General features: G+C 38.9%; 1 long non-coding RNA gene across 1 annotated transcript; it reads left to right on the top strand.

Annotated features, from left to right (window-relative positions):
- The first annotated feature begins 46712 nt into the window (after positions 1-46712).
- On the top strand, positions 46713-65339 carry LOC143655146 (uncharacterized). Its single transcript, XR_013162069.1, has 3 exons — positions 46713-46811; positions 59693-59921; positions 65192-65339. It is a non-coding gene; the product is annotated as an uncharacterized LOC143655146 (long non-coding RNA).
- The last annotated feature ends 6750 nt before the right edge of the window (positions 65340-72089 follow it).

Below are 72089 nucleotides of genomic sequence, written 5' to 3'. Positions count from 1 at the left end.
AAACTTTTCTTTTTTAATTAGAGAAGTTGTAGGTTTACGAAAACATCATGCAGAAAATACAGGGTTCCTCGATACCCTCCCCCACGCCCACAGTTTGCCCTAAGTTAACTATTTGCATCAGTGTGGCAACTTTATTACAATTGATGAAACAATATCATTACAATTATATTAGCTACAGTTTATATCAGAGTTAATTGTTTGTGTTGTACAGGCCTATGGTCATTTAAAACTTTGTTCTAGTAACATATACACAACCTAAAATTTACCCTTTTAAGCCGTATTTTAAAATATAATTCAAGAGTGTTAATTACATTTACAGTGTTGTAGTATTATCACCAACATCCATTAGCAAAACTTTTCCATCATCCCAAATAGACACTGTACAAATTAAGCATTAACTCCCCATTCTCTACCCCTTCCCTTGGCCCTGGTTACTTGTGTTATGTTAGGTACCTGGTACTATGAACTTGTTTATTCTAATCGTTTCATTTCAGTGAGATCATACAATATTTGTCCTTTTGTGCTTGGCTTATTTCATTCAATAGGATGTCTTCAAGGTCCAGACATGCTATTGTATGTATCAGAACTTCATTCCTCTTACGATGCTGAGTAATATTCAATTGTATGTATATACCCCATTTTCTTTATCCATTTCTATGCTCAAGGGCACTTGAGTTGCACCCATCTTTTGGCATTTGTGAATAATGCCACTGTGAATATTTGTGTGCAAATAACTGTTCAAGATCCTGCTTTCAGTTCTTTGGGGTATATACCTAGAAGAGGGAATATTGGGTCATAAAGTAATTCTATACTTAGCTTTCTGAGGAACTTTCAATCTATCTTCCACAATAGCTGCACAGTTGTACTTTTCAACCAACAACAGTGTTTCTATTTGTCACATCCTCCTCAATACTTTCTATTTTTCTAATTTTTAATAGCAGCATTCTAATGTGCAGTGAAATAGTATTTCACTTGGTTTTAATTTGCATTTCCCTGATGGCTAAGGATGTTGAGCATCTATTCATGTGCTTATTGGCCATTTGTATACTGGAGAAAGGTCTATTCAAGACTTTTATCCATTTTTTAAAAATTGGGTTATTTGTATTTTGTTTTTGAGTTGCAGGATTTTTAAAATATATGCCAGCTAGCAAACCCTTAACAGATATGTGGTTTCCAAATATTTTCTCCCTGCACTGGGGAGATAGAGGAGGAAGGGCCACTAAGGGTGCCATAAGCTTCTCCTACTGTGTTTCAAATGCAATTTTATTGAGATATATTCATACACCATTCACTCAATCCAAAGTATATAGTCAATGGTTCACAGTATCATCACATGGTTGTACCATTTCCACCATGATCAATCACAGAACATCTGCATTACTCCAGAAAATTAAAAAGAAAAAAGAAAACCTCAAACATCTCATGCACCTCAACATCCCTCTATTGATCCCTAGTATTACATTCTATCCAATTTAAAGACTTATAATAAAGGGAAGTTAACTAAGACAGTGTAGCATTGCTAGAGATAGATATATAGATCAGTGAAACATAATAAAACATCTAGAAATAGATCTATATAAACAGAGGCAACTGATTTTTTTGCTATATATATAATATTATCATTCATTGCCATATACCATTATGAAAGAGCAGGACTAGTGGATTATAGCTCAACAATTTCAGGTATTTTGCTCTAGCTATTCTAATAAGCTAGGAGCTAAAAATAAATAGCTCTATACTGAGCTAGTAGTTGTAATCATTTGTTAAATCTGAATTTCTCTATTATACCTCCTCCCTCTCATTTAGTCATTCTCTAAATATTCAGGGGTATCTAGGCAATGACCATTTTAACTTCTTCATGCTGGAAAGGGGTGTTGACCTTATGGGGTAGAGGTATTGAACTGGTTTATACTCTTGGAGAGACTAGTACCTCTGGGTTTCAAGACTTATCTGGCATAGGAAAAATCTGGAGTCCTTAAGTTTCTGAAAAACTAAACTTACAAGGTAAAACATTATAGAGACATAGACAGAGCCCAGGATATTGTTTAAGGCTTTCAGGAACATTGTCAGTTTGGGCTTGGCATGCTGTGGCAATTTGCAATATCTGGTTGAAGCTTGCATAAGAGTAACCTCCAGAATGACCTCTCAACTCTATTTGAAATCGTTTAGCCACTGAAACTTTTTGTTCCATTTCTTTATCCTCCTTTGGTCAAGAAGGCATTCTCAATCCCACAAAGCCAGGGCCAAGCTCATCCATGGGAGTCATGTCCTATGATGCCAGGGAGACTTACACCCCTGGGAATTATGTCCCACGTGGGGGGGGGGTAGGATAGTGATTTTATTTGCAAGTTGGCTTAGAGAAAAAGAACCTCTGCACAACAAAAGAGGTTCTCTGGGGGTGACACTTAGGCATGGTTATAAGTAGGCTCAGCTTTGCCATTGCAGAGATAAGTGTCATAAGGGCAAGTCTCAAGATCTAGGGCTTAGTTTATTAAATTGGGAGTCCCTAATGTTTGAGAGAATATAAAAAAATTCCTCAGGTAGGAAAGATTAATAGTTCCACACTTTCCCCCAGTCCCTCATAGGACTTTGCAAATAATTGGGTTTTTTTATTTTCTGTCCCAAATACTATGGAATATTGAGGTATTAACTTAACCTGTACAGAATAACAATATCTCATTCCATAGTCTAGGTTTCATGTATTTAAGTTGTTTGGATAAACTGAACTGACAAGTTAAATTAGATAGTTGCACAGAATACTTAGATTTTGGGCAAAATAAATATCTCTTCTTTTGGTCTCACACAGAAGTTGAAATTTTGAAATACAGACACTATTTCTGTACACCGTATACAATCTGTAGTATTCTGCATACAATCCTTTACCCTATACTCTGATTTACCTAATCCTAACCAGATCAGCTTCATTCATATCTCTAGTTAAAGGCTGATCTCCTTTTCAGCTTCTTCAAAAGTTGCTGTATGGGGTAATGCTGACTTTCAGTGCTGCAAAACTCTAACTCTTAGCTTCAGGTGTCGCACAGATACCCAAAGTTCCAGGAAACTACCAGGTTATACACAAAGAACACAGTATCTCAGATTTTAGAAATAACAAGTTAAAACTCAGGAACAGATGTGACTGCTGTAAGAGCTTACAATCTAAGAATCTTTACAATGAGCCTTATTGAACATTTTGTACTCCTTAATCTTTGATTACCTAATCTCTGTCCACTTTCTATCCCCTGATAACTTATCCTCTCGAATTCAATTCTCAGAGTTTGCTCCTTATAGTTAGTTTATGTCATTGACACTATATAATATTTGTCCTTTCGTTTCTGGCATATTTAACTCAATGTCCTTGAGTATCATTCACCTAGCTGCATGCCACACAACTTCATTCGTTCTGTAGTTGCCCAATATTCTGCCATATGTATATATCACAGTTCAGCCTTCCATTTATGTCGATGTTCCCTTAGGCCTCTTATACCCACAACAAATCATGAATCATGCCACCATAAACACTAGTGTGCAAATTTCTAATCCATCCCTGCTTTCAGTTCTTCCAAATATATACCTGATAACAGGGTTGCAGGATCATATGGCAACCTTATACTTAGATTCCTGTGGAACCACCACACTGCCCTCCAGAGGGGCTGTACTTATTTACTTCCCTATGAACAGTGAATAATAAATCTCTCTCTACACATCATCTCCAGAACATGTATCTTTCTGTTTTTTTTAAAAAGTTTTATTCACACACCATACAATTCATCCTAAGTGTACACTCTTGATATAATCACATAAATTCACAAATACGATCTTTATGAGAACATTTCCATTCCTTCCACAAAGAAAGGAGAGGAAAAGAAGAAAAAATAGGGAAATGCAACAACATCAACATACTCATATCCCTCCCTTATGCCCCCCTCTTATTGACATTTAGTTTTGGCATATTGCCTTTGTTACAATTAATGAAAGAGCACTTCAATGTTACTGTTAATCATGGACCTAGTTTGTATATTTTCCATATGCCATCCTTTTTTTTTTGCATGGGCAGGCACTGGAATCAAACCCGGGTCTCCAATATGGCAGGCGAGAACCTTGCCACTGCAACACCATAGCCCACCCACCATCCCATTTTTAACATTTGCAATGGTGACATTCATTTTCCCTTATGTAAAAATTAAATTTGTACCTTTACTCACCATCATCGTCCACTCTAGGTTTCACTGAGTTATACAGTCCTAGTATTAATTTTCATTCTTTTCTTCCATTGTCATACATGCCCCTAGCCTTTCTCTTTCAACCATACTCACATTCAGCTTTGTTCATTATACGTACAATATCACGTGACCATCTCACAGTATTGTGTTATCCACTTCTGAAAATTTATAACAAATTTTGTTGAACATTCTGTCCTCATTTAGCATCAAATGCCTACTCTTGACTTTCCATCTCCTGATAAACTGTGCTCTCAACTTGAACTCTCAGATTTTGCTCATAATAGTTCAGGTTAGTGAGAACATACAATATTTGTCCTTTTGTTTCTGACTTATTTTGCTCAACATAATGTCCTCAAGGTTCATCCATGTTGTTGCATGTGTCATGACTTTATTCTGTCTTACAGCTGTGTAATATTTCACTATATGTATATACCAATTTGCTTATCCACTTGTCCACTGATGGACATTTGGGCTGTTTCCATCTCTTGCCGATTGTGTGTTGTCCATTCATGTCCATGTTCTCATTTCTTCTGAGTATATACTTAGTAGTGGGATTGGTGTATCATAAGGCAATTCCATACTTACCTTCCTCAGGAACTACCAAACTGCTTTCCAGAGTGACCGTACCATTCTATATTCCCACCAACAGTGAATAAGTGTACCTATTTCTCTACATCCTCTCCAGCACTTGTCTTCTGTTTTTTTTTCTTTAATCATGACCATTCTAACAGATGTGAGATGATATCTCATTGTGGTTTTGACTTGCATTTCCCTATTAGCAAGTAAAGTTTAGCATCTTTTCATATGCTTTTGAGCCATGTATATTTCTTCTTTGGAAAAGTGTGTATCCATGTCTTTTGCCCGTTTTTAAATTGGGTTATTTGTCTTTTCATTGTTGAGTTGTAGAATCTCTTTATATATTCTGGATATTAAACCCTTATCCAATATGTCATTTCTGAACATTGTATCCCATTGCGTAGGCTGCCATTTTACTTTTGTGATATAGTCCTTTGATGAACAAAAGTATGCAATTTTGAGAAGTTCCCATTTATCTATTTCTTCTTTCATTACTTATGCTTTGAGTATAAGGTCTAGGAAACCACCTCCTACCAACAAGATCTTTAAGATATTTCCATACATTTGCTTTTAAAAATTTTATGGTCTTAGTTCTACAGTTTGTCTTTGATCTGTTTTGAATTAGTTTTTTTGTTGTTGCTTTTTTTTTTTTTGAATCAGCTTTTATATAAAGTGTGAAATACAGGTCTTCTTTATTTCTTTTCTTTTCTTTTTTTTTTCAATACAGAGATCCAGTTCTCCAAGCACCATTTGTTGAAGAGGCTGCTTTGTCCCAGTTGAATTGACTTGAGTACCTTATTAAAAATCAATTGTCCATATTTGAGAGGGTCGACTTATGAATATTCAACTCAATTTCATTGGTCAATACATCTCTCTTTATTCCAATAACATGCATAACATGCAATAACGTCTTTAACATTATTCTGAAGTCAAGTAGTGTGAGACCTCTGTGGTAGTTAGATTCAGTTGTCAACTTGGCCAGGTGAGTGTACCTAGTTTTGTTGCTGTGGACATGAGCCAATGGTACATGAACCTCGTCTGTTGCTAATTACATCTGCAGTCAGTTAGGAGGCGTGTCTGCTGCAATGAATGACATTTGACTTAATCGGCTGGTGCTTAAATGAGAGAACACAACGTAGCACAGCCTAAGCAGCTTGGCATACCTCATCTCAGCACTCACAGCTCAGCCCAGGCCTTTGGAGATGCAGAAAGAAATCATCCTGGGGAAAGTTGTTGGAACCCAGAGGCCTGGAGAGAAGGCCAGCAGAGATCACTCTGTGCCTTCCCACATAAGAAAGAACCTCAGTGGAAAGTTAGCTGCCTTTCCTCTGAAGAACTAACAAAATAAATCCCCTTTTATTAAAAGCCAATCCGTCTCTGATGTGTTGCATCCCAGCAGCTAGCAAACTAGAACAACCTCTCACTACATTCTTCTTTCTCAAGATATTTTTAGCCCTTCAGAGCACCCTGCCCTTCTAAGTAAATTTGATTATTGGTTTTTCTATTTCTGCAAAGTAAGTTGTTGGGATTTTAATTTCTATTACATTGAATCTACAAATCAATTTGGGTAGAGTTGACATCTTATCTATATTTAGTCTTCCAATTCATGGACATAGTGCATCTTTCTGTATTTGGTTTTTCACCTTTAATTTATTATATCTTGTATTATACCAGCCTTTCAAACATGGAATAAAACCCACTTGGTCACAGCATATAGTTCTTTTAGTGTGTTGCTGGATTCAATTTTTAAGTATTTTGTTGAGGATTTTTGCATCTATATTCATTAAAGAGATTGGTTTGTAATTTTCTATTCTTGTAGTATCTTTGTCTGGCTTTGGCATTAGGGAGATGTTGGCTTTATAGCATTAGTTAGGCAGCTTTCCCTCCTATTCAATTTTTTTGAAGATTTTTAGTAGTTTTGGTGGTAACTCTTGGATGCTTGGTAGAATTCACATGTGAAGCCATAAGGTCCTAGACTTTTCTTTTTTGGGAGGTTTTTGATGACTGATTCAATATCTTTACTTGTGATTGGTTTGTTGAGGTCTTTGAACTCTTTTTGAGTCATTGGTTGATCATCCTTTTCTAGAAAGCTGTCCATTTTGTCTAAATTGTCTAGTTTGTTAGTATATAGTTGTTCATAGTATATTTTCATTATGCTCTTTATTTCTGTGAGGTTAGTTGTTATGTTTCCCCTCCCACTTCTGGTTTTCTTTATTTGCATCCTCTCTTTTTTTCTTTGTCAGCCTACCTAAGGGCCCATCAATTTTATTGATCTTCTCAAAGAACCAACTTCTGGTATTCTTGATTCTCTCTATTGTTTCCACGTTCTCAATTACATGTATTTCTGTTCTAATCTTTGTTCTTTCTTTCCTTCTGTTTGCTTTCGGATTAGTTTGCTGTTCTTTTTTTTAGCTCCTACAGGTAAGCAGTTAATTGCTCAATTTTTGTACTTTCTTCTTTATTAATATAGGCATTTAGGGAAATAAACTTCCCTCTTGGCCCTGCCTTTGCTGCATCCCATAAGTTTTGATATGTTGTTTTCTCATTTTCATTTGCCTTGAGATATTTACTGATTTATCCTGCATTATTAAAAATCTCTGTTTCTTTATTAATCTTCTGTCTAGATATTCTATCCATTGATGAGAGTGGTGTACTGAATTCTCCAACTGTTATTGTAGAGGTGTCTATTTTCCCTTCCAGTGTTTGTCAACATGTATTTTCGGGCATTCTGGCTCAGCGTATAAATATTTATGATTGTTATATCTTCTTGATAGATTGCCCTTTTATTAACACATAGTGTCCTTCTTTGCCTCTTTTAATTGTTTTACATCTGAAGCCTAATTTGTCTGATATTAGTATAGCTCCCCCACTCTTTTCTGATTGTTGTTTGCATGAAGTATCTCTTTCCAATCTTTCACTTTCAACCTATTTTTGTCCTTGGGTCTAAAGTGAGTGAGTCTCTTGTAGACAGCATATAGATGGATCCTGTCTTTTTAAAAATCTGTTCTACCAATGTACGTCTTTTGTTTGGGGAGTTTAATCCACTAACAGTTAATGATGTTATTCTAAAGGTAGTACTTTCTTCAACCATTTTGTCTTGTAGATTTTATATATCACTTTTTTTTTCTCTTTTTACCCTAATAATTAGGCTTACTGATAATCTTCATTTCTACACTTTTCCCCAAAACTCTCTGTCCTGTCTTTTCCTGTTGCCTACATTGCGTCCTTAGTATTTCCTGTAGAGCAGGTCTTATTCACAAATTTTCTCTGTACTGTTTATTTGTAAATATTTTATACCCTCCCTCATTTTTGAAGGACCAGTTTTGTTGGATAAAGAATTCTTAGTTGGCAATTTTTCTCCTTCAGTACCTTACATATATACACCACTGCTTTTTCACCTCCATGGTTTCTGCTGAGAAATCTTCACATAATCTTATTGAGCTTCCCTTGTACATGATGGATCACTTTTCTCTTGCTACTTTCAGAATCCTCTGTTTTTCTTTGACAGTTGACAATCTACCCCAAGTGTCTTGGAGTAGGTCTATTTGGATCTATTCTGTTTGGGACACACTGTGCTTCTTGGACCTGTAATTTTATGTCTGTCATTAGAGTAAAGGAATTTTCAGTGATTGTTTCCTCTGTTATTCTTTCTGTCCTTTTTCCCTTTTTTCCCCTTTCTGGGACACCCATGCACTTTATGATGTCATTCTGTTCTCTGAGAATGGAACATTTTCCATTCTTTTCCCTCTCTGTTCTTTTTTTGTGTGTAAGGTTTCAGATTTTCTGTTCTCTAGTTCACGAATCTTTTTCTTCTGTCTCTTCAAATCTGCTACTCTATGTCACCATCATGTTTTTCATCTCTTCTATTGTGCCTTTCATTCCCATAAGTTCTGCCACAAGCTTTCGAACTCTTCTGCATGGTCAGGCAGTGTCTTCTTTATATCCTTCATCTCTTTTGCCACATTTTCTTTTGACTCATTGCTTTGATTTATAAAATTTGTTTGAACATCTTTAATTAGTTGCTTCAACCTCTGTATCTCAGCTGAAGTGTAAGTTTGTTCTTTTGGGTCCGAGTTTCATGTTTCCTAGTATACTTGCGATCTTTTACTGATATCTAGGCATCTGATTGTTTTATTAGTTTATCCTGAAGATTGTTTTATCTCTTTTGCCTAGGGTTTTATTGTTTGTTGACTTTGCTCTCTATAGGGTCCTTGTTTTTTTTCACCAGCCAGCTATCAGATTGGCTCTGTCATCCCAGTCTCTACCCAAAATGAGATGTCCACAGCAGCCTTGCTCAGAAATGGGGGTTAGCCACTGGGTGCCAGAGAAGGGAATCCGTGTGTGGGTAAAACAAGTCTGCCGGCTCCAAGACCTGGGTTTGTTTTAGAGCACTGCTTTAGCCATTGTGTTGTCCATATTTTTCAGCCAAAACAGGGTCGGGTTCTTGTGCGTGGGGTATAGACCAGCTCCTATGGGCCTGGGATAGGATCTGGAGAGGCTCTGAAAAGTCTTGTAATATTCCCTTGCACTTCCTGATGGCCCAGCAGATGGTGTAGACTAATATCCAGTAATTTAATCGTCCTGAAGGTGTTTACCTTCGTGCGCCCAGGCTGCATCTGAAAGGGCAGGACTGAAACTGCACATTTTCCTGTGACCTAAATGTGACTTAATGTGGAGCTGTGTCCCCCACTTTACCTGCGGCAGAGGACTCCCCCTAGCTACCCCAGTTTTCTGCTGTTCCCCTGCAAGAATCAGGCTGCCCACTGCTGTTTCCCTCAAGGGTGGGGGAAGGGCTTTCGGGCCCAGGGCTGGAAACACAGTCTCTAGCCTGGAAACACATTTTCTCAGACTCTTCCTCCCTCCTTGACCTGGGCCTTGAAATGTCCTCCCCTGTTTCTCAGGTCTCCGAACAGTGCGGCTCTGTGTCACAGCTGCGAGAGATTTTATAGTCTGTGTCCCCAAAGGGAGGGAATCCCAGCTGCTGTCTCTGTGCCTTTTCTGCGCTGTGTGAGACCGAGGGAGGGGAGAGCGGAGAGTCCGGGACAGAATCATCCTACCTGATTTTTTTCTCTTTCTTCCATTTGGCATTTCTAGGGTCCTTCTCCAGTCTATACCTTCCTCCAGAGTAGTGAACAAGTCAGAATTGTCTGGTTTTCTTTTTTAATCCCTCCTACTGTTTTTAAACCTGTGTTTTCTTAATTTAGAACTCTCCCATGCACGGCAATTCTGTTTTCTGGAGTTTTGAGGAGGATCGCTCGGCCAGTCTTTGCTAATTGTTCAAAGATTCAGTGGAGGAAAGACACCCTGGAGTTTCTTAAGCTACCATCATGGTCAACTGGAAGCATCACATCAAAATTTTTCAACCAGATTGACCATAACCTGTAACCATTGCTGCACTGAGGGAGGATGCTATTTTAAATACTTAGAAATGTAACTTATTAACAAATATATAGCTACATATATCTGATATGGGTTAATTGTCCAGATTTTATTAGTGAGGAGGAAACATTGTGCGGAAAAAAGAAACCCATCTTTGGAGTCAGGCAAATCTGCTCTAGAACCCCAGTTCCGTACTACTTTTTCACTATAAAACCTTGAGCTAAATTATTTTAGTGGATGTCAGTTTTCTAAACTATGAAATTGGATTTGTTTGATACCTGGATTATCTTCGGTTCTGATCATACCCCAGGCCCCTCTCTTTCTTCAAACTGTTTTCCAGCTCTTTTCACTCCCACAGTTTTGGAGTTTTCAGTTTCCTTAAATGAAAATTATCTTTGCTAGCCAATGACAGCTCTGAGATCTTCCCTACCCCACCTAGTAAGGCCAATTCCACCTCCCTCCCCACTCCATCCCCACACCATTCTGTTTTAGTAAGCCTGTGGGCCTGTGAGTGCATGTTGGGGGTTGCAGCTTCAGGCAGTACTTATTCCCATCCCTCTAAGTATTTCCACCTTGTGTTTTGTGCAGCTTCTTGCTTACTGCTTTTCTTTGGAAGGGGGCCCTTCACTAAATGTTGAAGAGGCTGAAACTTCAGAAATTGAGAAGTAGAGTTGTGAGTGTTGGTCTGGAGCTATCACCACACTGGGAGAAGAAGTAGAAAAGGAGAGGAGATATATTAGGAAAGGGCTACATTACATGCTAAGCTCCTTTCATTCATTCTGTCCTCTGAACAGCAGATGCATCTTTTTCATCTCTTAGCTCTTTCATAAAATATATAATAGGGACACTATGAGTATATATTAAAAATTGATCATGTTTGGTTAAACCTTAAGAGCTGAGCTTAGAGTAATCTATTCAATTAATGGACATATAAAGGAAAGCAAGACTACATAATTCAATTTAGAAACTGACAAATTTGGAATAAAGGTTGCTTTTCTTAGCTAATAGCTATTAATATCAAGTAGGTATGATGTGTTGTTACTGCTCTGTAGTAAGGTTGGTGTAGCATTAGGAAAACTTTAATATGACTAGCCATTATAGCCTAAGGGATGTGTTTTCAAGGACAGGCCAATGACAACCTTAGTTATTGGTCATTCAATCCAGGATAGGTATTGGTAAATAGAGTACAAATCGATAAATGTCTACTGTATTCACCAAGTGATGAATGACTTAGCGGCCTACTTTGATTTACCTTAATTTGCAATTCAATTGGTTATACATTTTCCCCAAAAGTATTAATCAATTTTCAATCAAAGCAAATTTCAGTATCACCATGGGTCCTTTTAGACTCCTAACACATTATTTATTTTAGAAATAAAAACTCAACCTTTTAGTATACGTATACATTTTCTTGGCAAGTTCTGAGCTTTAGATTTGCTGGTTGCTTGACCCATTTGTATAAAAGGCCCACCTCCTCTTCTCCCAGCACCTGCCATCTTGCAAAGAAACAAACTGATTCATGTCCAGAAATTTCCCATTATGGATGCTTTGGATAAATCTATTATGTCGATGACAACTTTCGTCTCCAGTTTTACATTTTTTTCATATAGTTTTCCTTGGAAACTATCTATCCATTTATTGATAAATAGAATCACTCAGGCCACTTTATGGACTGCTGATCTAAATTCTTAAGATAAGAAATACTTAGTATAGGCTGTAGCTGTATTGAAGGCTGCCCAAAGGAAACACGAATCCCTTCTACTCATATATTTCCCTCTACATTTGATCCTTCTGAATCCGCTAAAGCTTTTGTCTTTGTTCCCAAGAGATGTGTGGAGGCATTCTACCCTGCTCTGAATATCCAAGGCCCTACATCATCTAGAAGCCTTCTTAGTTCCTTTTTCCATTACAGCTTATCCACCCTGAGTTCCATTTTCCCAAGACTTCTTGGATGACAAGTACTAATCTGAAGTTTCTTTACCTTAGAAATTAATGAGTCACAGTAGCCTGATGTTCTAATACTTCCAGATTCTAAAATGTGAGCTCCATTAGATGATAAACCATGGTATTTTTTTAAAACTTTTTTATTGTATAGTATAACATGCATACAAAGCAAAGAAATAAAAAAAGTAATAGTTTTCAAAGCACTTTTCAACAAGTAGTTATAGGACAGATCTCAGAGTTTGTCATGGGCTACCATACCATCATCCCAGATTTTTCCTTCTAGCTGCAGAATATAGGCGGCTAGGAGGCATAAATATATTTTTGTCATCACAATTGCCTTTTCTTTCTTTTTTGTGAAAAATAATATATATATACAAAAAAGCAATTAATATCAAAGTACAGCACCACCATTAGTTGTAGAACATATTCAGAGTTTGGCATAGGTTACAATGCAACAACTTTAGGTTTTTACTTCTAGCTGCTCTAAGGTACTGGAGACCAAAAGAGATATCAATTTAATTATTCAGCAATCATATTCATTTGTTAAATCCTATCTTCTCTGTATAACTCTACCATCACCTTTGATCTTTCTATCCCTTTCTTTAAAGGTGTTTGGAATATGGCCATTCTAACTTTTTCATGATGGAAGGGGCTGTCAATATTATGGGGAAAGGAGAGGGAACTATCTGATATCCTGGATAGGCTAGGCCCTCTAGGTTTCAGGACTTATCCGGTCCAGGGACCCATCTGGAGGTTGTATGAACCATGGTATTTTAAAGCTTATTTTTGCAATTGAAGTTCCCATTACAAGTCCTGAAAAATAGTAAATACTCAATATTGAGTGCAGAACTGCTTGACAGATATTTGTTGAATAAATGAACAAGTGAATGAATGAATAAAGATACTTATTTGCATTCTAACAAGGGTCTTCAAAACTTTAACCCAAAGGAGTTTGTGGTGATGGCATCCTCAAACCTCAGAGTACATTTCAATGGGGTATTTGGGGATGGGGTATTCCAAAAGGAATGCTGAGTGGTGCATATTAATGGCTGTCTGATCCACCATAAGTATGCTGATAAAATTAACTTCACAAAAGCAGGATTTTACAAAATACTTCATTAAATTTACTTGGTAGGCATTCATTAAACATTCCAATTTAATCTAAAATATCTATCTTTGTACCTGCACTTAGTTTGATTGAATCTAGTGATCAAAATTAACTAAATAATGTCTTTACTATATTACACACGAATAGCCTCTGATGAATGGCAAATAAATCCGAACACTTGGAAGCAAGTCTACCAATGAGATTAAGCATCTGAGGTTAAGAGGAACGCAGAGGTATATACATTTACTAAAACTTCCCATGTAGAAATTTTTTTCCTAAGCAAAAGAGGAAACTGATTAGCTCAAATGGTTGATAAAGTTTCAGAAACAGCTGGATCCAGGGATACACAAATGAATGCATTCTCCGTTAGTCAGCTCTGCTTTCCTGTGTACTGACTGGCTTAACTAACACCAGCAGCTCCAGGCTTACCTTCTACCATCCTAGTTTAAAGAGCAGACTGCTTTCCTCTTATATTTAGTAAACATCCTAGGGTTGACTTCCATCATCCAGAATCTAACTTATTAAATAATCATATCAAAATATTTGCATGACATTTATTTTTCTCCCTTAAAATACGTGCTCATTCACCAGTGCTGCCACTGCTAATAATTTTTAGGCAACAGATTATACATGCTCAGGTGACCCTGAGTATCCTGAATGGAGAAGTTAGTTCAGAGTTTCAGTCTAATCTAATGCTGTTTGTGTCACTTTTAAATACTGTCCTTTCACTTTTTATATAGTTATGTTTTGATGTTGGAATTTTTCAGTATCTATTTATCTATCCATCTATCTATCTATCTATCTATCTATCTATGCCTCCGTTTCAGAGGCTGCTGGTTGTCCCCTAATACCAACTTTCAGTTTATTTTATAGTAATAGAAAAACCTTTTCTTTTGCAAGGTGCAAGACCACCTGGGATAAAAAGTAGGCTGCCCAGTCTACATTGCCAGCTGGATGAGCCCTTATGACTAAGTTCTGGACAATAGAATGTAAGAACAAGTGGTATGTGCAAATTCTAAAAATCCTCTCTTAACAGAGAGGCAGAACTGTTTTCTTTCCTCTTTATTCCTTCCTGCATGATGAATGTGAATGTGATGGCTGGAGCTGGAGCAGCTATTCTGGACCATGATGTAGGCTTTGGAACAGAGACTACGTGCTGTGGAACAACAAAATACAAAAAATCTAGCCTTTGAGAACTTCTTAAGTCTTGCCATACCAGTTTGTACTGTCTGCATCCAGCTTTAATGTGAAAGAAACATTTCTACCTCACTTAATCCATTTATATCTGGGTTATAATGAACCCAATCCTAATGACTATAATCTCTTCCTGTAGATGCAAATGCTGTAAGTTTTTACTTGGGAAACTCACTTCTAGTCTGGAAAATTCTCCATTTTCTGATCTCTCAAGAGCATAATTTTAGCCTTATTCTTAACTTGTTTGGAAGAAAGGTTTTATCTTCCACCACCCAGCCCTGCCCCTCAATTCTGTATTGTGCAGGTACCCAGAATCAATTTCAATAGTTTTACATATTCTTGTCCTGGATCATGGAATTGAAATAGATCTCCAACAGCCGTTGAATTCCAGTACTGGAAGGGAACATTACAGGTCGCCTAGTCCAAACGCTTTAGTTGAAGAAACAGATTTGTCTTAATAACTTGCCCAGACAATGTAGTAAGTTTAGACTAAAATGTAGGCCAACTCCTATTTCAGGATTCTTCTGTAATATCCATGACTTACAAATCATTTTCATTGAGCATCTATAACGTCAGGCACTGTGAAAGCATTGATAGTGAAGTTACAAAAGACAGTGCTAGATTGAGGCTACCCAAATGCACTGTCCCTGCCCTCAGGGTATTCACAGTCTAATGAGGGCAACATACAGCTTAACAGATACTTATCAGCAATGTGAAGACACAGGATATTGTGGGAACACTTAGGCAGGGCACTTAATTCTGCCTGAGTGTCAGGGAAGATACATGAGCTGGGTCTTCTGTTCTGGGCTCCATATCTAAATTGAACAGGCACACAGTTCTTTGCTCAAATAATATCTGATTACTCGGTGTGCTTTCCCTAAGATTATATGCATGCATTTGTGATATTCTAGTCATTTACTGTAGGGAGTATTGGCTCTTGCCAGCAGAAAAGATTACTGACTAAAAAAAGGAAACAAACATCTTAGAAAAAAGAAAATATACCCAATTTAAGCATAACAGTATTCTAAATTTTTGGAATGGGTAAGGAAGAAAGTAGGAATGCTGAAATCTCTAGTATGGCAAGATATTAAATAGAAATAGATCTCAAGTTAAATGGTGTCATGGCTAGGGAGTTGCATACAAGCTTGACCAATCATTGCAAATCACCAGGCAAAACAAGCAGCTTCCTGGGGCCAAAGTCCAATAACTGAATGTGTACAATAAGCTGTATCATAAAGGACATCCCAAGGAAGATGACACTACCAAAGTAAGGAGCACTATCAGCTCTCCAAGGGTTATACATTCTAGAAGGCTGCAGACTTGACTTTTAGTCTAACAAGTTCTGCATCAAAAATATTCTTTTTGGGCAGGCAACAGTGTGGCTCAGTGGCAGAGTCCTTGCCTGCCATGCTGGAGACCTGGGTCCATTTCCCAGTGCCTGTCCATGCAAAATCATCATCATCATCATCATCATCATCACCATCATCATCTTGTCAGACTATGCATTGAAGTATTTTGCTTTGGGGAGAGACATTTCTTGAATGTTACAGTAGAAGTCAAAGGAAAAATAGTATTTAATATTGTGGGAATGTATTGAGAGTTAACTATTATAAAATATTGATAAACAGATGCACTTGCAGTTCAGTTCTGTGACTGGTCTTCAGGAGGATTTCACTAACTCTCAGTACCTTCTTTTTCCTTTTTTTTTTTTTTTTTCGCTATAACAGCACCCCCACTCTGTATATATGCATATATAACCGTCTTTTAAGGGGTTGTGGATGTGTTTCAGAGGCTCTTTTTAAAAAATTACATAAGCAGCTGCAAATGGGGAAATAACCATTCCAACTCTGTTTGGGAAACAGCTCTGATCACTCAGGATATTCAGCAACGGCACAGGGAATTTATTTAGAACAGCTCTGAATATACCATGAAAACCAGCCTTAAGCTAATTCGTCTGATTGTACTCTTGGCAGCTCTTTTTGGATGCTTAATACTTTGCAGCTGTAAAAATAAAACAGAAACACTCTTGAAATAAGTTAGGTGCATATATGAAAAGCACAGCTGGGTTACTCCCCCAGATCATCTGTAGATATAGGATTCTGCTTTTGAATGCTATTTTGCAAAGGGGAAAGACCACAGCCATTCCTGAAGGAAAGCCAGTATTGCAGAGAAGATTCATTCACAGTTCTTTTTTACCCCTGTACCTTTGCTCTCCCATGTTTCTGGCACCATTTGACTGAGCTCCACAGAAATTGCCTTTAGAAACATCAGTTTTGGCTGAGTCCATACAAAACCAAGTTCGCGTTGAGATCAGGCAATCTTTTGGAGGCTCAGAATAACAGAGAATCTGGATGATTCTGGGCAGGAAATTTCTTTATTTACTATAGGGATTCTTTCATCTCGAAGTCTTTGGATAACTGTTTATGTTCACATGGTCCTCACAGGAACACTCAGAAGTTATGGGAATCAAATTACCTTGCTGACTTTGTAGTATAATAGAGCTAAAACTTCTTTCTGGAACTCTTTCAGCCCATGTCTACAGCACCTAATAATACTTTCAGAACCATACACTTGAGTATTTCTTTCTGCAATTGTTCTTTACTATGCTGAACATGCACTTCTTGTCACGTTCAAACTGCAGAAAGCTCCCCGAGGTCAGGACCTATCTCTTTTCTCAAGCACAGTGTCCTGGCATAGTGCTCATCACAAATGTGACGGTGTCATCAAAATTCTTACACAGTATCCCTTTATCATCAAACAAATCTTATAATTTACATCTGATTATTGCTTCCTGCTCAGTCTTATCTTCCGCCACTCTGTTCTAACAACTTTCTTCTCTAGCAATCTATTTGTTCTTAAGACACTCCAAATTTGCTCCCACTTCTCCTCTTATAAAAGCAAAACTCTGAGTGAATTGTCTCCACTCTGCCTATTGTCTGCCTGGGAAGTTCTCTTATATCCTTCCTGTTTGTGTTCACAAGGACCTTCCTTTTGAAGCCTCTCCAATTTCCCTGGGGCATCCTTTGGTGTTCTGTTCCCAGCTCTCTCCAAGAACATCGTGAATTACTTCATTCTCGGATTGGTCATATCGCCTATCAATGAAATGGAATATTCCCTGGGACCAGAGACTGGTCTTTTCATTCCTGTATCCAGAAGTGATATACAGCAATGGCTAAAGAGAACAGCCAGCCAGTTCAGCTGACCGAATGCAGCCTGCCTGTGCCACCAGCACCAATTCTACCCTCAATCACCATTTAGTGAACAAGTTGGGAGAATCAGTAGGTGAAAGGGTAAATGAATGATTGCTTTTCTCACAACAAGCTCATAGCATGACTTATTAATAACTTGTCTTTTGGTGAAGGGTACTTTGCTCATTTAAAAGTTTATCTCACATTCAGAGGTCACAACACCATAGGAACCTGGAAATAAAAGTTTCTTGATAGGCTATTCAGATTCTCTTTAAAATGGGTCTTTCTAAGTTACAGGCACATCTCATTTGTATGTGGGGAGATTCTCTGAATTATGGTTTATTCACAATAAATCATGTTTTAAAGTTCTTATTAAAGAATTAGCACCTACTCTAAATTAATTAAGTGTTCACAGTGTGCCTTCATTACATGGTTTGAAGTGTTGTGAATTCCCAGAGCATCAGACACATCCATATTCAAATATAAGCACAAAAAACACATTACAGAGCTAAATATAAAAGCTTTCCAGATCGTACTCCCAATCACCTCTTGCATGAGTAGAATTCTTCAGACTTTCTAAAGTGTGTTTCATGAGATGAGGGAGGTGGGAATCATCTCCTTTTTCAGGTGAGGCTATAGGTACCAACAGGATCAGTGATTTCCCTGGTGAAACGCAACTTGATAACAACAGAGAAGGGCCCAGATTCACTGTGCCCTGGATCAGACCTGAGCCGTGTGGTTTGACCCTCACCTTTTTGGCTGCACTTCTCTGCGAGCCCTTCCTGCATTTTCATCAATGCTAAGCACACAGTCAAGGGATGCATTTTCTTTCTTTGTTTCTATATACACATTCATTTGCTTGCTATAAAACTGAGTTTGGGGTTATATGGTGAATGGTCTTTGTTTCAGACGCATTTAAAATCACATTATTATAACACTATTAGTCTTTTGATTATGGGAACCCCTTTCTTTCGAGAATAAATTTACATTTTAATTGCCACCAGGGTATGTGTTAGCACGAGACACAGTTGTAAGCAGATATTAGCAGAAATTTCAATGGCAGTACCAGGTGATGACAAGCATATCACAATATAGGAAGATGCTGAACAAAATTTTTTTATGTTTCAAAGTGTCTGTCTTCATCTTAAAATTCAGCAAGGCAAGCGATTTCTTGCAATATGCTTTCCAACACCTTGTCCAAGAAAGGCGTGGTTATCAATTTCCCTGAAGCTTAAGTCACAGCTTGAGCATTTTCAATGAGCAAAAGGTTTTTCAGGATTCTTAGCTTAATGTCCCTTTTCCTAATTTTATCCCATGAGCCCTACTTAGATCCTCTTGATACCAGCGAGATGATTTGTTTTCTTTCTCTGAATTTATATCTCTGCATGGTGTTTAAGGTGCAGCTGTGCTTTCTTTCCTTCTCTTTAAATAGCTAGGCTTTCTAAACTTAAATTTGTTTAATTAATAATTCCCCATACATCAATGTGCTGACACCAAATAATAATTCCATGTAGGTTTTTTGACAATGGGAAAACGATAAAATGTTATTTATTATTAAGATCAGTTTAAAAGGACTTGGTTGTTAGAACTTCAAATTAAAGTTGATCTGACATGAGCCTATTCATTGATGCCTTAAACAACCACACACTGTCATGTATTGTAATAGCCATCAAGAGCCACTGTGCTTATCCACACACCAATCACGAGACCAGCAGATTCTGGTATGGATAATTACTTTGACTCTACAAGGTATTTTTGCCAAGCTATCTGCTTTCTTTCTGAGATGGGTATGATCCAAGTTTACTACTGGGACTTGGTTTGCATTTTTAACCCACAGAACTGTAAGATAACTGGTGTCCTCCTAGGGCTTCAACTTGCTTGATGTGCTGTTGGACTCTTCGGGAAGTAAAACAGAAATTACGGCGAAAGCCTCTAACCCCACTGAAACATCTCCCAAGTTCTTCATACTTTTTTCGTAAATATTACTTGATAGCCTTCTCTGGTGCAGTCACTGGGCTAGACATTGCGGATAAAATATGAATTAATACAGACATAGTCCCTGGCCCCAGGTGGCTCAGCAGCTAATGGAAAGAAACAGTCTTACTCAACTAATCATACTAATAAAAGTTAAAATGATAACTGTAGCAAGAACTACTAAGGAGAGGAATACAATTCAGTAAGAGCATAGCAGATTTGATTTAAATAGAAAGTAGCATAACAAAATCAAGTGTGGCTTCTTCTAGAGATTTTCAGGGTTCAAATGAAACTGTCAAGGGCTGAGATAAAGGGTTCAGAGAATTCACTGGTTTCTGATACAATGTGCACATTTTATGTGTGTATATAGTAAAGGTCAGTTAGCTGCCCCTCCCTCCAACAGGAGATTTGATCTATTGTAGGAACTAAAGGAGGGCTAAAAAGACTGGCATAAAGAGGTGGGGCCCAGGACAAGATGAATAAATAATTTTTATTTTATTGTGGGTTTTTTTGTTTGTTTGTTTTTTTGTTTTTTCTTTGCAGGAGCAGGCCCCGGTAACCTAATCCAGGTCTCTGGCATGGCAGGCGAGAACTCTGTCTGCTGAACCAGTGTGGCCCACTGAATAAAAAACTGATAAGTGCAGAGAGAGAAATAAAAGAAAGGGAGAGGGAAAAAGGGCGGATGGGAATAGGAGACAAAAGAAAGGATAGTTCATAACACCTCACATAATGGACTTCAATAGCTAGATCTCTGTAACATGTAGGATTTGTTTTGGTGACAAAACACAGAAGACTTTGAACAGGCTAAGATTCAAAAAGGAGAATGGACTAGAACTGAGAAGAGTGTGTAGAAAATAAAAATAAAGTGGTAAGACAGGTTCTGTACAGAAAGTGAAATGAGGGAATATAAATTTGACAGATTTGAATTCTTCTGGGTCTTGAGCAATCAGAAAATATATTATTCTATAAAAATACAATTTTTGAAAAAAGTGTCTCATCACACATTTCTTTTTACCTTTCTAATCACATCACTTAGTCTCCTTACCTAATCCCCAAATCTGCTTTGGTTTTCTGTCCTGGCCTCTTCCTAAATTGCCTCCTTAGACCTTAGAGAGTACATCTAATCTCTTATTCAATGACTGACCACAGTTTTATCTATGTTTTTCAAATGTATCTCTCCAAACCTGACTACTCCCTGCACTGCAGCCCCATACTTTAGATATGGATAATCTATTGTCAACCCCAACTCCACACATCCAAAAACCAAACTATTCGTCTTCCCTGCTGTACAGAATTTCCAGCTCAGCATTCTCACTTCTATAAATAACCATCTATTATCTCAGACACAAAGGTGAAAACCTTTGAGGCATGCTTTAATGGTCATCCTTGACTGCTTCTTTCTTTGAGCCTTCATAGCCAGTCTATCACCGAACTCCACATGATTTGTCCTTTGAAATGACTTTCGAGTTTGCACAATCTCCTTCATTCCAACTGCAATATCCTGGACCAGATCCACAGATTGTCAGGCCTGACTCATGGCAGAGACTTTGAGCTGGTCTTCCAGGCTCTGGGGCTTTCTTCCTTCAATTCATTCTAAGTATTTCTGTTGACTTTTCCTAAAATAAAATTGTAAATACATCTTTCTCCCTTTAAGAACTTACACTGTTTCCCGAGTATCTTGCAAGATCAAATCTAAACCCACTACCTGACTTTGAGGTACCTCATAAGGCAGTAAAGCACCTTCTCATTTGAACAGTCTCCCCTCTACTTCCCTTCTGGGTTGTGCTAACCTCTATTTTCCACCTTCCACTTTCATTCACCATATTTCCTCACCAGGCAATATCCTGGTCTCAACCCATACAAATAAAATATTTTCTTTAAAGTCTATTTTGTTGTTTTACAATCTGTATAAACCCAACCCTACTAGCTACAATATTTTTTTCAAACTCTACTCTCTATTATTTGTACTATGAAAATAAGAATTTTTTTCTTACTTTCCAAATATGAAATTAATTCATATTTATTGTGATTTCCAAATTATGCATCACCTCAACGAGAATGAGGTAACCAGCATTCCCTGCTGAGAATCACTGGCTCAACTCTTCTAAATTGCTTCCTACATCATTTGGTCCTTTTTGACTTCTTTATCTAAATGCTTAAAAATGCATTGCCCTGATTATTTTTAATTAAATGGCTTCATGCTCTGTTATCTAAATGTATCATGCAGACTCTCTAAGGCAAGGATCATGAAGTGAGTGCTTGTGCCTGGAAAAATTACTCCTTATATATTCAGTGACTGCTTGTCTGAAATGGGTAGCTTTGTTCAGTTTCCCATCTTAGTAGCTTTCTCCAGGACTTCTGCCTTGGAGAATACTATGATCATTGGCAATTGTGGATTTTACTGTTAGTGACCTAAATACATTCTGATTAGCCTATTCATAGTGGATGTGGAATAGCCAATTTTGTTTTTTTCCTGCCTATGTTTTATTTTCTCAATATTCATAATCAGTATTTATCCTGGAAAAGATAACTTGCAACTAAAAATGAGATACACTTTCCATGTAAAGATATGGATATCATTACTGACTTGTACATGCTTAGTAATTCTATCAAGCTGACCTTTGGAATGGAAAGTCATCTGGTCTGAGCCTGGCAGCCAACTGCACAGTCTGACAACTGTGACTGAATTTCATTGGTGAGTCAAAGTTAATCTTCTACAAGCCTCTACTATGACTCTATCAGAATTGATCTTCTTTTCCTCTTCGCCTTCTCAAAACTCTTGCATCTTCTCATAACATTAACAAATACCTATATGAGACTCCTGGAGGCCAAGGATACTATCTACTCATTTATATATTCTGAAAACCTACCACAGAACCATGCTCTTAGAGGGTTCTAGGTAAATGGTGATTGCACTGAATTGAACACAAATGAATGGCTTTATCCACCCCAGACATTAACATAGCAAGTAACTTCACATTCTAAATAGTAGGTTGAATTTTCCAAAGCACAGTTCCAAAATCTTCCATAGTTCCAAACCAAATAAAATCCAAATACTCTAGGTTGGCATTCACGGCTCCTCATGATCTGAACCTAATCCACTTTTCTGTCTCATTACCACTATTCTCCCTAAAGCCAGTCTAGCAAACTACCTGCTGTTCCCTGTATTTGCCCAAATTATCCTAACACCTGCCAGTGTATTGTTTTCTTAACCTGAATATGTATTCAATCTTCACATCTCTAAATCCATTTCACCTTTTAAATGTTCCCTTCATGAAGCTTTCCCTAATTGGCTCTCCCTTGCTACCCCTGTCTCTTAACCCCTACTAATGGAAATGAATTACTGTATTCTAAGAACTTCCATAGCATTCATCAGTTTTCCTTTTTAACATTTATGTCACATTCTACGTAATATTAAAGTGCATTCTGTCATTATTTTAACTTCCTTTAGGGTAGCGATCTTATCTGATGTATTTTTTACTCTCCCAGGAAACCTAGCTCTTGTGTATAGTAGGTGCTTGAAACTATTTGTTGACTTTCTTATGGAATAGTTTCCTGGAACCAAGACATGCTAGGTAGAATGCCCCGTTTTAGGGCATTTAGGCAGGCTGTGTTTTTGTTTTCCAGCCTGCCATGAAATGGATGCTCTTAAACAATGGGAATTTATTAGTTGATAGTTTTGAGGTTAAAAGAAAGTCCAAATTAAGGCATCATCAAAGTGATGTTTTCTCTTTCAGAAAGCCGAAAGATCGGCTTTCTGGGGCTGGCTTCAGTGATCCTGGTATCTCCTGGTGTCTCCCATCTCTTCCTGGTTCAATTTCCTGTCTTCTGTGGCTTTCTCCCTCTCACATCTGAGTTCATTCTGTGTATAAAGACTCTAGGAATAGGATTAAGACCCATCCTGACTGGGCTCGGCCGCACATACCTTAACTGAAGTAACCTCATCAAAAGGCCCTACTCACGATGGATTCACACCTACAGGAATGGAGTACACTTGAGAACATGTTTTTCTAGGGTGCACATAGCTTCAAACCACCACAGGTCATATACTGTAGTGTTTAATAAGTGAACATTAAATATGCCTAATGGACTATGAAGCAAATGACAGCCCATCTCTCATCTCTGCCCCTTCCTAGCTATGCACACTTGGGAGAGTTACTTCGCATGTCCTTATCTTTGGAACAGAGTAATACTAGTGTCTACTTCACTGAATTTAGAGTTTAATGAGTAGCAGACATAAAGCACTCAGAAACATAGCCGGTACAGATAAGCATTTGCTCACCCATTCAGAAAAGTTGTCTCAGATTCTACTACTCATTTTTTGAAAGGTCTTTCCACTTTCATCTTACTGGTCTCTTGTCACATTTTTCTTTCAATTACTTTCACTTGCCTGATTCCAAGTTATCTGGGATTGACTGATCCCCTCTTCCCCCACAGATGTTCTATTTCTTATCAACTGTATTTTTAGTTTTTTTTTTTTCTGAATTTAATGTTATAAATAGCTACATTTACTATGGATAGGCTAAAGTTCTTATGTACAACGAAGTGGTAGGTCTGTAATAAAACTTAGGCCTATAAGATGAATGGATGGTTTTTTCATCAGTATGGCAGGGAAACATATGGGAGAGGCAGGTATTAAAAAAAGGAATAAAGGAATTTGTGAGCGAGTGTGTGTGTGTGTGCGTGTGTGTGTGCAGGCAAGGGAATATGGGAGAGGGCAAAAATCCAAGCTGGGTGAGAAAACTAAGCCTACATGGGAACTTTCTTCAAGAACATCAAACATTTCGAAGCATTAAATGGTTTCTTTAACAGTGGGATATGTCAGTCCAAACAACTGGTTACCTGAATACTTGTTATGGAATTCAACATACATATACTTAATATAATTATATTGATTTTAGTAACAATTATATTTATTTGTAATGAAAATTATATTATTTGGCTATTTTAACATTCAGCTTTAGGGAATGAATGGTTATTGTTGGCTTAGATACATTTTTGCTAGTGATGTCCTCCAATATACACATACTGAGTATATTTTCACATGTTCCTCTTTGTCCTTCCCCTCTTCCAGGTAATAGGAACCCCAATAATCTGTGCCACAAAGCAATATGTAGCTTTGAATTGATTTCATATGTGATGATTTAACAACAAATACATGTCTCTGTGTCTTTCCACTTCAGTTAAATTAATGTCTCAGTAGCATTTTCCAGTGAAATTTTAAAAGGGCTTACATTGCTCACAAATCTGATACAATTCTTCCATTTTGAATTTTGAATCTTTTATCCACTTTGAGCAATCATACCATATTCAACCCGAGTAGCACAGGCCTGTGTGACATCCCAGCTTTAGTTTCTATGTTAAACTCAGGAAACAGGCCCCATCTCTCCCTTATCCATTTAGAAAGCTGAAAAGCTTTGCTCTAAACAATATTTTTCCAATTGACCCATTGTCCTGACACCAGTAGAATATAATGATCTGGCGTGGGCAAAGACAAGGGGAGCAGCTTTCGTAGAATAATAGCTTTCACCCCCTTGGGCAGCCGTCCTCTCCTTACAGCCTAACTCAGCTCATTGAGCTGTCACTTCTCTCTGTCTTCACTTCCTCCACTTCCCACATACCCTAAACACAGAAAATCTATAGGCTTCATTTCGAACTTTAAAGAAATGACCAAGTTATTTCAGCTAACTTTTGAACTGTCTATGTTATTTCAAAAGATAAGATAGCCAGAGAGAATAATTTCATAATCTCCATAATATATCTTATAGATCAATGCTATATTAAAATTTATCATCATCATGCTTATACTCAAAGTTGTTTATTTTCTCATTTTATCACCCTCATCCCAGTTTTCAGAAGAGAAGAGGCCTCGTAATACTTTTCGTTGGGTTTTGGCTCATAGCTATACTACCTAAACTGGATTCAAATTTTCTTTTTGCATGTTTTTATCAAATAATCATTATAATTTCTTATTGTCTATGAATCCACTTGGCAAGTCAGAAATAAGAAACACAACATGATTTCAAGGATAAAAATTTTGCTTAGAAACCAAGGGCTTCTCAATTTTATTGAAGTCATTCTTTTGGTTTTTTACAATATTGATAACAATCTGAAGACTTTTCTCCTATTTTATGTGACTGTGGTATAAAAGGAGAGCTGTTCCTTCTTCAAGCTTAGCAGTCTCATTATCAACATCATCAATATCATCAAGTAATTTTTTATTAAATGTTCAAATTAGAAGGCCACAGTGCTGAATGACCTACTTTCTATTATACTCATAACAACTAAAATTGAGGGCGATGAGACTATTGAAATGTTATGTATAGTGGATTTTCTGTTATTTCACGGTATTAAGATTTGGAATGTTCAGCTTAATAAAAGGTTTCAGTGAAATTGAGATATTTAGTCAATTTGTCAGGTACATTCAAATTCCCCTTTTTGCTTAATCTGCCATCGATAATAACCTTGAAGGGCATATAGCCACAGGATCTCTACCAGCCATCACTGATTGGGTCAGGAGTGGACCAGAGACCAAGGAAGAATTAATTCACTTCCTCACCAGCCACCAATTAAATGATCTCTCTTAAAACTTTGTACTGAGAGACTCAGAATGACACAGTAAGGCTGGACTTGGCATTGATATTTGTTCAAGGTTTGGGGCCAGATTCAGGGCCATAGCAACTCCGAGCTTCATGTGAGCCAACGCGATGGGGAGCTGGAACAAAGGCCTTGACAGAATGTCATTTGGCAGAGAGAAGAATAGAGGAATCACATAGCAGAGATGAATGTCAGTGCAAACCCAGAGGAAGAGGGAAAGAGACAGAAAGAAGTGCTGCCCAAACACTTTCCTGATCCAAGAAAGTTAGATGTACTTTCTGAAATTGGATTTTGCAAGATTTTAGTATAGTCTAAAATGACTTCAGTATAAAATATATTTAGTACAGTTTATGAATGTCATTTTCATTAATTTTTTTTTTTTTTGGCTGTGTGTGTGTGTGGGGGGTGGGGTGGCTTTTTAAAATGAAACCATCCTTGAAAAGATACTAGTCAACTAAGGCATGTTAATTTTCAGACGATTATAATATGCCATCCTGGAATGTGATTTGATTTTGCAATGATGCTTGAGAAAGTTCCCCAGGATGCTGACACCAAGATCTCTGGAAACCAAAAAGCGAGAGGTGGAGGGATTAAGCACTGGGAGTGGGGCATGATGGAGAGAAGAATTCAGGTGCCATTCCACCACAGGGGACATTCTATTAATCTGTTGAGCACTGAAGAGTCAGAGTCCCCTCCACCTTCCAAAGAAAAGTGCACTTGTTTAGAGCAATCAGTGGTTTATTAGGACAGTGAATAAAAAAATGATGGCGGAAGGCAGGAGAAGGGGAGACAGGCTGTAACCAGCCGGAGCGTTCTCTCCCACTGATTCCCAACAGACCATTGTGTCCAAACACTGGCCCCCTAGAGAGGATGAATCTGAGTAGAGACTAGTGGTGACCCCTGGACTTTTGCCAATCTTGGTTCTAATAAACAACCACAGGGGGAAGTGCTGGCTAAACTCTCAGATTCTTTTAGCAAAAAGGAGACAATCACAAATGCATATGCACCTATGCATGATCTTTTTGACTAAAAATATATGGAACGATTTAAAGTGTTATTTAAAATAGCATTCGCTAAATGTACAGCTCCTTTCTAATACTTGGTAATTTTTCTCAAAACAGTATCACAGATTGCAGTGTGTGTGGTCATATAATTCAAGATTAAATATCATGCCTATATATATGGAGGCAAAGGTCAGAAGCGAGGTTCTGATGAGGATTTCCTGTTTGAAACGTACCTCTCTTGGCACTTCAAATCACAATCTCAATGCCAGTCCATATTTTGCACATATAATTTGAAATGTCTATTTGCTATACATGTATTTATATTGACAATACATACTTTTCTTCTTAAGTGGAACCTAATTTGGTAGGAAACTACCATCTATGACCTTTTTCTGTTTTCACCGAGATTTTGTTTTAGTTGTGTAAAGGCTAACTGGATAGACTGTCAGGATTCATTTTTTTTTATTTTTATCTTTTGTGAAAATATCTTCATATTTACCAATGAACAATTATTGAAAGTTTATTTGTTCAGATAATATGCTGTTCCTCACTTGAATTATCTCATTCAATTCTATCAACAACTCTATGGACTAGGCACTATTATTAGCCCCATTTCATAGATAAGGAAACAGGCTACAAAAGTTTTTATAATTTCCTCCAAATCATCCAGCTAATGAGTAGTCACAGCAAGACTCAACCCAATTTGCCTGTCTCTAAACCTCATCATAATCACCACATTCCTTCTCTCTTGGTATCTCCTATCAAAGTAGACCATTTAAACTAGAACTTGTATTCTGGGAAACTAGAGTTCAAAAATATCACCTCTGACATGTAACCTTCAGGAATGCCCTTCAGTCTGCACAGTATATTCGAAATGTGACTGAAGTCTCTTCAAATGTCTTTCGGTCTTAATTATATAAACTACTAATCTAACCATGTCAAAAAAATAATCATAGAGAATATTTTTAAAGGAGTAGGAATGTCTGTGTTTAGGTATACATTTTATGTGACAACAGTCTTTTGAACAAATGCCACAATTTAGGGAATCATTGGTTAACTATGAAGTGGTTAATTTTGTTGCTTTAAATTAGGGCATTTCATATTTGGAATGAAAAATAAATATAAATAAAATACTTATAAATAAATACAATTTTCTCAAGTCCCTTTGAGATACTCAGGAGTTAAATATTCTGGCTAAAGGAATTTGTCATGACAGGAAAGGGATGCAGAAAAGATTTTAAAAATATGAAACCCACCATTTCTAAAGAAGAGTCTCTTGAGTCTATTGATGATTCGTTCTCCTCTACACCTGTGATGTTTGTCTATCTGTCACAGAAAATAGCTTTTGCTTTTCTGCCATGTGATTCCTATGTGGGGCTTGAGGGGACGATGGAATGAACATCTTCTTGGTCCAAAGGCAAAGGGAGGAAATAAAGAGACCTGGGTCATTGGCTTCAATCCTGATGCTGAGCGGGATTGTGGATGCCATCGCCTCCTCCCTACAGGTGGTGTGAGTGCAGACTTGTAAGCTTGGGATTGCATTGCAACTTGTAGTGGGAGCTCCATGTAAGACTAAGAGTACTCCCCCCAAAATGAAGACAAAATATGTGTGGTTACATATGCCTTCCTGGAATATGCTCTTCAAAATTTGCAACAAATTGATGAAGCAATCACCCCTGCATGTGAAATAACTTACAAATTAAGAAAAATGTAGACTTTGAAAAAAAAACAAACACTTAATCTCTTCAAATGACTTACAGCAGTGATTTTCATTTGTGGAATTAAAAGCTCTTTTCAAACAAGATTGAAGCTATGATTAATTAAAGGTTGAGAAAATTAACTAAGGAAAGTAAAAAAAGAAAAATGTCTCAAAGAGAGGCTGACTTTTTAGTGCCAGAGCTACAAAGGGATAAAATAAGGAGAAATCTAGAATCTCTTTCCTGAGCGTGAATAAGTTAGTCTTAGAAAAGTAGATGATGGTGCACTCTTTCCTATCCTCTTTTCCTCTCCAATCCTTCCTTACCTGATTCAGACTTGTTGCCCAACATCTGCTTTCCTTTTCTACAATGTACTAGAATTATCAGCTGGACACAGAGACACGCAATCTAAAACTATAGTTTCCTCCTTCCCTTGTAGCTAGATGTGGCCAAGGGGACAGGAGATGAAAAGTAGGTGACACATCTGTATAGCAACCTTAAGGGAAGGACCTACCCTCTCCTCCACTGTGCAACATGGTTTTGGGCCTTCTGGGACCATGCATAAAAGGTCAGTATCCTAGTAAGCAAAATATTCCATCATCTTATAATTACAGATCACCTAAGCAGTCCAAAGACTTTTAAATAGTTGGGTCTCTGAGAGGAATGGAAAGCAATGAAGCAATGAAGAAAGACACAAGTTAAATGGCTCCAGAGACAACTTATACCTATTTTCCTACTCAACTCCAAGCTGAAGATCTTCCACTAACGTTTGAAGGCTGCAGGCTTAGCTACTTTAAGTGAAGGATTAGAAAATATGTCCTTAAGAGGCATGGGGATCTGAGAAAGATCTAGATATGGGGCTTTGTTTTGGGGAGTTTTCTCTTTAGTTATTATCTAAAGTAAAAAGAAAACTAAAAATGTACACGAATTTGGTTGTGCTTCTGAAGATTTATATAATGAATGAGTAAGGAAGAACTGAAGGATTGGCTTTACATGGTTGAAAATGAAAGCAATATGCACAGTAGAGTTCAAAACAGAGACTGGGGATTATGTCACCCAGGTTCCTTACACTTTCCTTGGATTTGTCCTGGGTGCAGTCAAGCATGAGGAGTTAACGCACTGAACCTCCCACCCCAAGTTTGGCCAGCAATAAAATGATATTAACTGTTGTCAGCTAGGAAACAGTTACTCACATAGCACAGGAACTTTTCTTGACTGGAAACCTGGCCTTAAAATAATAATAATAAAGAATTGTGCTTTACTACACTGACAAGCAATATCTTGAAACCTGCAGGGGATTTTCCTACCTGCTGGGGGTTAGAGAGTGTGATAAAACAGCTGTTAGCAGTTTCAATAGTGGATTATTTTACAGAAATTTTCATGAAAAAAAATCACATGCATTTTCCAGTGTACTTTTTCCCCCTTTCCTCAGGAAGCATCTAAGGAAGAATATAAATTTAGTTTCCTTTATTTTCTTCCCCACTGTTCAAAATGCCCTAAAGTGAACAAATGTGGTGGAGAAATAAAGTGAGAGGCTATGAGTTTTATAAGATTGGCATATAAAATTGCTTCCCTCATTTTGTGCTGTGAACTCAATCAAACACTTCATTTTCTCTAGGAAAAGAAACCCAAACACTCAAACACACATCTACAAGAACACTTTTCATCAATTACTTTCATTGAAAATCTTTGTGATGTTCGTTTGCTTGCTCTCCTTTGGAACCAGATCTAAAACAAACTCTGGAACAATCTACATCTAGTACCACCAAATTTTGTGTGTGTGTGTGTGTGTGTGTGTGTGTGTGTGTGTGTGTGTGTTTTCAGACAATACTTGCCACTATGCATAAAAAATACTCCAGTATTTAAAAAATACTTATATAATATAAGCAAAACATTTAATTTTTATTCTTTTCAAAATTTCCTCTTAGAAAAGTATAAAGCATGTCACTTAGTTTGAAATTTGAGCATTTTTTGTTGGAGGGGCTATTTCTTTTGTTTCCGTCTTTTTATTAGAAAAGCACAACCACAGATCAGGCCCAGTTTGCATGCACTCAACCTCACAGGATTTTAAAGTATTTGGCAAATATTTCTCTCTTGGTGGTAATTACTGTCAGGAGTCAGTTTTTTGAGCAAAATACAGAGACACTGAATAATTGAAGTGCTGTCCAATTAAGAATCACTGGTTCCATTTCTGGGTGATAAAAAAAAATACATACACATGCATGCATGCAAAAACACCTAATAACCGAAATGCAAAACTAACCAGACAAAACTATTTCTGGTGGGCAAGGACAACTGGTTGCCTGCGACCATAATGAGAACACTCATCTACTGATTACAGATTCAAAATTAAAGGGAATCAAAATGCTCACCATAGTCTAACTACACAGGCATGGCTGAATACTGACCACGTCCCAATAAGATTGGCTACATGCTATGATCTGAGTAAGTCTGGCCCTTTGGGAGGATTATTAATAAAATTAGGTCCCCAAAGCGTGTCATTAGTTACAGTCAACTCAAAGCTGTCCTTTATGAATAGATATTGCTTACACAGAATATTTTTAGAGATGTTGGTCTGAACACTTAGCCCTCAAAAAGTTTCCCCCTCTCCAGCCTTCCTTCCTTTTATTAATGTACCTGAGAGCTTTGAGTTCTTCGAGATCTCTAATGAAAGGCAAGCAGTTCTAGGAAGGGAGACCATAGACCCTCAGGAGGTCAGAATGAAGGGAACATATATAATGCCTTGTTGACAGCAAAGTCTTATAGGAATGGGATACCAGCTGGGTGGCAGAGAGGGAAGCAGGGAGAATGGAAATGAAGAATGAAGGTGCAGATACAAGAGGTAAGTAGATGCTAAAAGGCTTACTTTGGTAAAGAGCCAAAACCATAGTCTGAGATAACAGAACTTCTCTTTCTTTCTGCACTGTTTGCTGAAATCACACAACTTACCAAAGAGGTGGTAGATAGTGTTTACCAAAGAGCTGGTAGATAGTGTATCTGAGAGGTTTTTTTTACATTCCCAATAGAGGTAGAGAGCTTCTGTGGTAGGTGAGTTTAGTCTTCCCTGTCCACCCCTGTAGTAGTTTTTGCTGTTGGGGTATGTGTGTATATGTTTTAATCACTACTTTAAATAGTCACACGAGTAGGTCACACAGTCCAGCTGATTTCAGAGACCCATGGGGCCCCCTTACCTCTACTACCCTCAGTGGAAACTGGCATTGCCTCATTAGAATTATAGGATTTTATAATCGGACCAGACCTCTGAGAGCATTTTAAATCAGGCTCCAGCTAATTCAGTGGCCCTTTCTTAAACCTCTTAGCCAATAAGTAACAGAGAGCAATCACTTTAGAAGTAAGCTTTTCTGTTAATTATGATAATTCTTATTTTCAACTTCTAAGCCCCCTTTGTGGATAAGCCAGAAAGCAGGGGTTGATAAAAGGGGAAGGAGGAGAATATGAAGTGTCTGAGAAAGCAAGGGACATGGAGGCCACTTAGCCAGATGGCGGAAGACTTTGAAGAGTCCAAGAGAAAGCCTTGAAGATTAACTTCATCCAGCCAACTATCAAGCTGAAATCCCACCCTGGCTTTACCTGAAAGTCTGGGACACCTTCAGAGGTGCCTCACTTTTGAAGCAGTTGTTTACAAAAAGGCAGGGACCATATCCTTGCTTATTTAAAAGGCACAATAAGATTATAAAGGCCCATGGTGACTTCAGGCCATCCTCAGACAATTATAGGTCTGCTATTACTGCTACCCTTGAGATAATCATTTTTAATCTTCTCTTCTCTATTTCTTTAAGCCATCTATTTTCATTGCCTCAAATCACCTGTGCTAGAAGTGGGTAAGGGGGAAGAGAGTGAATCGGTGGCTGGGGGCAAAGCCACATGGAAGTGTGACAAGTGAAGACATGAGGAAGTAAGAACATTCCTCTGTGAATGTGAAAGGAGAACAGAAGCAGAAAGGGAGCCCGTCTGCTGTCCAGACAGCTCATCTTTAGGAAGGGAGCAACCCACAGAGATATTCAGGTCACCATGGCTGTTACTCAATTTGGTCCATTAGCATTTCCATGAGTGAATACTTTGTCATCTCATTAATGTGTCCATGTCTTACCTGGTTCACTGAGTAGCAAGACATAAATATCTTCAATGATAACGGGTCTAGGGAAAGGCCCGAACATTTACTGCCTTGACCCTAGTCCAATAAAGCAATTATTGAGCAGTATATTTTAGCAGCCTGAGCCCAATTCATCTACTCAGAAAGATAAATTTCCTTATTTGCCATGAGGATAATGCTAAATATGAGCAGAGAAGAGACTTCCTCGCATTAATGAAAATCTTGATATTGTAGCACTGTCTCCTCTAACTAATTAGGTTTCAGAATGATCACACCCCTGAATCTTTTGGGCTTGACTTGGTATTAAGTCATTTATAATTAGTCATAAACCACGGCAAGCTTTCTATTTGTCCATTACTTATCCATGGTATCAGGCATCTTTAGGAAAGTAAGCCTTTTATATTTCTTTTATCTGCAGAAACCTCATTAATTTGTTGTGTTTTTTTTTTTTCCCTGATAAGACTCAAATTATTACCAAGGTAATCTTAGAATGAGTTTCAATCAGCAGCCTCACGAGGGGGAATGGTATGCAGGCAAGCTGAAACATGGATCCCAGCCACCTGCACGAAAACCTGCTCATCCTCCACATAATTCGCAGTCTCCCAGGGAGATGGGGATTAGGTTGAGCATGTTAATTCAGGATGGAATAAAATGGCTTAAATCTTCAGACAGTTCCGTCCAGACTTCGATAGGACAACATTCACCATGCAGCAATCTTGTCAAGGAGGCGACATAACGCACAAAACTGCCACTAAATTATACGCAGAAGCCAGTTTGTATCGGCGGCAATAGATTTTATGATAGATCCTACACCGAAGCAGGGCACATAATTTGTATCTATCCCACGTCCCACACCTCCCCTTGATAAAAGTCAGGAGGATAGAGGATTGGTATTCAGCTGTCCTCTGCTGAGGGTGTTTAACATGCTTATAGCCCAAATGAAGCTGCTTTGTTTGTTATCTCCTGCCTTCCAGAAATAGTCGACTCTGATAATGTGCCACTGGAGTTCTGAGTTGCCACATAATGATGTAATGGCCCGGGGAGTACAGTGAAACCACAAATGTCCAAATGAATTGACACAATTTCCTGCAGAAGAAGCAATCTGAAAATAATAGCCAGAAATACTGGCTCCTTTGACACTTAGAGGAGATGAGAGTCATCCCTGAAAGGGTGTCTATGAGGGTTCTGGTTGACCCACAAATGAGAGTGCTCACAAAACTCAGGCTCTTCTAAATGGATCAGGTCTTTTGACAGGCTAACTCATCAAGCCTTTTTAACCTGCCTTCTAAGACCAAACTGGGAATAAAGCAAGGTTTGGGGAGTAAGTAATCAACACTGAGAATTACGAAGCCCTCCTGTTTAAGTTTGGGCATCACTTCAAGAGTTCTACAGGAGGATCATGCACTCTTCCTTCCTGCATTTGCACCTGACATTCCCTCTGCTTGGGGCACTTGGGTTCTTCCCATCACCTTTCCTTCCTCTCCCTGTCTCACCCTGCCCCCTTTGCAGCCTCCAAGTCACACTGAGAAGCCCTCCTGACAATGTCCAGAACTCAGGGAAACCCTCCCCAAGGGTTTCCTCAGCAACCTCATCACCCGTTTCTCCCGAAAGCACAGTTCTCTCTGTTACACTGGGAGCTCTCCGAGGGCAGCCAGTAAGCTTTATTCGCTCCAGCAGCCTTCACCGTGTCTGGTACAGAGGAGATATTCAATGAGGATTATTGAGTAAATAGTGAAAGAAGGAATCCCAAGTGTGGGGCTTTATTTTATGGTTGAAATTTGTCTTTTGGGTTTTCTTCTTTAAGTCCTGAAAGATTCTTGCAAGGTCTCTCCAGCATACCTATGAGGTTTGGCATGGGCCTCTGGCTGAATATTCCATTTGCCTCACCCAGATTCACTTTCTACTTCTCTTCATCGTGTTCTATGCCCTAGGATGCTGACCTCCCAGTTCTTAGGTATGTGCATCCTTTGATTTTTAGTTGTATTCGGTCAGAGAGAGACACTATTAGGAGACCAAAATGAGAGTGGGATGAGGTTGGGATATTTATCCCACCTCTTCCGCCTTAGTGGTGGGTTGGTTGGCTAAGTCCCTCTATCAGAACGTCCTATGCCTTTTCACAGCCTTCTCCTATGGTCTCTGGCTCCATGAACCCCACCCTCCCCTTGTCCATAGCAGCCTAAAGTAGTAACAGCTCCCCTCCACTGCCAAGTATAGGCTGAGTCACCACCTCTTGTAAGCTTCTCTTAATCTGCATGCAGCTTTATAAATCGTTAATTCATTAAATGTTCCCTCATTGCCTTCTTGGAGCATGTCATCCTTCCCCCTGCTGGGACCGCCAACTGATAGATTTTCATTCCTTAATTCCGCTCAACCCTTCATGAGTAAGGGGCCCTGGTGAGCAAGAGACAGTACAAACGTGTTGTCACTACCAGCATACCCCCTCCCCATGGGGAGAGATCTTTATCACCTCTTACTGGGCCACCATTTACATTTTCTGAAGATCCCTTTGTCTCCTTTCCTAGAGGAAATAATGTTGAGAATTTTGAAAAGGAGCTGAACACTTAATTTTTCATTATTGAATACATGTGTTTTGAGTCTCTGTGCTTGGCCTGGAGACAGAATGTGAATAAAATAAGCAAGGTCCCTGGCCACATGGAGACTGATTGAAGTCAGCTAATAAATGTTTAAGACATATAAATTACAGTTGGGGAAAATAGTACAAGGAGAAATGCACAGTGTTAAGAAATTTCTGAAGATATCCCATAGATCATATATAATATTTTTATGCATGGATTTTCTGTATTTAAAAATCTAATGCATCTGATTTTGAAATATAATTACAATTGTTTAGCATTATTGTTGAAAAGGCACAAGACATTCTGATACTCCCTCTGAGCTCTGAGTGCATGGCTTTCCTTGGTTTCCCCTCAGCTCCTCAGGACGTGTGGTATATAGTCCAGGCTGCCTGGTGCACTCAGCAAGGTCCCATCTACCTGTGGTAAGAGCTTGATTAGACAAGTATCATCAAAATACTGTAGGACAAGAGATATAATCCCCCCAAGGAAGTCCCTGATAATGAATCTTTGTGAGATATTTGTTCCCTAGTTCCAAGATAAGATTTTTTTTTAAGTCAAACAACATATTATTGTCTACTGTTCTATGGAGTTTGTAACCTGGAGTGAAGGTATACTTAGATAGAAGGAAACTATTTTTAAACTGGTATAAAGTGATCATGGTAGGAGTTGTCTATATATTCAACTAACATTTTATGTGTGTGTGTGTCGGGGGTACATAGGCCTGGAGTCGAACCCACGCCTCCTGCATGGCAGATGAGCACTCCACCATTGAACCACCTGTACACCCTCAATCAACTAACATTTTTGAATGCCTGCTACATGCCGGCTCTGGAATAGGCACAGGGGAGCAGAGGAGGATACAAGGACAGCAAGTTCTTGAGGACATCACATTCTACTTGGGGAGGCTTCTTGGAACTCCAGGGAGTACTACCCTCAGAAAGGCAACTGTGTCAGGCTTTGAGGAACAGCAGAAGGGGGAAAAAGAGTCTCTTCTAAAAGCTTCAGCTTCCATAGGACACAAGGTTGTCTCTCCACAAATGCCCCTTCAAGAACTCACTCATGATGTCTTTTCCTCTTCCAGGTGTCCTCAAAGGGCACTGCTCCCTGGGGTCAGCCAGATTACCTCCGCCAACGAGCCCGTACAGACTATGTTCTCGCAAGATGGCACTAGGAATAGCACAGCATTGTTCTTGCCATGGGGCCCTCTGAACCAAAACCCACCCAAGGGGGGAGCTCCACTCTTGTTATAGTAACACAGAAAAGACAACTTTCTCAGGATCCCAATCCTTCTGACCCCACTCACCTTGCCTGAAAGTATTAGTTTGGTAATTAAAGTGTATGAACCCCAAGATCCAAGCTTTACCATCAGTTCTCAGAGACTCTTCTGGCTCAAAAACATGGCCCCTGGCCCCTGGCTTCCTTTTGGCACTCTCCACTCCCGTTATCTTTGGTTGCCCAAAACGGTGCCTATTACCTTCATGTTAGATTTTCCACTGTAATCTCCCACTATTTGGGTGCATGGGTGGGTCAGTGGTAGAATGTTCACCTTCCGTGCAGGAGACCTGGATTCGATTCCCAGACCATGCCCCCCGCCAAGAAAAAAATCTACCATTACTTAGTCTTAGAACATCTCAACCTCAACTTCTCTATCTCACACCATTCTATCAAGGCTATGCCATCTGTGGTTGAGAACTCAGGTGACAATGGGATAACTCTGAGAGATAACTTGCTTCCAGAAGTTTCTGAAGACCACGTTTAGCACAATGCAGTACCTGTAACCCTGGGTTACTATGCACTGTCTTCTGACAAGTGGAGTTGGAGGTAGAATTTTTAAAGCCAACCACTGGTAGCTCAAAGCACACTAAATAGGTCTCGCCCATGATGTGAATAGAAAGGTGAAAGCATCTGATGCCCCTCCCATGTTGAGAAACTGAGATATGGTGGGGAAAAAAATGAGCATTAGTTTGTGTCCTAGGAAACCTGGAACCTACTCGTGACTCTGCCACTGGCTGCGAACCTAGAGAGACAGCTTCTTTGGTTCTCAATTTCCTCATAGTAACGAATATGATTTGTTATGGTTTAAGTAACTTCTCAGGACACTGTCCTCAAAAGTAGGTTTTAAACTGCATTTCAAAATCAAAAGAAAATTGATTTGTATCATCCACTATTCTTTATGTTACTCAGCTTGGTGAAAATTGCCCAGGTATCATGGAGACACAGAATTGCAGACAAATGAATAGACACACGAAGATGTAGGGTTTTTGCCCATCAAACGGTTTTTGGAAAGCCATGAAGTATTTCCTACAAGTCTTGCTTATTGAGGAAAATTCACCTCCCTCTTTCCCTAAACTCCTTTAAAGAAGAACTTGGGAGGTCAGCAGCATGGAGAAGGATGAGCACAGACTGAAAGTCCAGCACTGAAAACAGGATCTCTTCTAGCATGAAGCACAGCATGAAAATATTTTCAAGCATTTTATGATAGTATTAATGACAATATCATGTATTTCTCCCAAGCAGCTCAAAGAATTTCATAGGCCTCTCATCAATCATCCTTGCCACTTTCCCATAAGGAAGGTACAGGGCAGGCACTAATATGATATAAATGGCAGCATCAGAGAAATCCCTCATAGTGAATTAGAGCCTTATAAATTGTTCATTGTTTCATGTAACCAAACAGCAGCTAAAGTGAGTCAGAGAGGGGATGTGGCCCAGTCTCAGGCCAGAGCTATATTCCTTTGGAGACCCCTGGTCATACTGGGACATTCAAGTTCTATAAATGACACTTTAGACAACCATTTATCAGTGATTAAGGATCGTCTGGTCTCCTATTTTGAAAGTCATTTTTTGCAGTCCTGATGTTCTTTACTGCATGAAACATGGTTTCTACTAACTAGTGATTATTGGCTTCCCCCTTAATTCTGATCGTCATCTGGATAAACAATAATTTATCAATCCCTGATTACCATCTTAGTTCTTGTTTTTTCATTCTTTTTGACTAAAAGCATGTATCAAAGAGCATCCCATCCTTCGTCATTAAGCTTTAGGGTCCTCATTTTTTTTGGGTGCATGGCCCGGGAATCGAAACCGGGTCTCCTGCATGAAAGGTGGGCATGCTAACCACTGACCTACCTGTGCACCCCTGTCATTAAGCTTTACAAATCAAATAAAACAAAGTCTTTCCTGCCTTTCATCACTTACATATCTCCCAGGGTTTCTTTGGTCTAAATATCATCTCTACTCGGCCTTCTCAATCCCTTCTGTCCCTCTAAGTCTTCCTGGTTCTCCTTATTATTAAAAATTAAATTCCTATTCCTTGCTCTAAATCATAGCCTCAAAAACATACATGCAATTCCAGTTTAAAAAGCAAATAAATAGCCATATCTCTGGAAGCTATAATTGCTGTCATCTTGCCACCAGTATCAATAGTTAATGGGCTCCTGTGAAGTCTAGGACACAGTACTGCCCAAAGAGAGCCAAAGCAAGCCACAGTCCCTGCCCTCAAGACAATCTTCTTCTTGACATGAGTTGGTGTGGACCAGCTTTGAATAAAATAATTGTTTAGGGCCAACTAGATGAATCATGGTAGGTGAGAAACAAGAAGCCTCCAGAGGAGAGGGCTTCAAAACTTTTCAAGAAGTCTGACAAAAGACAGGTGCCCTCGCTTGATGTAGTTGGGAAAAGCAGTTTTAATAATTGTGGCTAGTAGAGCTCACTCGAAAGAGGGTTAAGGCGGGTATAGGGTGAGGAACTAGAGGCACTGGGTGTAGACTGATCGTCTCAAAATAAGAAGGAAAATGTAGAAAAACACAAAAAAGAAAATAAAAATCAACTCTAATTGCACCACCTAAAGAGAGCCCCCATTAACATGTTAGTTCACTGAATTTGTTTCAGGTTTTAAAATTTTATATATACATATATTTTAAGACACCACTAGGATCATATAGCATATGATGTTTTTTATTTTGTTTTTTTCCCCACAAAAGAATTATATTGTATGTTCTGGTATCAACTTAAAAATACGATTTTTTAAATGACCTACATAAAAACCTTATCATACAGGAATATCATAATTTAACTGTTTTTCTAACTTGGCCCTGTTACCCTATGACAAGATGTATCATGCACACTGGGTTACTTTACTGAAAAATTCAAGTCTGTAGAGAGGATTTTCAAATGATACTATATGTGAATCTTAGCTTTCAATACTTAGTTCCACATTGTTTTGACACATTTCCCAAGTCAGTGCCATTATAATTATTTCATATTGTTCCATTATATAAAAAGTATATTTCAAAGTAACTAACTCATTCACTTAATCCCTGTTAATATCTCAGGTCACATTCGACATGTTCAGATTCAAAGGCTGGTAAAAACATCACCAAGAAGGCCCCAAAGTGTATCTTGAAAAAACCAACAGCTAAAAGGCTTTATCCTAATGAGACTCACTCAAACACCTCTACTTTGGAAAACTGTGGCAGCTCTAAAACGAAAACAGGGGATGGGGATGTCAGCAAAGTACCAGAGTACTTCTTTTTTGAGTATTTCTACATTTTCCAAATTTCCCAGAGTAATTGTATGTTCCTATTACAGTGAAATGTCCCCACCCCACCCCCAAAAAATAAGGAAACACAATGGCTGTCCCTATGTCTGAGAGATTTCGAAGTAGTAATTAACAGACTCTCCTATATCACTCTTAAAAAACAAAAGAAAAACTAAAACTTGAAAATGACTTGAGGTAATGCCAAAGATAATAAGATAGTCCTGTTAAATTTCAGTCAGAAGTGAAAAGGTAAGAACAGTGACAGTTCTATATTTTGGTTAGGTGTTAAACAATAGTTTTTCCTGATTCAGTCAAAGTTTCTGCTATTCTTGGTGATGGTAGCACAACATCATGAATGTAATTACATGACTAAGTTATGTATCTGAATATGGTTACATGAGAAATTTAAGTTGTATGTGTATATATTACTAAAATAAATATTAAAAAAAAGAGAGAAGGGACATAAAGGAAATACAACATAAACATCATTCAGAGGTCAGGAGATGAGCTCCCTCCCAGATAAAAATTTCCTTGGGGAAAAAAAAATACACAAAAGAACAAGTAAGCAACAACAAGGGAAACAAAAACAAAAAAAACTCTGTTTTTTTTTTTTTTATGTCGCTATATTTTGCTACATCTCCATTTCCTGAGGCACATCTAAAAAAGGAAAAAAGAAAGACTTGAAATAGAATTCATTGCACTCCTTGAGCCACAATATAGGTGTGTAATGAATGCAGGGAAAAGAGCAAATAGGTTTTTCCCATAAAACACAAAATTAGCTGTCATGCTGGTCCTTCAAGTAGGCAGATTTCAGATTGGGGCTGTCTGACCTCGAAGACATCTGCTTTCCTATCTGAGCGCTGATGATCTGATTTCCAAAACACCCACTTTTGAGAACTCCTGGTAGGCAATAACTGACAAAAGAACCACACTAGAAAATTCTGGCAGCTGGGGCATCAGTGGTTGCCATACAATTGCCTCTTAGAGAAGTGTCTTTCCCTTAAAATCTAAGGATAGTAGATGATGGTTCATTTCTCCTTTATTGTAATGCTAAAGGCCTGAAAACTCTACTGTTCAAGGTATTATTTTTCCTGGAAGTGCAGCTAAAAGTTACAAAATTAGAGGGTGGCACTAGTTTTAGAAAAGCTATTTTTCTAGAAAGCACTGCCCTGCACCAAGGAAATTGCTTCAGTCCAGCACGTATCTGAACAAGCCTGAAGTCCTCATTTTCTTAATTTTAATTGCTTCTTCTTTTTACAAAAAATAAACAAAATGGATCATTCAAAACAGCTACTTCTGAGCATGGATTCCCTGGCACTAGATTAACTGCTTAGAGAATATTTTGGGGCTTGGTAATTATTTTGCATGAATTAATCTTATTACAGATCAACACTTATCACTGCAATGATGCCCTTTTCTAACTAATTTCTTTTAAGAAGTGAGGCACCTCATTCCTCAGGTTGTCAGAATTGTGGCTAAAGGCACACGTCTATCACATACTCTCATTCAGCGTCCTCATCAGGGAGACAGGACTTTCCCATCCCTTAGCTGTCTGTATGTGGGGCAATGATGATGAGAGCTCTAAACTGTTATTCTAAGCTTCCTCCTATTCCCGGCGAAGGTACAATGAATTGATGATACGGTAAATTAAGCTTTTGTTAAATCAACTCAGTTTGCTGGTAATGGTTAAATTAAAAACTAGATCATCAATAGCACTGAAAAGTAAGTTGACTGCCAGAGTGTGCCTCTGGATGCTGGGACCATCTGAGAGCAGATAGATAATGCACAACATTTCATTCAAGAAGATCCTTTTGTAATCATATTTAGGTTAATTGTAAGATGCGGCTACTTATATTGAGGAAATAAAGTAAGGCAGTAGGTGGTTCGGTATGATAATAGGCATCATTATAATGCACCACCACTAGGAAATGAATTTGGCATTCCAGAAATAAGGGTCTGTAGAGTCACTATAAATATCAAGGTTTGCTCCCATAACAAAACTCATCCGTTCCATTCCACATGGCTCAGTAGGGCTGTTGCACAGTGGAAACCAATGGCTCACAAATCTAAGACCCAGTCCTGCAGCCAACCTGTGGCCACACTTCGGGATGGAGCTTCCCGGTTTCTAAAAGTAACTTTCTATCTCTGTCTTTCTTTCCAACCCCACCCAGATTACAGCTTTGGCTGTGAAGAAGGGATGGAAGAATGGCTGCGTGATGAAAAAGGTATTATTTGAGTGGTAATTTGCACAGTTTCTTGGCTCTGATCCATGTCTAGCCCACAGGGACCGATGTACCTGATGACACAAAGAAGCCTCAGTGAAAAGTTGTTCCATAGATAACTTAAGACTTACACTCACTGGCAACATGTGTTACCAACAGCCTATTGCAGATCATGTTCTAGGGAGGTGAAAACTCTCTCCAAGTCCACAGATTCTCCAAGGTGAAAGGAAATCGCTCTGCAAACTCTATGACACCTACTTCTTTACATTCTCAGATCTTTGGACTCTCTCTGGGGGTAAGGAGTCACTACCGCTATAGAGAGATTGCCGAAGAAGTTTATATACAACTCCAAATTGGCAGAATATCTCTACTACATTCATTTATTTATTCGAAAGTTATTTATTGAGAGTCTACTGTATGTCAGGGATATTTTCAGGCCCTTAAGATATGCCAGTGAATATCCTTGTGGAATTTACTTTCTTGGCATTGGGCAATTGGGAAGAAGACAATAAGTATATTTATGTTAGTAGGTGAAGTAAGTGATAAGGACTAAGAAAAAAAAAAGTGACAGCTAGGTAAGGAAATGCGGGGTGGAAGGGCAGTTCACAATTAAAATAACGTGGTTAGGGTGGTTGTTTTTGAAAAGGTGATGTCTGAGCAGAGGCTTGAAGCAGGCCAGGGAGTTAGCCATCTTGACATCTAAAGGAAGATCACTTCAGACAGAAAGAGCAGCAATTCAAAGTCTGCAAGCCTAGGGCACATCTTCCATGTTTGAGGAAGTCTAAGAGTTCAGCAGGGACACTCCTACTATAGCTTCAGGGGGTGAATGGGGCAGGGGTAGGAAACGAGGATAAAGAGTCTTAGGAGTCCAGAGCATCTGGGTCTGGTAGACTAGTGCTTCTCAATTATCCAAGTGCACAACCACAACCACAACCCTAGACCTTGTAAACTGAAGCGCCACATCCGATTGGTCTGGGCAGGGCCCAACTCTGCATTGCTAACAAGGTCCCAGAGGGTGCTGATGCTGCTGGTCCATGGCCCATACTTTGAGTAGCAAGATTTTAACCATGGCAAAGGACTTCTACTGTGAGTAAAGTGGGGACCCACTGAAAGATTTTAAGAGTACTGAAAATAGAATGTGGAGGGGGAAAGAAGAGAAGTAGGGTGGCTGGTTAGGAAACCATTGCAGTAATAAAGGAAAAAGATGACGATGTCTTAGATCAAGGAAGTTACCTGTGGAATTGGTCAGATTCTGGACATATTTTAAAAGTAGAGTGATCATAATTTCCTGGTACATTCAAAGTTGTATGTGAGAGAAAGAGGAATCAAAGTTGATGTGGAAGTGTTTGCTTTGAGTTACAGGGAAGATGGAAAGGCCATTAACTGAAATGGGGAATGCCACAATGAAATATGTTATGGGAGGTAGATTAGAACTTCAGTTTGGACATAATAAATTTGACATTAGGTGGTGATGTTTAGAAGGCAGTATCTGGACTTTGGGAGAGAGGTCTGCACTGGATATAAGAATGTGGAATTAGTTGACATAAAGTTATCGAAAGCCATGAAACTGGGTGAGATCACCCAGAATGTGACTGTAGGTAGAGAAGAAAAGTTCAGGAACTGAGTCCTGCGGCACTCCAACCAGTTCATCTCCTGGAGTTACAGGGAGGCATGTCCTGACCCCAGGAGACAACACCAAGGAAGCCCAGAACCAGAATTCGATCTCAGGTTTCACTGATAGCAGTACTTACAGACCAAGCATTTGGCGTTTCCTCCCACATCTCATATACCACATCTCAGCCATGCAGGTAACCAGGCCACTATGACTTCGGCAAATGACCTATAACCAATGCAGCGTAAGAACAAAGGTGTGTTTTCCCACCCTGGAAAATCTCAGGTAGTTAGATTCTGTGGCAGTTAGATTCAGTCGTCAACTTGGCCAGGTGAAGGCACCTAGTTCTGTTGCTGTGGACTTGAGCCAATGGTACATGAACCTCATCTGTTGCTGATTACATCTGCCGTCGGCTGTGAGGTGTGCCTGCTGCAATGAATGACGTTTGACTTAATTGGCTGGTGCTTAAACGAGAGACTCAACGTTGCACAGCCCAAGCAGCTCAGCATTCCTCATCTCAGCACTCGCGCGGCTCAGCCCAGGCCTTTGGAGATGCAGAAAGGAATCACCCCGGGGAAAGTTGTTGGAACACAGGCCTGGAGAGGAGGCCAGCAGAGATCGCCCTGTGCCTCCCTGCAAGAAAGAACCTCAGTTGAAAGTTAGCTGCCTTTCCTCTGAAGAACTACCGAAATAAATCCCCTTTTATTAAAACCCAATCCATCTCTGGTGTGTTGCGTTCTGGCAGCTAGCAAAACAGTTTCTAAGATGGAGCCTCATCCACCAGCGTGAATTCTGTGAATGGCCAACAACTTGGAGTCCCCATGCAGCTTGATGAAACGGGCAGAACACCAAGTCGAGGTGGCAGCACAAATATTTATCAATTCGTTTGACAACAAACCGTGAGCATTACCAAGCATAAGTACAGGCCTGACAATACAGACGTTAAAAAGAAGAACCACCTAAGACCTTGCCTATCTGATTGTCTCAGTGCCCTTAACAGCCAAGCTTGGCTTGACATCTTTCAAGAAACAAATTAACAAAGAACAAAAACAAACAAAACAGGACTGTACAATACAAACGGGGGACCTGAATGTAAATCATGGACTATAGTTCTAGGACAATTATAACAATGTTCTATTACCAATTGTAACAAATTACCACACTGATGTAAGGTGTTAATAATAAGAGGGGTGTATGGGAACTCTGTTTTCTGTATGACTTTTCTGGAAACCTACAACTTCTCTAATTAAAAACAACAAACCACACACACACACATACGGACTTTGTGTTGCTCCTGGGAATCTATCTTGGATCCACCTCGCAAACCTGCTCACTCCATCTGGCCAAGATTCTGTTACAGATTTATTCCTTGGCTATCCTTCTTTTTCTCTAAAAGCTGTCCGTTTTTCTTTTGTTCGTGTGTGACTTTAAGCTCGTCGTTCTTCCTAGAATAAATACTTGGCTCAGTTCTGCACCTGCCTAAGATGCAGTTGCCAAGACCCAGGAAGGGCACAGCCCCCGCTCGCCTGCTTATTCAGGACTGTAGGTGATCAGGCACTTTCCTCAAGAAAATTAAAGTGCAATAGGGATTAGTGCTAAAAAACTGCATGATGAAATGTGCCAGGGTATGTATGTGTGACTATATATTTTGATATATACATAGACGTGGCCTATGACAGCAGAAGCTGTCATGTAGGTTATGGATGATGGTCCATTCTGCCTTGTGTTTCATCTCAGACTATGGTGACAAGTTTTGGGTAGAGATGACTATCATTCCCTTGAACTCACCCTAAAGGTTAAATGAGTGTATCATAATTTCCTGATCTTTATTAATAATCCACTCAGGGTCTCTCATCCACACATTTATCCATACCTTTTTCGAAGCAATTGACATTTAAGGATATGCTACCTCCTGGGGGGTAATCATAAAACATTTTCTGCTTCACTGGAAAGTGACAAGGGTGAAGGTATGTGCCAAGGTCTGCCTAGTTTCCTACTCCCAAAAAGCTTACCTTTCCCCACTGCACAGGACACATTCCTTCCACCTACAGACTAAGTCCTGCCCCAGGCTCTAAGACCAATCCTATTTCTAAGCACAAGGATTTAAAGAGCTCTCTCCTTCAGCATTTAGGTGACTCGGAGTCAAATCATTGTAGCTGCCAATTCTGCTAGACAGTTGACCTAGTTCTATAAATGAATTTCTGTCTTGTTCCTGAGATCAACTTCCTACCTTGTTCCCCAGTTCTGGCAGCGTAATTTTGTCCTGCTTCTTTGTCTCCATCTTGGTAACATGCCCAGCACTCCAGGCCTTCTAGGAATATTCCCTGCCTTATTTTTCCCATGGTTCCTTGTCTGAATGATGACATTCTTTTCCCTCAGTCCTGGAATTCTCAGTGATTCTGGATACTGCCTACTTCACGATTCCACGTCACTGTGCTCTACACACTTGCCCTTTCAGGATTGCACAGATATCTGGTGTCTGACCCTTCACACTCATGGTCTGCTGGGTTCAGTTGCTGCCGGTTGTTTAACCGTTTGGATATTTGGATATTGGTTGTTTAACTGTTTGGATGCATGGACGATATTTGCTCTACCATGTGCATACATGCAAAAGAAATAAAGAATACTAATCAGAGTCACTGCTTGATGGTGCACTGTTTATATACTGCTCAGTTGCAGGAGATGACACAGGCAGCATCACAATATAAATGGGACCCCTGGAGCTGTGCTATGCAACAACCCTGATGTTAACCACTGTCTGACACCTGCCTATATAACTAAGGAATTCTGGCATGTTAAGTGGCTAACAGCATATACAACTGTATTTAACATATCAGCATCATTTATGAATGTTGACTCAAACCAGGTAAACTTTATGTTTATTTTTTAATTTTTTTTCAAACCAGGTAAACTTTAATCATAGATTAATTGCATGATCATATTCAAAAGAAAAAAGTGAAGCAGAAGGCCTAATCTTTAACAATTGTTAAAGCTAAATAATTTAGCAGACACTAAGAACAAAACTTCTCCCAATTCAGGGGAGGTCAGGCAGGCTGTTTGCTGAAAATAGGTGGCATAATCCTAAAGGAAACAGGAGAAATTTCAGATTGCAATGTGTAGCCTGAGGTGTGCCAAAAGGCACTCTGCTTTCAATCATCTCTTCCTCCTGCCTTCCAGGGATCCTGGAATCCTCACCATTAAAGTTAGGTTTTAGAATTAGCTGAATGAAGTCCTATACAACTCCCTTATCTACCTCCAAGAAACAAAAGAGGGTGGGGGATGGAAGGAAGGAAAGGGGAGGGAAGGAGGGAGAGATAGAGAGAGAGAGAGAGAACAAAGGAAGGAAGAAAGGAAAGAGAGAGAAAAAGAGAAATAAAGAAATTAGTTATTTTGGAACCATAACCTATTGGATATTCATCTTAGCACAAATCAGCATGATTGACTAAATGACCCATAAGTTTCTGAAGGGATATATTGCAAGTCAAGTGTGAGTGGGAAGGAAGGGGAAAACCTATTATATTTTGGGGGGTGAAAATTAATCTGAGAGGCAAGAGATGTGGGATCTAGTAGAGGTTAGACTACCAAATGTGCAATCTTGCTCAAGCCACTCTACATTTCTGGGTATCTGTCCTTTCAACTATAAAGATGAGAGAATTAGGTTTGATGATTTGCAAGGTCCTTTCTACCACTGAAATTGGAGTACATAAATCTGGACATTAAGGATTTTCTGCATGGATACCACAATGGTGAACTATGGACAGCACAAGGGCATGGAATAAACTGACGGTAAAGGAATGCCCCATGCCAACTCCACCCCCTCTACAATTAGGCCCAAGGCAGCTCTGAAGGAAGATAAACATTTAATTGTAAAGCAGGTGCCCAAACAATAGCATGTGTAATTGAAAAGGTGGTTTCATGCGCACAATTTAAAACTTAAGGAAATCGGAAACATTACATGTTGGCATCCACTGAGAAGGTGGTGCTGGTGAATACCTTACTATACACCCAGATCTTCCTTTCAAATTAGATTGTAATGTAGTTGGCTAACTCAAGCAAGGTATTAATATTGCATTAATCTGAATCTTTAAAATAAAGTATGTAAAGTATGTATGAATCTGATTCAGCCCTCTAAGAACCAAGCGCCATATGGAAGTGGTGTCAGAAGAGGTATGAAGTTCATGGATGAGTCTCTCTACTCCCATTCTAGGGTAGGCAACCTCAGTCTTCGAGGTCCCTGAAATTCTCTGTCCTGCAGGTTGGGCTCAAGCCCCATTTCTCTATGAACAGCCTCTATAAAGCCCCTCACAGTCTCTCTTCTTCCTGATTTCCCATGGCACTTACTACCTGTACCTTAAGCTGTACCTCTGCATTTTAACCATTTAATGTTTTTCTCTAATCATCTCATATATGAAAGCCTTGGCATTCCCATAGATTCTGAACTCCTGCAGACAAGATCCCATGAGGGATTTCTCTTTCATCTTTAAGAGCCTGGCACTGGAAAATGACACATATTTAGTGCTCAACAAAGATGTATTGAACAGAATTAATTTCACAGAATTTGAGAATCTACTATAGGCCAAGTTAGGAGATGCAACAATGGATGAGAAAAATACCTGTCTTAAAAGCATTTGTCAAAGGAAGAAGAGAAGAACTTTTTCAATAATCACTAAGGCACAAGTGTCATAAAAAAGAAAGGAGCAAAATGTTTTGCGATCAAGGAGAAGAGCAATGCATTGCAAATGCTAAGCTAAGGTCTTGGTTCTCAAGCATTGTTGTACGTGGAAATCACCTGGACAGTTTGTTAAAACACAGATTACTCGGCTCCACCTCTAGAGTTTCTTCTACATTTGTGGTATATCCTGAATATGTGCATTTTTCAACAGTCTCTAAATGATGCTGCTGCTGCTAGTTAAGGACAATACTTGGGAAACACTGGGGTAAGAGACAAATAGACCTGAAATAATGCATAGCATTTCAGTAGCTATTTGTACATTTTTTAATCAGATAGAGGAGGATACAGCCAAGTAAATGGTATGTAAAAGGGTGGAGATATGAAAGCATGCACAATATTTAGGGATGGCAAGTAGTTGTATGGGGAGATGGGGCTACCAGAATTCAGAAGCTATATTTTGGAGGCTTTCAGTATCATGCCAAGGAACCTGGGTTATTCTTAAGCATTAGGGAATAAGGAGAGTGTTGTACACAGATTCCAAGAAGAGGCTGACAAAAGGAGACAACTGTAGAATGGATTTAGAGACTTCACAGGCAGAAGAGAGGTGGACGGATAATTTAAGCTACTAGACCACGCTGTCCTTACTAAGGGGAAACCAAAATAGAACGGAGGCATATGTTCTTCAAAAAGCCACTCCACAGATTTCTGGAGTTCATTTTAGTAAGTAGAACAAAGGCCTGGGTTTGGCAATTTCTAAGGGTTTAGAGATTCTACTTTTACTACCACTCTCTCTCTCTCTCTCTCTCTCTCTCTCTCTCTCTCTCACACACACACACACATACACACACATAAACACATAAATTTACAGGTACCCCAGATTTTATAACACTCCTCCCTCCTTACACAGCCACATGAGGATGAAGTTAAGATTTCACATGAATGCAATGCTAAATGCATTCACATGACGGACGCATTTCCAACTGCATGGATGAGATGATGTGCTCAGCCCAAGTGATGAGCTGTCTAGAATGTGAACTTTATCTCAGCATCGTTGCTGTCACACTCAGAAGAGGAGGGGGATGGAATTGAACCCTCTAATCAGGCTCTGTTCGAAATTCAAAAAATGTGTTTCAGGTCTGTCTCCCAAAATAAAAATAATAGCAGACACATAGTTCCAGCACTGTTATAAGCACAATAAATGTTATTTCATCCCCATAAAAGTAATGATTATTATCCCTAGTTTACATATGAGAAAACCGAAATATAGAGAATTCAAGGAATGTGACAAGGTCACACAATATGTAAAGGTAGAGCAAGTATTTGAATTAGAAAGACCAGTAATCAGCATTGTGTGTTTAACCACAGCAGGAGGGCTGTAAATCAGTTGAGTAAGGATCTTGAGCTTACACATGCATCTGAAAATAAAGTCTTGGTTTGTCTCTTACTCCTCCCTTGCCTTCTGTTTTTCATCCCACCCTCCCTTTCTTCTTTCCTTCCAAATTATTACCTGTGATGTTATGAACATAGAGTGAAGCTGATTTTAAGAAGCTAAATGAGAAAAAGCTCCCTAAACAGTTAAAGAACTGCGTATGTTGAGTGATGAACCAAGAAAAAGGCTTTAAAAAGGTAGGATTTTTGCACCCTGACTCCCCTCCCCCACATTGGCTATGTGTAAGGCTCACCCATACTCCCAGGGTGTGGGTCCCTGGTCTGGGTTCTGGAGGCAGCAGACTAAGCCTCATGCACACACTGGGAACGTGTATGCCTGGCCCAGTCTGGTGGGCAGTCATTTGAGGGACTTGCTGTTCCAGAACTTGACTTGCATAGAAAAGGCAGCTCACTGAGCTCTGCTATAGAGCAGTGTGGGAGAGCAGTTAAGTTGTGCTGCTTGGGGCAAGGGATTGCTGGCTATAGGGCATGTAGTACAGTGCTCAGGATTGGAAGGAAACTTCCTAGGGAAGAAGGGACATTCATAACCATATAAGGGAGTCTTCATTTATAGTCCCACACTCATATATGCAAGATGAGATGCTTGTGTAGAAAGGATCAGGGAAGCACCCTCCCTTTGGCCTGGAGCTGTTCTCTCAACTCATTCTATGGGCAAACCCTGAAGAACACTCTCTCATAGGTCAATATTCAAAGACTGGGAAAGGTGTTTTCTTTCCTCCTCTTCCTCCTCTTCCTCCTCCTCTTGCTTCTCACATCCCCCTTCTCCTTTTCTTCCTCCTTCTTCTGTTACCTTCTGGCATTCAAGCAAAACACCATCATAACACTACTGGGTATAAACCTAAGGAACAGATGCCTCAGAGACTAAATTTCAGTACAGGTTTCAACAAAAAATTAACAATCATACAAAGAAACAGGTAGTGATGGCTCAGGCAAAGGAGAAGACTAATGCATTATAAACCATAAATGAGGACCACCAGACCTGGGACATACCAGACAAAGACTTTTAAAAAATGATCCTAAATACGTTCAAAGACCTAGAAGAAAACATGAACAAAGAACTAGAGGAAATCAGGAAAACAAAAGATAAATGCAAAGACAATATCAATAGATAGATGGGAATTATGAAAAGTAAATAAACACAATAACGGCACAATAACAGAAATTAAAAAATCCTAAGAGCATTTCAAAAGCAAATTGGGTATATGGACTAACTATAATATAAACACTTGGTGAAATGAAGTCAAGAGCATGGGTTATCTGGTTGAGGCCTATTGTAAAGGGTCCTAGATTGTAAGCTCTTACAGCGGTTACATCTATTCTAGAGTTGTAACTGTTATTTCTAAATTCTGAGATATTGAGCCGTCTGTATATAACCTGGTCATTCCCAGAAACTTTGGGTATTTATGTGACACCAAGACTCAGAGTTAGAGCTCCAAAGTTATTAAAGACAGCAGTACCCCAAACAGGCACTATATAAAAAAAATTTAAAAAGTGATCAGACTTGAGTAGAGATATGAATGAAGCTGATCTGGATAGGACTAAGGTAAATGAGAATACAAGGTAGAGGATAATATTATTCATGTTTTAAAATATATTTAAAATATGTTTAACTTCTCTGTGAGACTAAAGGGAGAGGTGTTTATTTGGTGCTAAATTTATATTTTGGGTAGTGCATTGCTTAGTTTAAGTTGTACGGCCAGTTTAGTTGAACACCATAAATACATGGGATCTTGACAAGGGTGTGAGATCTTGTTGGTTTGTCCAGGTTAGTGTGATGCCCCAATATATCCCAGAGTAACCTGGGCAGTGAATAAACAAGTATTTGCAAGGTCCTATTGGGGAACTGGGGAAAAAGAAGAAAATATTCAACTTCCCCATTTGGAGAATTTCTTATATTTTCACAAGCAGTGCAGACAACCAAATCAATAGGCTAAGACTTCGATCTTGGGGTTCGTCCCCATGAAGCTTATTCCTGCAAAGGATAGGCTAAGCCTACTTAAAATTAGGCCTAAGAGTCATCCCCAGAGAACCTCTTTGGCTGCTCAGAGGTGACCTCTCTCTCTAAGCCAACTCCACAGATGAACTCACTGCCCTCCCCGACTACATGGGACATGACTCCCAGGGATATAAATCTCTCTGGCAATGTGGGATAGAACTCCTGGGATGAGATGGAGACCTAGCATCAAAGGATTGGGAAAGCCTTCTTGACCAATAGGAGGAAGAGAGAAATGAGACAAACTAAAGTGTCAGAGGCTGAGAGATTTCAAACAGTCGAGAGGTTATCCTGGAGGTTATTCTTACACATTATATAGATATGCCTTTTTAGTTTATGGTGTATTGGAGTGACTGTACCTGAAATTGTTCAGCTGTGTTCCAGTAGCTTTGATTCTTGAAGACGGTTGTATAAAGATGCAACTTTTACAATTGTTAACAATTGTAACATACAATTGTTAACACGCAATGTTAACTGACTGTGTGATTGTGAAAACCTTGCATCTAATGTTCTTTTTATCCAGGGTATGGACAGATGAGTATATCATATGGGTAAAAAAATAAATAAATAAGGGGGATAAAAGGTCAAATAAATTGGGTAGATGTTAATACCAGTGGTGATGAGAGGTAAGGGGTATGGAATGTAGGAGTTTTTTCTTTTTCTGGAGTGATATAAATGTTCTAAAAAGTGATCATGGCGATGAATACACAACTATGTAATGATATTGTGAGCCACTGATTGTACACCATGTAATGGAATGTATGTGTGTGAAGATTTGTCAGTAAAAATAATTTTTAAAAAGCCAGACTAGGACTGTCAGAAGAAAGAATGACAGAAATTGAAGGTAAGACGTTTGAAATCATCCAGTCTGAGAAGCAGAAGGAAAAAAGAATGAAGGAAGGTGCACAGCACCTAAGGAACTATAACACACCACCAAGCACTTCAATATACTCACTGTGGGAGTCCCAGAAGGAGAAGAAAGAGAGAAAGGGGCAGAGAGAATATTCAAAAAAATAATGGCTGAAAACTTCCCAAATGTAACAAAAGACATGAATGCACACATCCACAATGGTTAACAAACTCAAAAAATGATAAAAGCAAAGAGAATCATTTCCTGGTATATTTCAATCAAACTGTCGATTGACAAAGATAAAGAGAGAATTCTGAAAATTGCAAGAGAGAAGCAACATGTCATGTACAAGGGATCCTCAATAAGAGTAAGCACCAATTTCTCATCAGTGACCATGAGGGAAGAAGACGGAGGGATGATGCATTGAATGGGCTCAAAGCAAGAAATTTCCAACCAAGAATTCTCTTCCTGGCAAAACCATCATTCAAAAATGAAGAAATTAAGACATTCCCAGATAAACAAAAGCTGAGGGAGTTCATTACCACTAGACTGGCCCTACAAGAGATGCTAAAGAGAGTCCCACAGATTGAAAGGAAAGAAAATAGACAATAGATCAAAGCCACATGAAGAAATAAAGATCTCAGGTGAGGGTAATGACATGGGTAAATATAATTGCCAGTACTATAGTATTTTTTGGTTTGTAATTCCACTTTTTTCTTCCTACTGGATCTAAAAGGCAAATGCATAAAATGCAATGAGAAATCAGTGGTTTTTGAATAATAATGTATAAATATGCAATTTGTGACAAGAACTACATAAAGGAGGAGGGACCTAGGCACATAGTTTATGTCTAATATTGAAGTGATATCAAAGCAAACAAGAATGTCATAGATTTAGGATGTTAAATTGAAACCCCATGGTAACTATGAAGAAAATACCAAAGAATGTGCAAGCTCATAGGGGCAGAAATTAGAGTACAGGTTGTCAGAGCTGTGGAGTAGGGGGAATGAGGAGTTAATGCATATGGGTATAGGGTTTCTTTTTGGAGCGATAGGAAAGTTTCAGTAAGGATGGTGATGAGAGCACTGCGATATTGTGAATGCAGTTAATCTCATTGAATGGTATTCTTGGAATTGGTTGTGATAGAAAAGTTTATGCTGTATATATGTCCTGCCATTTAAAAAATATGAAAAAGAAAGAATTAACAACAAAAGAGACAATAACAATTAAATGCAATACGTGATTCTGAATGAGACCTAGTGAGAGAGGAGAAAGGCTCAAAGGGACATTGTTGAGGCATATAAAAAATTGGAATATAGACTAGACTATAAGTTTTACATCCATATTAAATTTCTTAAACTTGATAACTGTAGTTTAGGTGGTTACATGAGTAAAGGTCCTTGTTCTTAGGAAACGTTCATGGCAGCATTAAGCATTTAAAGATCATAATGTAAACAACCTCACTGAAGTGTTCAGAAAATGGATTGATGGACAGATAAACAAATGGTCAGAACAGATGGATGGATGGATGGATGGACGGATGGATGGATGGATGGATGGATGGACGGACGGACGGACGGACGGACGGACGGACGGACGGATGGATGGATGGAATAGTAAAATAACATTGCAATTGTTGTAATGTATTGGAATTGGTAGATCTGGGTGTCTGGGGGGATATAGGGGTGTATAGGAATTCTCTGAATGGGATTTGTGTTACTGTTTTGACTGTCCAGTGGGTTTGGAAGTATTTAAAAATACTTTTTAAAAAGCCGAGTGAAGAAACTCTCTAAGCTGGGAAATAATTTTAACAGTGAATTATACACAGGGACAGTAAATAGGGTCTTAGAAAGCTAACACCTTTTCACCGGGCCACCCTTTTAAAGTGTAGTTTTGGTTCTTCTTGCAACTGAACAATAAAATTCCAGGGTGTCATCCCCTGCCTCATTTGTTTTCCTATCACAAACCATACTGAACCTTTATACAATGTGAGATAGGATTCAAAACCCCAGGAAGAAGACAGTGTAAAGAGGCTTTTATATAGTTTGGGGGGAGGGGTGGTAGTGGGCATCTTAAAACACATTCACCTGAAGCCTCGTTTCAATTCTCCTATGGAATGCTAACCTTTATTTGCAGTTTGTGAGATTCACGTCAAAAGCTGGCTGTAGCCTGAGGTTTAAACCAGAGAGACTCTGACTTGGTCCTGAGGCAGGTACCTTTGTAGCTTTCTAATCTCTCTCTTTGAAGTTTAGGGGCTTTTAAGGGAGGTTGGTGATGTTCCCTGCAGACAATTTTCTGCCATTTCGTGGGCAGGAATGCATGGTTGTGATATTAACAACTGAAGTTTAAATCTGTTCACATTCTGCCTAATTGTCATTATTGGCCCAATTGCAGGTACAGGGCTCAAAGAGAATGCATGTCACTTGCCATCTGTAGCCGGAAGGTGTTTGAATCAGTGTATCTGTTCAGGATGCAAAACACACTTTAGCATATGTAGATGCCCGAAATGGCTTTACAGACCCAAATCCTTTTAATAAGCCTAAGACAGGTCTAAATTTATTTAAATGTCTAATTCTAAATGTACATATGCCTGGTAGTAATGGTTACCATCTGTCTGACACTGCCTGTTGAGGTAATTGTCAAGCTACAGTATGACATATGGTGCCCATATTTGGACCTTAAACATAACAGCCTTGGCATGAAACAATTGGAAACCAAGCTTTAATCTTTGGTATCATTCAAGTTGGAGTTGAACAAACAGACAGTTTTGGGCTATTACTGTTTTCTTCCTTTAAGATAAATACTTCTCCGAAGGCGTGCCTGAGAACAACACAGGCGTGTCAAGCCTGCTTTCAATACACAGCCTTTTCCTTGCTCTGGCTGGGGCACTTAGAAACCCAGTTGGATTGGGGACTCAGCAGCAGAGACCAGAAGTCAGTTTCCAGCCCAGGCAGCATCTGCTCCCGGCCAAGGAATATAAGGAGGGTCCTACTTTAGACCCCACCAAAGCTAGTTGCCTGGATAGAAGAGGCAGAATAGAATACAAGGCGATGACAACTGCTGCAACTCTGCTTCCTCTTTTATTCTCTATTTGACTTTACTACCTTATTTTTCCTTCCTTACTTTATTTAGTTTTCTCATCATCCTGTTAAATATGGTAGGGTCACCGAGAGTGGGGAAGAGAGGTTAGAGGCTCATAACTCCAAGAGTCCCACTAATGCCCTGGGGAAATGCATATGGCTCCAAGAGATGAATACAACACCCTTTTCAAGTTATTTTGGTAAAATGAGAGAGACCCTAGAGTGACAAATATCACAGGCACTGCTCTCTTTTTCTTTAAATACTAGCATCACTGTAGCATTAGCTACAGCTGTGTAGATGCCTAAAGCCTGACTTGAAAGACTACTTTATGCTTGGATTAGAGGATAAGTGTAGCTATTGTCATTGGAGTCGCTGTCGGGATCTAAGTGATGTAAATATGGCAACAGGAATAATGTGACTCTTGCAGTAATATAACTAAGAATGTGGTAAATGCCTCTTCTCAACTGTTACGGCATGTCATAGACGCCGCACTCCGTACGATAATAGCTTCCAGTATAAAGTCAACACAGACACTCTTTCTCTAACCCTGCTTCTATTCCTAGGCTGTGCTGCTTTTTCATTTACCAAAGGAGACAATGGGGAATTCTGCAGGGTGAGCAAGAGAGTCCTTGGTGATCTCTATCTCTTTCTTTCTGTGTGTGTATGTGAGAACACTCACATAATTTAGGGTGCCTGAATGACTGAAATGACAATACAGTAGGTCAGCTATGAAGGTACTTCAGCCCTGGATTTTCCCTAGTCTCAAATGATGACTTGATTCCATATTTTGGAATCCTGCCAAATTCTGTGTTTAAGCCTCAAACACATCCTCTATTCCTAATTAGGAACAAGGATAAATTTAGCAAAGCTTACTTTGGTACCCCCACAGTTAACAAAACGTTTCTAACAACTAACATAAAAAAAAAAGCGTGTTACTTGATGGTTTAGGAAAAGCAAAACAAACCTAAAGGTGTCTCTCTGGCATCTGACGGTCTGGGCTACTGAGAATTTTCAAGACAAAGGGAAAAAATTGGTCATAGGGAAAATATTTCAATTTTGATACAGGAAACCTCTTCTCTGGAGGCTCAGAATACACCGTGTGGTAGCCTAGGGTTCAACTCTCCTCTCAGACTGCAGCCCAGGTAAGACCACCAGCCCAGGGGACACAATGAGAAGTGAGCAAGATTTGTTTTTTGGCTCCCTCCTCCCGTTTAGAAATCTGCTGCTCTCCTTCCCAACTCTTTATCTCTGACTCCGGTGCAGTCCCTAATAGGGCAAAGTCCTCCAGCACATTATACCCCCATCCTTCCACTTCTATACACCTTAATATTTAACTTGTCTTCCAAGAATATTGCAAACATAAGGCTCTTCCTCCTGGTCAAGCCTTCCACCTCTCCAGTACTTCCTTCCTGTCCCAACATGTTATTTAAAAAATTTCAAATCTACAGAAGTTACAAGAATAATATAATGAATGATGAACAACTGTATAGCCTTCACCTTGAGTCACCGATTATTAACAATTCGCCACATTTGCTTTAGCTTTCCTTTCTCTCTCTCTCTCTCTCTCTCTGTATACATGTGATATGTACACATATTATTAGCAAGAATCATGACATCAGTGTTAAATGTTCCTGAGGGTGATGATGGTGATTGTGGGTTGTGTAAATAAATGCTTTTGTTCTTAGGAGATAAATGTGAAAATATTTAGGAATAAAGAGTCATGATTTCTAACTCTCAATGGTTCATCAACAAAAACAATGTTATATAGAGAGATACACATATGCTTACTTTGCTAAGTGTTGTCAGTTTTCCTACCTCATTAATCCCTCCAAACATACATCCCTGGACATAAATAAGATTTAGCTTTTTATCGTCACTGAACAGATCAGGAATGGAGATGCTGAATGACCAGGTGGGGGTCACGTAGAAAGAACCCATCTCTCCTGACAGTCAGGTAAAGCCAACAGTAGGAACTGGGGCAGAAAAACCCCTGGGTGGCTCTTTTTCTTCTCTTCATCTTAGTTCTTCTGCTTCCATGAATCTAACTTCTGCAAGACCTGCTTTCTTCCTCCAGGCCCAGCACCCAGCTCATACCAATAGTTATGATGAGCCCCTGTAAACTCTGGGCCCCATTTGTCTGTCTGCCTGTCTCAGATGACAGGAATGAGACAAACTCTCCTGATAGGGACAGCTGTTACCCTTCTCCCCCAACACACACACACACGCTCCTTTTTTTTCCCATAGTGGGAAAGGAATGTCCACTCTCCTCTACAAAGGAAAACTGCAGAGGAGACCCTTTAGGCTCTCCCATGTGGCCATTCTGTGGAGAACATGGTGAAACTGGGAGATGAGTCAGAGCATGCCCAAGTCAGCCCCTTCCTCTCCTGTTCCAAGCTGCCTGTTCCAAGGAAACACTTACCACTTACATGCTCACATCACTGCATGTGTGCCTTCGTGAGGAGAGGGTAAAGTTAGTGGGGATAAGTTCAATTCAGGGAAGCACATTAAGGAGCCTATTTTGGGGCATATCAAAGCCACATTACATTCTCTAATCAGCTTTATCAAAAATAAAGCTGCTATTTTTGATCTTTATCTGTCTGATGCCTACAAATCCTCCTCATTTTTAATCTCAGGAGGCATCAAGTTCATGTTTACTGGTTCTCTGAATCCCCAACTTTTCTCTCAAGTGTTAACCTTAATAGAGCAACCACATGCTTTCCACCTCTCTCACTGTGGGGGTGAATGAACACTACGCTTGCACTGGACTCCTCTCTCTCAGAGTCGACTGGGAGAGGGTTGCCTAGGCTGTGGGATAATGGGGCAAGACTCAGGGCTGCTTGGGCTGGGTGGGCGGTGAGGAAAGAGGCAGCCAGCCAGCCCCAGCTGAGCCCAGGCCAGCTGGTATGTGGGAGACTGTAGGGGAGAATTCAGAAGGTGGGAGGGACTGACCCTGATTCTGGGAAAAAGATGGAGTTGGGAGGGACAGCAGTCCCCATTTGAAACTCTTTAGTGTCAAGACAAGCTTAGCTGACGCTGTCTGGCAATTCCCTGTCTCTGGTCTTCGTGCATGAGGCTGAGAGACTGCAGACAGCTGAGCAGAGGGCTTTGTGTCCAGCTGCCAAGGCCTAATGGGTTTGCTATGGAAACTGAGCTTCCAGGTTTCTACCAGGTTCTCTGGAGTCAATCGAGCTTCTTTAGCAGGAGGTGACTGGGGCTGTCCTTTCTAGAACAAAGCCTTCCCCTCAGATGCAAAGAAAAATGGCCTGTTGTTAGTCAGGGATGCGGGGTGGGATAAAGATTAAGTGGCTGTAAATATAAAGATTGGAGTTTCTCAGCTTTCTGCTTACATCATTAAGCCATTAAATTATCCTGAGTGATGTTTGGTCAGTGCCTGAGTGTGGGAAGAAATAGAAGGAAAAGTCTTATTCAGAGCAGAGATTGTTGAGCTGTGTAGGCACTGAACTGTTGCACATGGAGTATGTGTGAGTGTGTGAGTGTGCATGTGTGTGCACACAGACACAGGCAAAGATATTGATGTTTCCCCCAGGGAAGAGTGCAGTTAATGTCCATGCCAGCTCTACATGGTGGCAATATCTGAATAATCAGGCAAATCCCACTCCCTCTACCTCCACCACACCTATATGTTTGTCTTCCCACAGAATATGAATAAAGTCACCCAAGTCCCTTTGTTTGCTTCCCCAGGACTGACTAGAATCATCACCAGCCTTAGTTTGCCCAGTGGTGAAAATATATGGATCCGTCTCTCTGCTTCAACTTTTGAGCCCTTGCAATCACAGGACTGAACAGAGTGCTTATACAGGCCAAGTGCTTCAGGAAAGAGTTGGACATATTATGTCCTTTCTGCAAGTGGGGAAACAGTAGAATGTGGATTTTAAGCATTGCCTGTCAGTTATTAATTCAGTGACATTGGGTAAGTTACTTGTTTTCCTTAAGCCTCATTTTCCTCATCTATAATGTTGAAGCATAAGACCTATCTGATGTTTGAAGTTTTCTCAATATAAGTGTTTTAGTTTGCTAAGCTGCCAGAATGCCATACACCAGAAATGGACTGACTTTTGAAAATGGGATTCATTTTTTAGTTACAAATTTACAGTTCCTCAGGGGAAAGACAGCTGGCTTTCCTCTGGATTTCTCTATCACATGGGAAGGTAAACGGTGACATCTCCTGGAATTCTTTCCCAGCTTCTGGGTTAAAATGACTTTCCTCAGGGTGTGTCCTTTCTGCGTCTCCAAACATCTGGGTCTCTGCTGGCTCTGAGCTCTAGCTGAGCTGTGCTGGGCTGTGCTGAGCTGTGCTGAACTGTTTTTCCCTGTTCTGACCTCTCCTTTAAAGCCTCACTCAATGTGAGGCTTTCACTTTCTCAATGAGTGCCTTCACTCATTGCAGAAGGCACTTTCCTTAGCTGATCACTGATGTATTCAGCCATAGATGAAATTCACATGCCAATGATTTAAGTCCACAGCAATAGAACAACTGGGCACTAACTCCTGGCCAAGTGGACAACTGAACCCAACTACCACAATAGGTAAAGCATGTAACTGATTTCCTGGCATGTAACAACTCAATAGTCTGGGTTATTGCTGAGGCTACTTCTTTACTGACAAATTGCTATGTAGGAAAAATCATCACTGGATCTTCAGCTCTTCAACTGCACAGTGAAGGTGGCTGGAATGGATTCTCAAAGTAATCAGAAAGCAGTCGCCACTGGGTTGAGTGTGGATGTGGATGTGCATGGGGTGGTGGTGCAGGGGACAGGAGTTGCCTTAGGGAGTCTTCATAAGAGGCTTTGGGGACTCATAATTTGGGGGAAACTTTCAACAAACTCCTAATTTTACACAGTACCTGCATTAGTCTAGAGTTAGAAAACTCTCTTTTTGAACATTTAAAAATCTCAAAGTGTGTTGGAAAAACATAATCTGATACATGAACCTTTAACAGACACCACTGGACTTCTAAAGCCTTATATTACCAATTAAATCTAAACATTATCCTCTCCTCCCTCACACCAAATACTCTGAGTTAGACAGGATGGACCATGAATTTGCACTTCTCCCATACTGCATACAAGATAAACTGCAAAGGAAACACATGTGATGGTGATAATTTTAGGAATAGCTAAACTCAAATGTCTATATATATATTTTTGTTGTTGTTGTTGTTTTTTTTACTAAATTAATGCATTCTTGTTACCCAGTGGCACTAGTTTAGTTGAAGGACCTCAACCAAGGTTGATATCATTAAGAGAAGGGAATTTCAATTTGTCCTTAGAAGAAGTAAAAACCATACACAGGTTCCACAGATCCTATATAGACTGAATGTGTGCTTTTAAGTATAAACACATGTGGACACATTGGCATAATGAAAATGCACAGAAAGACCCAAATGCTGAACTCTTTCCATCTCTGGTGCTACTGATCTTTTATTTTTTTCCCCCACCATGATCTTGTTTGGTTCTTTTTCTTAGTTTCCCTGAAAGCTCAGGGTTCCTCCCTGCTATAGGCACTTAGAGAATGCAAGGAAATAAAATGATCCCATGCCTTGAGCCCAGAATTTCCAGGTGGATGACAGGAATTAGATTTTTTTTTTACATATCTATGTAAAAGAAAACAGAGTACAGTGTCATGCACTTTTTTCACCCAAAGCCCTACAATGGCACACATACTCAATGAACAGTTTCTTCTCTGGTCTGAAATTAGGAAGCAGAGCTGAAGATATTTGGCAAAAGCACACTCAAGAGCAGAATCTCAGCTATCACTGCCCTTGACATGGAGAGCCCGGCAGGTGAATAGAGAAGACTCTATTGGTAGGCTCCTCCCTGCCTCAGCCTGATCCTCCTTCTCTCACTTGCTTCTTCTCCGGGTATCGCCTGGGCCAAGCGGCCTTTTCTCCGAGGATCTCCCAAAACATGGCTGCCTGTATCATGGGGAACTCTTCAGGTGCTCCTCAAAATATGGAGTGGTGGGCACATGGCTTTGGATACAGAGGAGCAGCATAACATAGTGACAAGAAAATGCATTTGAGTTCACGTGCTTTGACCTTGGGCCAAATACTTCAACTCTTTAAAATTTATTTTTCTTATCTGTAAAGTACAGCTATCCATATAGAGCCCTTAGCTTGCTATTAGGTTGAAATGAAATATATTATGAATGGTACCTACCACTCAGTAGATTCTCAAAGATGTAAACTTTTTTCTCCTACTTTATCATAATACTATAAGAGGACCAGATGATAAGTCTACTCCTCAGAAGGATGTCTATCCACCTAGCTAGTGTTCGAGTATAGCAGTAGCAGCGACTGTGGCCTATAGAACAGCAAGTCAAGTGATGGAGAAGACAATACACCGGGAGCCAGGGGACCTGAATTCTAGCTCAGGCTCCTTCTTCACTAGCCCAGTGACTGTGATCAGATTACATCACTTCTCTGGACCAGTCTGGTCCATGTCTAAATGCCTGTTCTATCAAACTCACAGAATATTGTAAGAAGCAATAAAGATACCAGTGTAACAGTGTTTTTCAATGACAAGGCTCAATACAAATATACTGAATCACCACCACATTTCAGTGGTCTAATATCCACTCCAGAGGCCTCATAGTCACGACTGCTACTCTGTAAGTAGACCTTGTAGCATAGGTATGTCTTTGAAGCAAAACCAAGGACCAGGATAGATCCAAACTTTCTATATCTGGACCAACTTCAGTAGCTCCCAAGACATGAGATAAATATGTCAAGACTTAGCCTCAGTCTGAAACAGATCTCTGAAGATCTACATTCCTAAAATAGTTCTTGGTACACTGGCCTGGCCAGGGGACCCCAAATGTGGACTTCTAATTCTTGATTGAGTAAATCTTGTACTCTAACATCAAGTTATTAAACATTTACTTTATTCATTAAGTATTTAGTAATTAGTAGGCATTGATCAAAGCTGACTTATCTCAACTTCACAGAAACTCTGCAATATTAATTATTGAATCCATTTTAAAGATATAGGAATTGCAATTTGCCAGAAGTCAATGTGGGCCAACCAGTCAGAATATTCCAGTCTTTCCTTTTTTTGACTTTACCAAAGTGCCTACCTTGCACTTTCTATGAGTGACAGATTTACAGGGACTTGGTATAGTCCCACTCACTCAGCTTTTATTTATGGCCATAGAAGAGGTTATATTTGAAGTGAAGATGCGACAGTATGAATTTTGACGCAGGTGTACATCATTTTAAGGAAAATGAGCACACAGAAAACCATTTTCCCCATAAATAGTTGTATACAACTTTAAGATGGACTTTAAGAGCTTTATCTCAGAATTTATCACAAAGATGGCATTAAGGGTCAACTTCCCTAGACATTTAGCATGAAACTTGAGTTTCAAAAATTTGGTTGATGTAGATTTTTGTATTATATTATTTGAACACAGCAAACATAAGATCGTGGATAGTCAATAAAACAGGCACCAGTCAAGGCAGAAAAAGATTATATTGGCTCTAAGAGTATATCAGCACAACCATGAATACAAATTATTGATATTTCTATAAAATGTTAAGGCAAAAATACAAAATGAGGCCCGGGTTTAAAGAAAAATGAAGCTGAGTGAAAAGAAGGGGCAATCACAGTCTTTTCATTCTCATTCCATTCTTATTCAATTTTTCATTATTGTTTGGCTTGGTTTTTATGGAGAAATCACATGGAAATACAGTTGGTGAAAATATTTCTCATAATCAATGGACACATGTTTGTACCTTGGACATAAGAGTTTGGGTCACAGGACTCCAGAATGGTAGAAGGAGAGAATGGTACTAATAGAGGGAGGTAGTGTCAAGAAACATTTCACGTCCCAGTGAACATTTTTATGATCTGAATGAGTTTAAAAATTTGCTACAAATAATATTCTGTTTATTGGGGTAGAAGGGGACCATCTTTCAAAGACGATGTGACATGCTGTTGTTATAGTCACATAGTCTGGGTCACAGATTTTACCAATTACCACATAGCCTTTAGTGTTTTCATTCCATATCCATTTTTTTCCATTTACACCTCAGGGCAGAGGTGGGAGGGTAGTGTCTTTCTTTCCATGTGTCCTCATCCAGGAAGCCCTTTCATTTGAGAGGTGGGACCACAACAAAGGAGCCAGGCCACACAGCTGAATGTGCTGGATTCCCAGAGCAGCCAATTTTCTATAGTGTACTTTTAAATCACAGAATTTATTTACGTTCTTTCTCTCTTTTCTGTGGGCAATGACATGGGTCAAAGGCATTTAATCAAACCTTTGTAGAGAGATGGGTCTCTTCACCATGCAGTGAGATGATCTAATTTGTCTTCTGTCAAAAAATGTATTTTGGGAACAGCGCTGCATATGATAAGTGTGATGTCTTTATACGGTCATTGCTGAAATACGTGCACAGCACAGATTTACTAGGCTCATTATTTCATCTTTCTCCAAATAAATATTGAAATTGCCATTAGTGTGGGTGCTAAATACTGAGGAAACATGGACAGATGTTTTCTTTATTCTAAGTTCATCCAGCTAAAGCCAAAATTACTTTCTGGCCTCTGAGCTAGCATTACTGATATCCAAGAAAGCTCTGCAATGATGGAAAGGTCTATAGGTCAAATACCAGATTGCTGTTGGAGACATAATGATGTAAATGAAGAATAATAGTACAAAAAATTAAAATAAAAAGAGCTCCACCAGCCAGCAGATGGTGCCACAATTTATAATCCTTGGCTACTTTAGGCTTTATGGGCAGTTTACTAATTGCCTTGTCAATTACTTTAAGTGATGTAATTTGATTTCCTCTGTTGCACCACACAGTGGTATACTAAAGAACTCATATTCAGCAACTTGGCCCTGAGTGACCAGCTCATTTGTTAATGCTGCTAACAATTTTCAGGCACCCTCTGTTGACCTCCCCATCATCCAAACTCTGAGAGGAAGGAATTGTGGTTCCATGTATTAATCAAGCACAAATACAGATCTAGTTTCTGAACCACTTTCTGTCCAAAACTTGAATCTGAACCTACAAAAAGACAGAATGATATCCTAACTAAAGATATTACAGAAAATCTTCGTTCCCTTGTGGGATCTTTTCCCCTAAGCCCATTGCAAGTTTTTTACCATATGGCAATGCCCTGGTCAGCCCCTCATGCATTCTCCTCTGAATAATTTCTTTTGTTTTCTGTGCCAAAGGAGCTTTGGAGAAAGAAAGAATGCATGAGACAAGAAAGTGAGAAACTTAATGGGAAGAAAAACTCCACTTCTGAAAATAACTAGTCAGTGATATGTCTCCTAGCAATTTAGAGGGGGCCCGGCCAAATCACCATCCTGAAAACTTGAAAGCTGGATTTCCAAGGTAAAATAGAGAACTTAGGAACTTATCAGGGCTGATGAGGAGAATGAAAAAAAAAGACAGAACACAGCCAACCTCTAGGTTAGGATTTCCCATTTGTCTGGGTGCCAGGAGTTACTGGAGTTTCTCATTTAGAAAATCCAATTCACTGCAGTGTCTTTTCTAGATATACCCAGACCAAGACTTCCCTCTACTGCTTGGAAGCAATTCTACATGAATCAGCCAGAATTATTATGCAATGCATCATACCTGTTTCACAGGTATAGAAACTGAGGCATAAATGTTAAATTGATTTTTTGCAAAGGAAAGTTCACCAGTAGTTCAAGACTCTTTGACTCTGCAGAGTATCTACATATTTATCTCTCTGAATGTAAATCTAAAACCATTGACTTAAAAATTATGAGAGAAGTTTTTGCTTTTCAGAAAAATGATGCAGAAAATACAGAGATCCTCTGTACTCCTCCCCACACACCCATAGTTGTCCCCCATTATTGAGTATTGGCATTAGTGTGGTACCTTTATCACAATGGATGAAACAGTATTAGTATAATTATATTTTTAACTACTTTCTATAGTTTATAGAGCTCATTGTGTTGTACAGTCCTATGGTAATATGAAATTTTATTTTAGTTGTATATATAGAAACTAAAATTGTCCATTTTAACCCCATTCTAATATATAATTCTCTGGAGTTAAAATTACATTCACAATGTGGTGCTACCATCAACATCATCTATTACTAAAACCCATAACCCAAAAAGAAAGTATATACAAATTAAGAATTAAATCCCCATTTCCTACCCCCATCTGGTCCCTGGTAAACCATATTCTAGTTTCTGACTGTTTCGTAGTAGTGAGGTTATACAATATTTATCTTTTCCTGTCTGGCTTATTTTACTAAACAGGATATCGTCAAAGTTCATCCATGCTTAGTCACGTGTATCAGAACTTCATTCCTTTTAGGGCTGAGTAATATTCCATTGAATGCATATACCACCTTTTGTTTATTCATTCTTCAGTTGAAGAACACTTGCATAAGCTCCAATTTTTGGCAATTGTAAATAATGACACTATGAACATCAGTGTACAAATATCTGTTCAAACGCCTGTTTTCAGTTCTTTTGTGTATACAATTAGAAGTGGGATTTCTGGGTCATACACTAATTCTCAGCTTAATTTACTGAGGAATCACCAAACTGTTTTCCATAGTGCCTGTATGTTCTAGTTTGCTAGCTGCTGGAATGCAACACACTAGAGACGGATTGGCTTTCAATAAAAGGGGATTTATTTCATTAGTTCTTCTTTCAGAGGAAAGGCAGCTAACTTTCCACGGAGGTTCTTTCTTACGTGGGAGGGCTCAGGGTAATCTCTGCTGGCCTTCTCTTCAGGCCTCTGGGTTCCAACAACCTTCCCCAGGGTGATTCCTTTCTGATATGCCGAGCTGCTTGGGCTGTGCTACGTTGAACTCTCTCATTTAAGCACCATCCAATTAAGTCAAATGTCATTCATTGCAGCAGGCATGCCTCCTAGCTGACTGAAGATGTAAATCAGCAACAGATGAGGTTCACATACCATTGGCTCCTGTCCACAGCCAGGACAGGACTAGGTGCCTTCACTTGGCCAAATTGACAACTGAGTCTAACTACCACACTGTACCATTTTATATTCCCACCAACAATGAACAAGTGTTCCTATGTCTCCACATCCTCTCCAACACTTGTTATTTTCCAGTATTTTAATAGTAGTCATTCTAGTGAGTATGAAATAGTATCTCACTGTGGCTTTCATTTGCATTTCTCTATTGGCTAAAGGATGGGGAGCATCTTTTCATGTGCTTCACATTATCTAATTGAGTTGTCTCCTTGTTGTTGAACAGTAGGGTTTCTATATATTCTGGATACTAAACCTTTATTGGATATGTGGTTTTCAAATACATTCTTCCATTCTATACATTGTCTTTTTACTTTCATGATAAAGCCCTTTGATGCTAACAAATTTTTAATTCTGATGAGCTCCCATTTATTTTTTTCTTTGGTTGCTTGTGCTTTGGGTATAAAGTCTAAGAAACCATTGCCTAAAACAAGGTCCAGAAGATGTTTCTTCAAGTTTTCCTCTAAGAGTTTTATACTTTTGGTTCTTACATTTAGGTTTTCGAACCATATTGATTTTGTTTTTGTTTTTATGTTTGTTTGTTTGTTTTGATATGTGTAAGGGAAAGGTCCACCTTCATTCTTTTGCATATGGAAATCCACTTTTTCCAGCACCATTTGTTGAAATGACTATTGTTTATCAATTCGGTGGACTTGGTACCCTTGTCAAAAATCCATTGACCATAGACATAAGGGTTTATTTCTGAATCCTCAATTCAATTTGATTGGTCTATATCTGTCCTCAAGCCAGTACCATGCTGTTTTGATTACTATAGCAGTGCAATAATTTTAAAATTGAGAAATGTGAGCCCTCCAACTTTGTTAGTTTTCAAAATGGCTTTGACTATTTGGGGTCCCCTACCCTACCATGATTGCTTTTTCCATTTCTGTAAGAAAGAATTATTGGAATTTTTATTGAAATTGCATTGGATCTGTAAATCATTTTGGGTAAAATTGACATTTTAATAATATTTAGTCTTCCAATCCATGAGCACAGAATGTCTTTCCAATTGTTTTAATCTTTGATTTCTTTTTGCAGTGGTTTGTGTTTTCTTTATACAAGTCTTTTACATCCTCATTAAATTTATTTCTAGATATTTGATTCTTTTGAATGAAATTTTCTTGATTTCATTTTGTTCATTACTAAAGTATAGACATATTGCTGATTTTGTGTGTTGATATCAGACCCCACCATTTGATGAATTCATTCATTAGTTCTAGTAGCTTTGTTGTGAATTTTTCCAGATTTTTTTTTTTACATGTAGAATCATGTCATCTGCAAATAGAGAAAGTTTACTTCTTTTCCCATTTGAATACCTTTCATTTATTTTCCTGATCTAATTGCTTTGGCTAGGAATTTCAGTACAATGCTGAATAATAGTGGTGACAGAGGGCATCTGTGCCTTGTTCCTGTTCTTAGAGGGAAAGCTTTTAGTTTTTCACTATGGAGTTTGATGTGAACTGTGGGCTATTCATATATCTCCTTTATCATGTTGAGGACGTTTCTTTATATTCCTAATTTTCTGAGTGTTTTTTATCAAGAGGGGATGCCGTATTTGACAAATGCCTTTTCTGCATCAACTGAGATGATTGTGTGTTTTTTACCTTGTTTCTATTAACATGCTGTGCCATGTTAAATAATTTTCTTATGTTAAACTACCCTTGCATACCTGGCATACATACCACTTGACACGGTGTACAGTACTTTAAATGTGCTGTCGGATTTGGTTTGCTGGCATTTTTTGAGGATTTTGCATATATATCCAGAAGGGATATTGGTCTATAATTTTCTTTTCTTGTGGTATCTTTATCTGTCTTTGGTATCAGGGTGATGGCCGCATAGAATGAGTTGGATGTGTGATGGCTGAATTCAGGTGTCAACTTGGCCAGGTGATGGTGCCCAGTTGTCTGGTCAGGCAAGCACTAGTCTAACCATTACTACAAGGATATTTTGAGGCTTGTTGATAAACCTGAAGGTTGATTTATTAAATCATCAGTTAGTTGATTTTATCTGTGATTGAGTACATCTACAATCAACTACGGTCATGTGGCCCACAATGAGATAATTCAATCAGATGGGCTTGACCCGTTCAGTTGAAGCCTTTTGAGGGAGGAGAGTTTTCACTGCTTCTCCAGTCAGCAAACCACTCCTGTGGAGTTTGTTGAGGCCCTTTTTCGGAGTTGCCAGCCTCACAACCTACCCTGTGGATTTTGGACTCTGGCATTCCCAGGTTGCATGAGACACTTATAAATCTCATATTTACAGACATCGCTTGTTGGTTCTGTTTTTCTAGAGAACCCGGACTAACACAGGAATCATTCCCTAAACTTTAATTTTTGGAAAAATTTGAGCAAGATTGGTGTTAATTCTTTTTGGAATATTAGTGAAGCCATCTGGACCTGTGCTTTCTTTTGTTGGGAAATCTTTGATTACTGATTCCGTTTCCTTACTAGTTATTGATCTGTTGAGATTGTCTCTTTTTTTCTTGAATCAGTGTTTGTGGTTTGTATGTTTCTAGGAATTTGCTTCTTTCATATAGGCTATCTAATCTGTTGGCATACAGTTGTTCATTGTATCTCTTATCATCTTTTTTCCCCCCTGTAGGGCTGGTAGTAGTGCCACCCACCCCTTTATTTCTGAATTTGGCTATTTGTGCCACTCTCTTTTTCTTCGTCCAGCTAGCTAAAGGTTTGCCAATCTTACTGTTCTTTTCCAAATCAACTTTTGGTTTCATTTATTCTCTCCATTGTTTTTAATTCTTTATCCCATTATCTTCAATCTAGTCTTTTGTTATTTCCTTCCTTCACTCACTTTGGGTTTAGTTTTCTCTTCATTTTCTAGAGGTTAGGTTGTGAGTTTAGGTCTCTCATTTGAAATCTTTCTTCTCTTTTTAAAATATAGACATTTAGAGCTATATATTTCCCTCTCAGCAGTGCTTTTTCTGCATCCCATGAATTTTGGTATGCTATGTTTCCATTTTCTTTTGTCTCAAGATAATCCAATTTCACTTGTGGGCACTTCTTTGACTCTTTGTTTGAGAGCGTGCTGTTTAATTTTTACACTATTTGTGAATTTCCCATTTCTCCCTTTGTGATTGATATCTAGCCTCATTCTATTGTGGTTTGAGAAGGTACATTTTATGATTTGAATATTTTTTAAATTTACTGAGTCTTCTTTTGTGACCTGCCCTGTGCTATATCCTGGGGAATGCTCCCTGTGCACTAGAAAAGAACGTGTATTGTGCTGCCATTTGGTGAAGTGTTTTCTATATATCTCTTTTGAGATTAGTTGGTTCCAAGTATCATTTAAGTCTTATATTTCATTACTGATCTGCTCTCTAGATGTTCTATCCATTACTGAATGTGGTGAATTGAAGTTTCTTACTATTAATGTAGAACCGTATTCTTCCCTTTGTATCTGCCAATATTATTCATATACTTGTGGCCCTGCCATTAGGTCATATATGTTTATAATTATTATGTCTTCTTATTGAATTGAGCCCTTTATCAGTATATGATGACCTTCTTTGTTTTTCATAATAGTTTTGTACTTAAAATCTATCTTATCTGATATTAGTATAGCTACCCCAGCTCTGTTGGTTACTGTTTGTATGATATATTTTTTCTATTCTTTTACATTCAACCTATATGGCTTTGAATTTAAGATGAGTCTCTTGTAAACAGCATATATTTGGGTCATGCTTTGTTATCCATTCTGCCAATCTCTGCCATTTTTTTTTTCATTTTGTTAGAGAAGTTGTAGGTTACTGAAAAATTATGCACAAAATACAGAGTCCCTATACACCACCCTATTATAAACACCTTGCAGTACTGTGGCAGTTTTTTCCAACTGATGAGAAAACATTTTCGTAAGTAGACGGTTAATTATAGTCTATGGTTTACATCAGGGATCATTAGTTGTTTTATACAGTCTGATAGGTGTTTTCAAAAATTTTTATTCTGGTAACATATATACAACCTAAACTGTTTCCTTTCAACCACGTTCATAAATGTATACATATTTTGGTCCTGTCTATTTCATTCATAATTCCTTCTTTTTGACAGAAAAGTTTAATCCGTTTACATTTTTAATTTTTTTTTGTTTTTTTAAACATAACAACTTACAAAAACAAACATTCTTACCATATGATCACCCCATTCTTGGTATATAATCAATAACTCACAATATCGTCACACAGTTGTATATTCATCACCACCATCACCTTTCAGAACATTTGCATCAATCCAGAAAAAAAAAAGAAAAAGAAAAAAGAAAAAAATTCCCATTTACATTTAAAGTAACTACTGATAATGCATTTTTGTGTTTGATCTTTGTAAGTCCTATACCTATTTTGTCCCTTGAATCTTCCTTTAATGTCCACATTCATATTTTTTCAATTTTTTTGTGTGTACCATAATGAGTCCCTTCTCTTTTCCTTCTTTATATGTTTTTCGTATCTTTTCTTTGCAGTTTCCAGGGGGACTAAATTTAAGATCTAACTCTATAATAACCTCATTTAATTTGACACCAACTTATCTTTAATAGCAAACCATACAGCGTTCCTATGCACTCCATCCCCTCAAATTTTTTGTGCTTGTTACAAATTGTATTTTTATACATTGCATGTCCAATACCATAGATTTATCACATTTTATTTATTTGCACTCATAACCTGGAAGAAGTAAAAAGTGGGGTTTACATACCAAAATATACAATAGTGCTGGCACTTGTAATTACCCAAATGGTATGCCTTACCAGAGTTCTTTATTTCTCTGTATCCCTTCAATCCATTTTCTAATATCCCCTTTTTTTCAGTGTGAAGAACTACCTTTAGCACAGCCTATAGGGCAGGTCTAGTGGTGAAGTGCTCTCTCACTTTTGTTTAGCTTGTTTTAGAGATTAGAATGTCCTAATCTCTCCTTCATTTTTGAAATGCAATCTTGCCAGATATAAGATTCCTTGTTGGCAATTGTTACAGTTCATTCCTCTGCCTTCTTGTCTCCATGGTTTCTGAGAAGAAATTGACATTTAATTATGTCAGGACAGCGTTGTACATAGCCAGCTGCTTTTCTCTTGCAGAGACTCTCT

Source organism: Tamandua tetradactyla, chromosome 14 (assembly GCF_023851605.1).
Source record: "Tamandua tetradactyla isolate mTamTet1 chromosome 14, mTamTet1.pri, whole genome shotgun sequence".
In the NCBI taxonomy this organism is placed as follows: Eukaryota; Metazoa; Chordata; class Mammalia; order Pilosa; family Myrmecophagidae; genus Tamandua; species Tamandua tetradactyla.
The sequence above is the reverse complement of the archived record's forward strand: the minus strand, read 5'-3'. Positions and strand labels throughout refer to the sequence as shown.